Source organism: Salvia hispanica, chromosome 5 (genome assembly GCF_023119035.1).
Source record: "Salvia hispanica cultivar TCC Black 2014 chromosome 5, UniMelb_Shisp_WGS_1.0, whole genome shotgun sequence".
Taxonomy (NCBI): Eukaryota; Viridiplantae; Streptophyta; class Magnoliopsida; order Lamiales; family Lamiaceae; genus Salvia; species Salvia hispanica.
The window spans coordinates 645,433-707,351 of NC_062969.1; the positions used below are offsets into that span (position 1 = coordinate 645,433).

The 61,919-nt window shown below is 35.6% G+C and overlaps 14 protein-coding genes across 21 annotated transcripts in view; 12 read left to right on the forward strand and 2 right to left on the reverse strand.

Annotated features, from left to right (window-relative positions):
* LOC125191192 (WRKY transcription factor 6-like) overlaps nucleotides 1–2,828 on the forward strand; it is a 3,013-nt gene extending 185 nt beyond the window's left edge. Inside the window, exons 1-5 of the mRNA XM_048088691.1 lie at nucleotides 1–159; nucleotides 254–355; nucleotides 907–1,305; nucleotides 1,903–2,016; nucleotides 2,115–2,828. The exon at nucleotides 1–159 is cut by the window's left edge and continues 185 nt beyond it. Coding sequence (XP_047944648.1) covers nucleotides 1–159; nucleotides 254–355; nucleotides 907–1,305; nucleotides 1,903–2,016; nucleotides 2,115–2,729 — 1,389 coding nt within the window. The 3' untranslated portion in view covers nucleotides 2,730–2,828. The remainder of the gene's footprint in view (nucleotides 160–253; nucleotides 356–906; nucleotides 1,306–1,902; nucleotides 2,017–2,114) is intronic.
* A 395-nt stretch (nucleotides 2,829–3,223) lies between these two features.
* On the forward strand, nucleotides 3,224–5,522 carry LOC125186133. The gene is made up of 4 exons (XM_048082467.1): nucleotides 3,224–3,246; nucleotides 3,421–3,893; nucleotides 4,216–4,845; nucleotides 5,309–5,522. The coding sequence occupies exons 2-4, from the start codon at nucleotides 3,429–3,431 to the stop codon at nucleotides 5,420–5,422; spliced, it is 1,209 nt and encodes a 402-aa protein (XP_047938424.1). The 5' UTR covers nucleotides 3,224–3,246; nucleotides 3,421–3,428; the 3' UTR covers nucleotides 5,423–5,522.
* A 1,380-nt stretch (nucleotides 5,523–6,902) lies between these two features.
* Nucleotides 6,903–8,528, forward strand: LOC125186045. Its single transcript, XM_048082353.1, has 4 exons — nucleotides 6,903–7,039; nucleotides 7,416–7,938; nucleotides 8,010–8,346; nucleotides 8,429–8,528. Exons 2-4 carry the CDS (start codon nucleotides 7,417–7,419, stop codon nucleotides 8,437–8,439), a joined length of 870 nt encoding a protein of 289 aa, XP_047938310.1. The 5' UTR covers nucleotides 6,903–7,039; nucleotide 7,416; the 3' UTR covers nucleotides 8,440–8,528.
* Nucleotides 8,479–12,002, forward strand: LOC125186044. Of its 2 annotated transcripts, none has more exons than XM_048082350.1 (6): nucleotides 8,479–8,615; nucleotides 8,700–8,818; nucleotides 9,633–9,736; nucleotides 10,200–10,746; nucleotides 10,822–11,430; nucleotides 11,539–12,002. In XM_048082350.1, exons 2-6 carry the CDS (start codon nucleotides 8,786–8,788, stop codon nucleotides 11,650–11,652), a joined length of 1,407 nt encoding a protein of 468 aa, XP_047938307.1. In that variant the 5' UTR covers nucleotides 8,479–8,615; nucleotides 8,700–8,785; the 3' UTR covers nucleotides 11,653–12,002. The 2 variants fall into 2 exon arrangements, with proteins under 2 accessions (XP_047938307.1, XP_047938308.1); XM_048082351.1 differs by having other exon boundaries at nucleotides 9,636–9,736.
* A 748-nt stretch (nucleotides 12,003–12,750) lies between these two features.
* LOC125188783 lies at nucleotides 12,751–18,030 on the forward strand. 7 transcript variants are annotated; one of them, XR_007170774.1, is made up of 6 exons: nucleotides 12,751–13,106; nucleotides 13,789–14,471; nucleotides 14,557–15,222; nucleotides 15,293–15,707; nucleotides 15,885–16,021; nucleotides 16,583–16,697. XR_007170774.1 is itself a non-coding variant. In XM_048085838.1 (5 exons), the coding sequence occupies exons 3-5, from the start codon at nucleotides 16,486–16,488 to the stop codon at nucleotides 17,874–17,876; spliced, it is 1,239 nt and encodes a 412-aa protein (XP_047941795.1). In that variant the 5' UTR covers nucleotides 15,394–15,707; nucleotides 15,885–16,021; nucleotides 16,421–16,485; the 3' UTR covers nucleotides 17,877–18,030. The 7 variants fall into 7 exon arrangements, 3 of the variants coding, with proteins under 3 accessions (XP_047941795.1, XP_047941792.1, XP_047941794.1); XR_007170772.1 differs by having other exon boundaries at nucleotides 16,480–16,616; XR_007170775.1 differs by having other exon boundaries at nucleotides 14,575–15,222; nucleotides 16,480–16,616.
* Nucleotides 18,031–21,163: 3,133 nt separating this feature from the next.
* Nucleotides 21,164–22,685, reverse strand: LOC125188087. The gene is made up of 3 exons (XM_048084825.1): nucleotides 22,047–22,685; nucleotides 21,336–21,968; nucleotides 21,164–21,265 (listed from the first exon to the last, which is right to left on the reverse strand). The coding sequence occupies exons 1-3, from the start codon at nucleotides 22,683–22,685 to the stop codon at nucleotides 21,164–21,166; spliced, it is 1,374 nt and encodes a 457-aa protein (XP_047940782.1).
* An 8,547-nt stretch (nucleotides 22,686–31,232) lies between these two features.
* Nucleotides 31,233–34,043, forward strand: LOC125188785. The gene is made up of 4 exons (XM_048085840.1): nucleotides 31,233–31,361; nucleotides 32,319–32,952; nucleotides 33,033–33,680; nucleotides 33,752–34,043. Exons 2-4 carry the CDS (start codon nucleotides 32,320–32,322, stop codon nucleotides 33,848–33,850), a joined length of 1,380 nt encoding a protein of 459 aa, XP_047941797.1. The 5' UTR covers nucleotides 31,233–31,361; nucleotide 32,319; the 3' UTR covers nucleotides 33,851–34,043.
* Nucleotides 34,044–34,919: 876 nt separating this feature from the next.
* LOC125188089 lies at nucleotides 34,920–36,137 on the forward strand. Its single transcript, XM_048084828.1, has 4 exons — nucleotides 34,920–35,040; nucleotides 35,171–35,253; nucleotides 35,330–35,968; nucleotides 36,039–36,137. Exons 1-4 carry the CDS (start codon nucleotides 34,920–34,922, stop codon nucleotides 36,135–36,137), a joined length of 942 nt encoding a protein of 313 aa, XP_047940785.1.
* Nucleotides 36,138–37,239: 1,102 nt separating this feature from the next.
* LOC125188784 lies at nucleotides 37,240–39,583 on the forward strand. Its single transcript, XM_048085839.1, has 4 exons — nucleotides 37,240–37,399; nucleotides 37,846–38,506; nucleotides 38,591–39,253; nucleotides 39,330–39,583. Exons 2-4 carry the CDS (start codon nucleotides 37,856–37,858, stop codon nucleotides 39,426–39,428), a joined length of 1,413 nt encoding a protein of 470 aa, XP_047941796.1. The 5' UTR covers nucleotides 37,240–37,399; nucleotides 37,846–37,855; the 3' UTR covers nucleotides 39,429–39,583.
* A 76-nt stretch (nucleotides 39,584–39,659) lies between these two features.
* Nucleotides 39,660–41,210, reverse strand: LOC125188090. Its single transcript, XM_048084829.1, has 3 exons — nucleotides 40,587–41,210; nucleotides 39,855–40,508; nucleotides 39,660–39,779 (listed from the first exon to the last, which is right to left on the reverse strand). The coding sequence occupies exons 1-3, from the start codon at nucleotides 41,208–41,210 to the stop codon at nucleotides 39,660–39,662; spliced, it is 1,398 nt and encodes a 465-aa protein (XP_047940786.1).
* A 539-nt stretch (nucleotides 41,211–41,749) lies between these two features.
* LOC125188091 lies at nucleotides 41,750–43,273 on the forward strand. Its single transcript, XM_048084830.1, has 3 exons — nucleotides 41,750–42,373; nucleotides 42,450–43,097; nucleotides 43,175–43,273. The coding sequence occupies exons 1-3, from the start codon at nucleotides 41,750–41,752 to the stop codon at nucleotides 43,271–43,273; spliced, it is 1,371 nt and encodes a 456-aa protein (XP_047940787.1).
* Nucleotides 43,274–45,000: 1,727 nt separating this feature from the next.
* Nucleotides 45,001–46,960, forward strand: LOC125188092. The gene is made up of 4 exons (XM_048084831.1): nucleotides 45,001–45,663; nucleotides 45,749–46,396; nucleotides 46,465–46,587; nucleotides 46,708–46,960. Exons 1-4 carry the CDS (start codon nucleotides 45,001–45,003, stop codon nucleotides 46,738–46,740), a joined length of 1,467 nt encoding a protein of 488 aa, XP_047940788.1. The 3' UTR covers nucleotides 46,741–46,960.
* A 4,953-nt stretch (nucleotides 46,961–51,913) lies between these two features.
* On the forward strand, nucleotides 51,914–53,468 carry LOC125188093. Its single transcript, XM_048084832.1, has 3 exons — nucleotides 51,914–52,528; nucleotides 52,633–53,280; nucleotides 53,370–53,468. The coding sequence occupies exons 1-3, from the start codon at nucleotides 51,914–51,916 to the stop codon at nucleotides 53,466–53,468; spliced, it is 1,362 nt and encodes a 453-aa protein (XP_047940789.1).
* Nucleotides 53,469–55,640: 2,172 nt separating this feature from the next.
* On the forward strand, nucleotides 55,641–57,211 carry LOC125188094. Its single transcript, XM_048084833.1, has 3 exons — nucleotides 55,641–56,279; nucleotides 56,362–57,012; nucleotides 57,089–57,211. Exons 1-3 carry the CDS (start codon nucleotides 55,641–55,643, stop codon nucleotides 57,209–57,211), a joined length of 1,413 nt encoding a protein of 470 aa, XP_047940790.1.
* The last annotated feature ends 4,708 nt before the right edge of the window (nucleotides 57,212–61,919 follow it).

Consider the following 61,919-nt stretch of genomic DNA (forward strand, 5'->3'; position numbering starts at 1 on the left):
ACCATCCAGTTCCCGGTCGCCTCCGAGGATCACGGAAAGAGGAAGGTTCTCGACGAGATGGACTTCTTCGCCAACAAGAACGAGGGCGGCCGTGATGAGGAGAATGGGATGGACCACTTCAAAGGAGGGTTTGATCATCGTGTGGATTTTAAAGTTAATGTGTGTGTTTTTTTGTTATGGATTTTAAGTGTTTTTTTTGTGGTTTTGATTTTATTTTTTGTTTAACTTTTTTTTTAATTATTATTTCCGGCAGACCGGTTTGCATCTTCTTACGTCAGCGAACACGGGGAGCGATGAGTCTGGAGTCGAGGACGGGATGCCCTCGATTCCGAAGAGAAAAAGAGAAAATATGGAGGTAAGATGTTATTCTACATTGACTAAATAAAAATAGAAGTTCTATAATTTGGTGATAAAACCTGAATTTTATTCTTGTATGTAGCATAACATTTTTTGATGGGGTAGTGATAAAATGATATATTGTACAAACTCCAAACTATAATCTGAGCCATTAAAAAATATCAACAGATGACAAAATAGTAGTAACAGAAAATGTCAATACAGTGTCAACGGTGACACTGTGTTGACATTTTCTGTTACTTCTATTTTGTCATCTGTTGATATTTTCTAACGATCCAGATCATAGTTTGGAGTTTGTATAATCTTTAGAGTTTGCATTTGATCACCTCCCTTTTTTGATATGTACAAAGAAATGTTATAAGTATTGTTCTCGTTTAATTAGATTGACATTAGTTTCTTTAATTATTTATTTATTTTTTATCTATTAATTTTAAATTCTATATATCTCTAAAATAATATCTTTGGTCTTTATCTGACTCACGTAAAATAAGTAATAGTAGGAGTATTACATTTCTCTATGAATGATTAATTTAATTTAATTTGTGATAGGTGGCATTTCTTCAAGCTGAAATGAAGAAGATGGTTTCAGAGAATATTCGATTGAAGGGGTTGTTGGAGGAAATAAAAAACAACTATAACGGTTTGCAGATGGAGGCGTTGACAATGATGCATAATCACGATGCAGAGGAAAAGAAAAATGGGGTAACGCCTAGACAATTCATGGATCCCGGTTTCGGGGGTAACGAGGAGAGTTCGTTGTCCCCGCCCGAGGGGCACATTGACCGGGACATGCCTGCTGCCCATGACAAAGATGTCGTGGGCAGAGAGGAACAGGGTTCGGAGAGCAAGGTTCAGAAGCTTGCACACTCTCCGAGAAGTGTTGACCAAGCCGAGGCTACCATGAGGAAGGCCCGTGTCTCGGTCCGTGCTAGGTCCGAGGCCGCCATGGTATGTGATTTGGATTTATATTGGTCGAGATGAAATCTCTATGTCCATGCATATTAATCTTATATTTTGACCCAATCTTTTTTCTATTTTCAAAATTAATTTATTTTTGGATTAATGTTTCTAAATGACTAGTATGCTTAATAAAATTGATAATATCCATGAATTGAGATCTTGAATTTAGAAATGAAGTCTTCAATATTAAATTCATTCATCGATGCTACAATAATATTTAAATTTGGAATTAGGCTGCAATTTCATAAGCTCTCAATTCAACTATGTTAATTTTATATCTGAAGTAAATATTTGAAAATCCAAATATTTGGTAGACATCTAGTTAAATAAAATGTTTGGAGATTGTATGTTTTCTATTATGGATTATTGTATATGTTTTCTCTTTTTTAAATTGCATATTTCAATATAAATTTTTGGAATTACTCCTTTTATATAAATTACTTAATTTTATTAAATAAATGATATTGAATTGAGTGAAATATTTTAATTTCAATTTAAATAACATAAAATTGCAATTACAAATCATTGTATCAAAACACATACTTAATGATTTTGTGGGTTTAATTTGTTAATGGTGTTATATAGATCAATGATGGATGCCAATGGCGCAAGTACGGACAAAAATTGGCTAAGGGCAACCCGTGCCCTCGTGCATACTATCGTTGCACGATGGTTACGGGTTGCCCTGTCCGAAAACAGGTATACGATCATCGTATTTCATCTTCTAATCATATAAAATCGTCAGAAATATCAAATCACATCCTTAATAACATCACATATCTCTCCCCCTATGGTAGGTCCAACGATGCGCTGACGACACGACCATCCTGATAACGACCTACGAGGGCAACCACAACCATCCGTTGCCCCCGGCCGCCATGGCCATGGCGTCGACCACTTCCTCGGCCGCGAAGATGCTCCTCTCCGGCTCGATGCCGAGCGCCGACGGCATGATGAACTCGAATTTCCTAGCTAGAACCCTCCTCCCATGCTCCTCGAGCATGGCCACCATCTCCGCCTCCGCCCCATTCCCAACCATCACATTAGACCTAACACAATCCCCAAACCCTCTCCAAATCCCCAAACCCTCGAACCAATTTCCCCTCTCCTTCCTCAATCCGCCCCAAAACATGGCGGCCAGCGGCCGATCCGCCGCGGCCGCCCTCATATTCGGCCAGAACCAATTGAGCGAAACCGCAAACGCTATAGCAACGGACCCGAACTTCACGGTGGCTCTAGCCGCGGCGATTTCCTCGCTCATTGGCCCCGGGGGGCCGAGCTCTAGTAACGGTAGCGCCATCAATAACAACAACAACAACAACGACAACAACAACAACGGAAACGGCAGCAGTAATAATAGTGGCGATGGCAACAATAACCTAAACGGCTCGGGGTTTCGAGTCAACTTATGATCGTCGGCCAAAGGAAACCCTCATTTCCATCTAGATTAGTCTTTTTTAAAAAAAAATTGTTGTGCTTTCACACAAAAATTTTGAAATTCAAAACATTAGGTATTGTGTTCTTTATTTTATCTTCATTAATATAATAAAAAATGAATATATAGAAAAAAGTGAAATCAATCAAATATTCATACATATTCTCTGCGTGCAAGTTTTAATTTCGTGTAGTTGCTAATATTTATACTCCATTTTGTTAAGCAAAATGGCTACTTATTTTTTGTGAATAAGTTCATGTTCATAGATATGAATAAATCACATGATCACATCTAAGAAAATCTAAGATGTACAATAGTACTTATATCGATTTAAAGATAGTATGAGCATTGAGTATCATCTACCTTTGGAGTGCATATTAACTATTTAAAGAAAACTGAAAATAAATAAGGGGTAACTGCTTTTAAAGTCACTAACTTTCCATGAATTCCGGTTTTTCCTACGAACTTTAAAAAGTTCCAAGATTCTGAGCCAGGTTTTTATTAATTTGTTTGTGCCTTTTTCATTTTTATCAGTTATTGTTAGTTAATAAATCGCCAAAGCTCATAATTTAAATGAAATGCACACCAGGTGTTTGTGGAAAGTGTGTTTTTTTTGTGGGAGAACAAACATATGATTGAGTATTTTTTTAATCTTTATGAGTAATTAGGATTTCCAATGAATGAAGAGAAGGAAGAAGTGAGATTACCTGTCAAGTTTATAGTCAACAAAGATAAGACCAAGGTACTATTTGCAGAAGCCGGCCACGATTTCACAGATGCGTTGTTAAGCTTCCTAGTTTTGCCATTGGGGACGATCATGAAGATCTTGAAGAAGCACAAGGCGCCCGTTATAGGAAGCTTGAGCACTTTGTACAACGGCTTAGTGAATCTCGACACCTTCCATTTCTCAACCGAGGATGCTAAGAACTTGCTGCTTAATCCGAAAAGCCTTGATGCAGGCGAACATCCTCGATTTGATCGGGCCTTCACTAAAGCTAGAGCTTGCTTCATCATCGGTGATGATCTGAAGGTGATGCGTAGTGTGGAAGGCTCTATCATGTCTACTCTCAACCGTCTTGGCGTTGCAATGACGGAGATGGATGAGGCCGAGACTTGGAATCTAAAGTTCGGATACAAAGAGGTTAGAATTTGTATCCTCTTTCAGCTAAAAATCTGACTTGGCATCTATCTCATTTGTGGACAGCACGGGTTTTAAAGTAAGAGAGATAGAGAAAAAGTAAGTAAAGTACGAGTGAGGGAAGAAAAATGGGTAAAGATTGAGAGAGAAACTTTTTATTTTTAGAAATGTGAATATTTTTTTGTAGACTTTCGAAATGGCAAAATGAGACTATTTTTCGTGGATGGAGGGAGTATATAGTAGGAAAACTTTCTTTATCGAGAAGCAAGTTAGGGTTTTTTTTCTATGCCCACTCCTATATTTCGTTTATCTTCGTATTGATCAGATGATGGCTTTACTGAGGATGATGTTTGTTTCCCGGAAACCACTGACCGCCCTGCTCTGTGGGCACAAGAGCACCCGAGGAGCTAGACAAGCAAACCCGGTGGTGAACAAGATTGGCAAGAGAGCCCTTTTAATGAACCCCAAGAAGATGAATTTGAAAGTCATGATGCAAAAATCTACAAACAAGTTACTCTTTGCTCAAGCACACGGGAATTTCGTAAGTTTCCTATTTGGCTTGCTCTCCATTCCTCTAGGGAGAGTGGAGTGGTATTTGCACAGCAGCACCGGCGTTACAGCTACGGATAATCTACACTCGAGCATAATGGATAGCTTGTACGGCTACGATGTGATGACTGCTGAGGCAAAGGATTTGCTATTCAAACCTCCCTTGTTTGATGATGCTTCTTGTAATGAGATAGATGCTCAGTTTGGCTGTTGTAATGACTATCTTGCTCTCACTTTCGACCGGAGCAAGAGCAGGTGCCATGTTAGGGGACCAGGAATGTATATGGTTAGTGATGACCTAAGGGTTACACCGTTGAGTGTGAGCGCCGGTGTTTCCGTAATTAACGAGATGAAGGTCGATTTGTCGGATGTGGAAGAAGTGGAGCTCCAAGTCGGGTTGGAAGAGGTGAGATTCGTGGTCGTGTTTTCTAATTATATTTTTAGCTAGAGCTGTCTAATTGTCGGCCAGGGTTAGGGTGCTTGGTTAAATTGCCTCCGGTCCGTCCACTCGTCTTAACTAAAAGTTGCAATTTACCATTTTGGGCCGTTCCAACTTAAAAGTCAAATCTATTTTTACTATTTTTGATGAACCAACGCCATCAATGATTTTGTTGCTAGATCATCCTATCTTTAACGTTTCAGTCTGGCATTTTAGTACGTTCCAAGTTAAAGATCAACTTACTTATCCCATTCATTGCACGTTCAACCAATTTTTCAAAACCTTTGTAAAATTTAATTGATTCTACTAAGTTTGAACTGAGAAATTAATTGATAGATAACATTAATTAGATATTGTCCTCTTCGTGTATTGGTGAAGTGAAACATGAAATAAGCATATTGACCCGAATCAGTTGGTTTTCTCGATGCAGGGCTTACGCATACTGAAAGCGGCTCTTACATCAAGCATGGCTTTGACGGATGGCTTAATCAAGCCGATGTTGAAGAACAAGAATCAACCAAAGCAAGAAAATATAATAGATTGATCTCTATACTACAATAATCTCTATTTACCTATTTTGATGCTTAGGTTTTTAGTGGCATTTTGTGACATGGCGTAATCCTACTACAAAGTTATAAATCAAACAAGTATTAATGTCATATCAGAAACTATACTTCACTTTTTTATTAATTATTTTCTATTCTTGCAAAAAGCACATTATTTCATAATCATATATAACACTGTTAAACCCATAAAATTATTTGTGTAGTAGAATTGAACCTGTCAACCTTAGAGAGTTTTTCAAAACGCCATGGTCAGAATCAGAAGTCAAACTGAAATGCACATCAAGTGGTTCGTGGAAAGTTCTTCTTCTTCTTCTTTCTTTTTTTTTTCTTTCTCGTAAGACGCAGAAAAATAAAAGTAAAACAAAAATTACTCCTTCCGTCTACTATTATAATGTCAGTTTGATCGATACAAGTTTTAAGAAATATAATTAATAAATGGGAGAGTAAATGTTAGTGAAAAGTAAGTCATACTTTTATATAGAAAGTGGGTGAGAAAATGTTAGTTTTATAATGGTCCTCCCTTCATCCCAGCTAAGATGATGTATATTTCTTGGCCGACACAAGATTTTAGGAATTATTGATTAATGTGTGCAATTGGAAAAAAATGAATATTTTAATAGAAGTGAGAAAAAAGTAACTGAGTAGTAGTATATTAATTGGAGAGAGAAAATTTTCAAAAAAAAATGTATCATTTTAAGCAAGACAAACTAAAAAAATTATATTGTCTTAAATGGAAATGAGGGAGTAAAACACAGTAAATGAGACTTAGAGTGTCCACTATAGGCGAGCCGCGAGCCGCGGCTCCCCTATAGCACCGGCCACGAGCCGCGGCTCCCCTTTTCCGATTTTTTTTTTTTTTTTTTAATTACTTCTACAAATATACCCATTTTTTTCCCAATTTTTTACACCATTCCAATCTCCACTCTTTTCATTTTATCACCAATTCAACTTTTGAAAAATGAGTTCCGACGATGAGTTCCAACAATTGGTGGATAGGGAGTTCGATGAACTCGTTCAAGAGGTGCAACGGGAAGCAGAAGAGGAGGAGGCGGCGGCGGCGGCGTTCGTTCGCTCGTTCTATCATCGGCGGACCATCTGGCGTGACCATGTCGGGGCACACCGGCGGTTGATAGAAGACTACTTTGGCGATAACCCCGTTACCCAGCAGAGATTTTCCGTCGCCGCTTCAGAATGTCGCAACGGCTATTCATCCATATAGCGAATACATTGGCGCAGCGGTACATGTGCTTCACATTGCGCAATGATGCTACCGGCCACGATTTTGTGGCTTGGCCACTCTTGTATTGGTCGATAAAGTGAGTATAATAAATAGGGAATGTGAAAAAGCAAAAGATTCTCTAATGATAAATTCAGAAGTATTGGCAAATCGGAAGTGGCAAATATTTTACTGTACTTAAAGTTTGCTTTATTTTGATTTTTGCACAAAATAATGCATCACTCTCTCTCTCTCACAGTGACAGTCACACTTTAGATATCAAAAGAAACAGTGGAGCAAACCTCACTCCGTCGCGCCCAGCCACCCTCCTCTCTCAACATTTTGTTAAATCTTTTAATTTTTACAAATTGGAAATCAGGTACTTCTTCACCTATTCACCCTTGTTTATTCTATTTATGTTAAATCATTTGTTAATTAGCTGATTACTAAGCATGTTCGTTGGGGAGGTTGTGCCCTGACTTCAACAATCAGGCATTGCTTCTGCTGGATTGTGGTTTTTTCAAACTGAAATTAAATTAAATTGAAGAGATATTTAAGTGCATCTTCTTTATTAGAAACAGTTGAGGTATGAAAAACTGGAAAATGGAAAGTCAGAGCATGTAGGATTTCAAATACCAAATTTGTGATTTCAGTTGTTTTGTCTCTGGAATAATACTTCAAAAACTCATGTGTATTCACTTCAAAGACTATTTTGTTATAATCAATCTGAAATTTCCTCACTGTTACAAAAACAGTATGTCTGAGGCTGAGCAAGTGAAGTTCCATATCAAGGTTGTGATAAATAGGGAGAAGACAAAGGTACTATTTGCAGAAGCTGGCAGCGATTTCACAGACGTGTTGTTATGCTTCCTACTTCTTCCATTGGGAACGATCATGGAGGTCCTTGAGAAGCACTATGGAGACAAGGCGCCTGTTGTTGGAAGCTTGAACACTCTCTACAGAGGTGCATCGAATCTTGATGTCGTCCATTTCCATGGAGAGGTTTTTAAGAAGTACGTGGTCAATTCGACACATTTTGAGAGTGAATTGTGTAAACTGAGGCTCAACATCCGCGGTACTCAGCCCACAAGTCCCACTTGTTCGGAATCTTATGAAGGAGTTTTCACTGATGGTGCAGCTTCTTTCATAATCACCGACGATCTCTGTGTGTTGCCTAATGGGACAGGCTCTATCATTGAAACTCTCAGCACTCTCGGCGTTGCTGTGAAAGATATGGATGGCGTGGATATAAGAAATGTGACATTTGGATTGAATGAGGTGATTCATCATACATTTGATCTTTCTTTGAAATAAAAACCTCTCAAGTATACCTTTTTTGTTTTGTTTAGATTATAGCTCTGCTGAAGGAATCGTTGATTTCCTCGAATCCACTCACTGCCCTCATTTTCCCCGCTAGAAAGATGATTGTAGCAACAGAGGGGCATGTTTTGTTGCATCAGATTGACCAGAGGCCGACTCTTGTGATCCCAGAAAATATGATGTTGAAAGTCATGCTTCAAAAATCGACAAACAAGTTTCTGTTTGCTCAGGCAGATTGTGATTTCGTAAACTTTCTTTTTGTCATGCTGATCATTTCCTTAGGAAGAGTCGAGTGGTTTTTGGGGAGTAGCACTGGTCTCAAGAGTATGGATAATTTGCATAGAAGCGTCGCGGATAATTCTAATAGTATGCATCTGAAAGATTCAGATACCAAAGACTTGTTAATCAGGCCCAAGCATCCTAATTGCTATTTGTTCAATGGAAACAGACTCTGTCTGATGAATCTGGATCAGATTGGAAATCAATCTTATGTCCACGGACCGAGAATGTATATGGTACGCGATGACTTGACTGTTGCACCGTTGGGGGTAACCTTAGGTCTCTCTATTTTCAACGAGTTGAAGATCTCTTTGTCCGATGTAAAAGAAGTAGAGGTGCAAGTTGGGTTGGAAGAGGTGAGATTGGTCATGTCGTATACGCATGTCTTGTATTATTTGCTTTCATGAATATGGTAACCATATACGTGGTCGTTGGTGCAGGGTTTAAGCATATTGAAAGCGGCTCTTACATCGACCACTGCTTTGACAGATGGCCTCATCAACCCCTTCTTAAATAAACAACCTCAATGAGAAATGGAGCGTCACTTGGAGTCGAAGAGGTATTGATTGAATCATTTTACCCATCTTGTCTTGAGCTGATGTTTGTTCCATTTATCCATGAGGTGGGTAGAAGCTCATGTATAGCCTTTTGCAGAGAACCATACAAGCACTAGAAGCACACTAGATGATCCGTGGGACTCCAAAAATATTTGAGTATCTAGTTTTATTATAGTAATTAGTTTAAAATTCTTGTGTAAATCACCAAAATTGGTGCTAAAGACTTATCAACTTAGTTACTACATTCTAAGTTACACATTTTTCTTTTTGGATGTCCCATTTTTAATGCTCCACTTAGAGTGGGATGGGGGAGTATATAATTTGCCTACTTTTCTAGGATTTTAATTGTATATATATTTTTTCTAGACTATTGATTATGTTTTTTTATATGATTAGTATTTTAATAATGTAATACTATTTTAATTACATATTTTCATTATGTGAAGTTTTATTAATTGTGTAATTTAACTAGAATACATAGTAAATAAATTGAAATAAAAGGTAAGACTATGAATATGAAGAGATGATGAGTTACAAAGGTTGTTTCTTAGGTAAAGAATACTGCATATATAAAAACTGTGGTTGCATGAATAGTGAAAGGAATGAATATTTTTATGACTGAGGTTGTGGATGATCAATTACTAAAGTTAAAGTGAAAGTGAAAAGCAGAAGATATGCCAATGGTGGAATTCCTAAACTAATTTAAAGTATAGGCAAATTGGCTTAGTGGAAAATGCTTTACAATTATTATATTTTCACAAAGCTGAATTGTTTGCTTTATTAAGTAAAATAATGCAACTCTCTCTCTCCCTTTAGCAGTTCAAAACCACCTTCATAGCCACCCTCCCTCCGCCGTGCTCAGCCACCATCGTCAAGCAACGTTTTTTGAACATTTTTATAACTACAAATTGTAAGTTCAGGTACTTTATGACCCTTTCATCTCTTGTTCATTCTGTCTATGTTTAGTCATTTATTAATTAGCTTAAAATTACTACTTTCATTTTTGTTGGGGAGGTTGAGTTTATGGTCCAACTTCAAAAATTAGGCTTTGCTTTGTAAGACTTGTCGCTTTTGCAAACTAAAATTAAATTGAATGGATGAGATATTTAAGTGTATAATTAATTGAGATATTTTACTAGAAAAGGTTAGTATACACTATAAGCAAAAGATGCTTAAATGAATAATTGGAAAATTATAAGTTGTATGTAGGAGTCAAAGACCAAATATGTGATTTCAATTGTTTTTGTTCTGGAATAAGACTTCAAAGACTATTAGACTAATTGGAAAATTAGAAGTTAGTATGAAGATTTCAAAGATTATTTGATCTAATAAAAAGGTACTGTAGAATACCAATCTGAAATTTCCTCACTGTTACAAAAACAGTATGTCTGAGGCTGAGCAAGTTAAGTTCCATATCAAGTTTGTGATAAATAAGGAGAAGACGAAGGTACTATTTGCAGAAGCTGGTAGCGATTTCACAGATATGTTGTTAAGCTTCCTACTTCTTCCATTGGGAAAAATTGTCCAAGTCCTTGAGGAACACTACGCAGACAAGGCGCCTGTTATTGGAAGCTTGACCACTCTCTACAAAGGTGCATCAGATCTTGATGTCATCCATTTCCTTGGAGATGCTATTAAGAAGAACTTGATCAGTTCAACACATTTTGAGAGTGATGAAATATGTGAACTGAGACTCAACATTTGCGGCGCTCAGCCCACACGCTCCAGCTCTGAGGAATCGTGCTTCAGCTCTGGGGAATCGTATAATGGAGTTTTCATTAAGAGTACAGCTTGTTGCATAATCAGCGATGATCTCCGTGTGTTGCCTAATGTGTCAGGCTCTATCATTGAAACTCTCAGCACTCTCGGCATTGCTGTGGAAGATATGGATGGCACAGAGACAAGAAACATGACATTTGGTTTGAATGAGGTGACTCGTCATATATTTGATCTCTCTTTGAATAACCTTCTTTCAAATATTGATACCTTTTTTTGTTTTGATTAGATTATAGCTCTACTAAAGGAATCATTGATTTCCATGAATCCACTCACTGCTCTCATTTTCCCTGGGAGACAGATGACTTTAGCAACAGATAGGCATGCTTTTTTAAATCAGATTGACGAGTATGTCATTCTTAGAAACACAAAGAGAATGATCTTGAAAGTCATGCTTCAGAAATCTACAAATATGCTGCTGTTTGCTCAAGCAGATTGTGATTTCGTAAATTTTCTTTTTAAGAATCTCACCACTTCCTTAGGAAGAGTTGAGTGGTTTTTGGGCAGCGATACCGGTCTCAAGAGTATTGATAATTTGCATAGGAGTGTAGCTGATGATTCTAATAAAATCCGTGTGAAAGATTCATATACCAAAGACTTGCTGATCCAGCCCAAGCCTACTGATCATATCTATTCTTGTAGTGAATACGAGTATTGTTTTCTGAATTTCAGCCATCATATATCTTCTGCTTATGTCGATGGAGTGATAATGTATATGGTAAGTGATGACTTGACTGTTGCACCGTTGGGGGTAACCTCGGGTCTTTCTATCATCAACGAGTTGAAGATCTCTTTGTCTGACATAAAAGAAGTAGAGCTGCAAGTTGGATTGGAAGAGGTACGATTAGTGATGTTTGGATAAAGCAGTCATTGATATAATGTACTTATGTTGTAGGATTTCTTTGAAGAATTTGATGGTATTTAATACAAGTGATGGTTGGTGCAGGGTTTAAGCATACTGAAAGCTGCTCTTACATCGACCACTGCTTTGACAGATGGCCTCATCAAACCTTTTTTGGAGAAACAAGAAAGGGAGCAGCAGTTGGAGTCGAAGAGTTGATTGAATCATTCAATCCATCTTATCTTGAGGTGATGTTTGTTCTATTTGTGCATGTTTCGGAGACGTGTATCACGTGTATTGTTGCTGGCCTTGTTATTTAGACGTGGAAGAGACGACTTAAGCTGCTTGATATGATCCTGTTTATGTTCCTTGTGGTAGAACTTGTTTGTTTTTATTATGGATAAATCTTGCTCAAAACAAATTATTTTGATGTAAACCTCTCCCTCAAGAATTTGATGTTATAAGAAGGTGGGTTGGAAGAGGTAAGATTGGTGATGGTGAATTGGTGATTGTTGGTGTATGAAATGTAGGAAATCAATTTGATGAAATGCTTCTTGCATTGAGCATTCTTTGTGATGTTTGCTTATAATTCAAGATAGTACTACCTTTTTTCCTGCTTGAAAGAAACATAATTCAAAGATGTGAGGAAGAAGAGAGGAAAATGGTGCTTACCAACAAACAAAAAAGTTGAAAAATATGAAAAGAACAAAAAAAAAATGAAATAGCAATAGATTCACGGGAATTTTACTAGGAATTAGAACTCTACTGTTTGCTACATTCTCTTTATTAGCAAACCTGACTATATTTTATTAATGAGAGATGTCAAGAATGAAACAAATACAAAAAAAAAGAACAAAATTCTAAATATATGACTGAATATGAAATTGGATTCTGAATAGACTCAAATAACTTGGGACGGATGGAGGATGGTGTACGACAATAGAGGTATGATCAATTGCTAACTTTCTTAAGTTACCAACTTGCTAACTCATCAATGCAGTATATTAAAAATGTCAACATGATGACATTAAAATGACAGCACATAATTTTGTTGAACTTCAAGTATAGGGGGTTGATATTATGTGTTGACTTATCACCGTGTTGACATTTTTAATACCCCTCTATCCCATTAGAAATGAAACGTTTTCCTTTTTGGTCTGTCCCATTAAAAATGAAACATTTCTAAAAATGGAAATAATACTCTCTCTACTTTTTCTTCTCTCTCCATTAACTTACAAAACAACACTACATAAAATCATGTGCCGAAAAGCAAATGTTGCATTTTTAATGGGATGGAGGGAGTACACTATATTTATGAGTTAGCAGAGTCAGCAACTTACATAGTTAATAATATAACACACCCCTACCACAATAATCCATTAGACAACATTAAAAAAAAAAAAAAAAAACTCTGTGAAATATAAAAAGAAGTAAAAGTGAAAAAGCAAAAGCAAAAGATGAAAAGAATTGGCAATTAGTGTAGTGGACAATATTTTCAATTGTATTAACATTTTCTCATTGTCACTCTCACTCTCACTCTCACTCTCACTCAATTAAAGCTGTTACTTTCACTTAACTGAGAAGGGCGTTGGTGAGAATCGAATTTATAACGTTTTCTCTCGGAGTTGACTTCAAATTAACCCGAAATCCCAATATAAAAAACTGGAAATCAGGTAATTCTAGAGTTATTCGTCTCTTTTTTATTTTATTACTACTATTTTTCAATTATTATTGTGTTTTGGAGGATGATGTTCTAACTAAAAAACTGGGCTTGATTAAGTCGGAAAGAAATGATAGAGATATTTGTTTGGACTTTCTTAGAACACTAGATTTTGGTTTAGGATGAAGATAGAATTTGACGAGAATTAATTTTTTAGGTTGTCCTAGAGTTTTAACAATGAAATAAATAATAAAGATAAGACTAAACAAATAAATTCAAATTCTTTTTATATATTATTATTATTATTATTATTATTATTATTATTATTATTATTATTATTATTATTATTATTATAATGACTAAACAATACTCCCACCGTCCGTGAATAGGAGTCTCGGAATTATTTCTATAAATGGTAAAAGGTCGCACATTCCACTTACATATTTACAAGTGGGGTCCATATTTCCTAACTTTCTTTCACCCACTTAGCTTAACATTTTTTAAAATCCCCGTCGGAAATGAATGTGACTCCTATTCGTGGACGGAGGGAGTGTATTATTAGATTAGTGCATAAAATTAAATGAAGTGGAATAGATATCAGTATAAAACTCAAGTTTATGTTTATTTTCTGTGGAATATTATTTGGATTATATCATCATAAACAATGTCATGCACATTTGTTTCCTCATTGTTAGGAACTCAAAAAATGTGTGATGCTAAAGAACCAGACATTGTTAAGACCTCAAAAAATGCAGAGTTTTCACTGAAAGTGATGATAAATAAAGAGAAAACTAAGGTGCTCTTTGTAGAAGCTAGCAGCCATTTTACAGACATTTTGCTAAGCTTCTTGACTTTGCCGTTGGGAAGAATCATCAAAGTCCTCCACAAACACTATGGAGACGAGACACCCACCGTTGGAAGCTTAAACAGTTTGTACCGTAGCTTAGCAAATCTCGATAGCCCCCATTTCGTGACAGAGGGTGCCAAGCAGACTCTGCACAATCCAACAAGTTCGTTCGAAGATGGAATCAAACAGCTGAAACTAGATATCACTGATTCTCCTCCTAACGAATATTATAAATGTACCTATTCCAATTGTTGTTATAGATTTCGCCGTGTAAGCATGTGCTATGATAATGTCGAGCGTTGCAAGAAATGCGGGGACGCCAACGACATTATAATAGAACAAGATGAAGAAGTGCTGCCTGAAGGTGCTTCTGGAAATGGTGTTTTCACCGTGGATATAGCTTCTTTCATAATCTTTGATGATTTGCAGATATTTCCAAATGAGACGGGACTCTTAGGAATCATAAGCACTATTGGCATTGCAGACATGGAGAAGGCTGAGCCAGTTAAAGTAACTTTTGGGTTCAATGAGGTGATAATTATTCTCAATCAACTTTGTTTTGTTTTGTTTTGTTTTCAGTTTTTGTTTTTACTTATTATGCCTATATTGATGTTAGATTATGAGTTTGTTGAAGGCATCATTGATTTCCCAAACTCCATTGTCGGATGTCATACTGTGTAAAGCAAAAGGGGTCAGGAACTTTGTTATTGTGGGATTTGAACCCGAGACCTCGTTAAACGAGACTGAGACTAAATATGGTCCCAACTCTGAAAAGATGATTTTGAAAGTCGTGATACAAAAATCTACCGGCAAGTTATTGTATGCACAAGGCAAGGAAGATTTCTTCGACTTTCTATTTAGTTTCCTCCATATCCCACTAGGAGGAGTTGAGCATCTTCTAGCCGGAAAGACTTGTGTTAAAGCCATAGACAACTTGTATCGGAGCACAAGTGATCTTATAGACTGCAAGTATTTCAGGAGCCAAGATGCGAAAAATAGGCTAATCAAACCCAACGTTATTCACGGTTGTATCTCTGATAACTACATTCTTCCCCTCACTCAAGAAACCTTGCCCGATGATTATAGGAAATTCTCATGGCATTCATCTGCTAAGTTTCCTAATGGCAACGGGAGTTATCTTAAAGGACCGCAAACTTATCAGATCACAGATGATCTAACTGTGACACCACTCTGTGTTTTCTCAATCCTTTCCAATCTCAATAAGCAGAATATCCATGTATCTGATGTCCAAGAAGTGGAAATGCAAATCGGGCCGAAAGAGGTAATGTAATGTAGTATGAAATCATTGTCATTTCATGTGATTAGATTTTGAGATGAATTTATTGGTGCAGGCTATGAGCATACTGAAAGCCTCTCTTACATCTACTTCCGTGCTCTCTGATGCTCTGCTCAATAACACATCCATCAAACAACCAAAGACAGAGCACTGAGTTTGATCATTGTTTTACTGCCTATATAAGTAAACTTGTTTGCTTGCACTACATAATTGTGGATCTTGATTTCACTCGTTTTTGGCTTATATTAGTACCTTTAGTTTGTTACTGTATTTGTTCAAAGGAGACTTTTATTCTATAGAAGTGTCGCCGATAATTTTAATAGTATGCATCTGAAAGATTCAGATACCAAAGACTTGCTAATCAAGCCAAAGCATCCTAATTGCTATTTGTTCAATGGAAACAGACTTGTCTTATGAATTTCAATCAGGTTGGAAATCAATCTTATGTCCACGGACCGAGGATGTATATGGTACGTGATGACTTGACTGTAGCACCGTTGGGGGTAACCTTAGGTCATGTTTGGATAATGCAGTTTTTGATATAGTCATACACGCATTGTACTTCATAAATATATATCACGTGCACACACGTCTTGTGTTATTTGCTTTCAAGAATATGGTACCCATACATGGGGTCGTTGGTGCAGGGTTTAAGCATATTGAAAGCGGCTCTTACATCGACCACGGCTCTGACTGATGGCCTCATCAAACTGTATATAAAGGAACGAGAAAGGGAGCAGTCAAAGAGTTGTTGATTGAATCATTCAATCCATCTTATCTTGAGGTGATGTTTGTTCTATTTGTGCATATTACGAAGGCGTGTATCACGTATATTGTTGCTAGCCTTGTTGATTACACATGAAAGAGACGACTTAAGTTGTTGGATATGATCCTGTTTATGTTCCTTGTGGTACAACTTGTTTATGTTTAATGATAAATCTTGTTCAAAACAAATTATTGACTACTCCTATATTATAGTAATGAGAAATGATAAGAATGAAACAAATAGAAGGGAAAGGAGTGATATAATGGAATAATATAAGAAAGAAGTATTTTCCAGATATTCAAAACCAGAATATCCTAAACAGACATTCTGGTTCTGGTTTCCAATTAATATGGCTAAACATTAGAACTAATTGGAAAATAAGGTGCATTCTGTTTATGTTTAATCCTTTATTAATAGGGTTTGCATTGTGGCTTTCCAACAAATCTGAAATATCCTCACTGTTACAAAAAAAACAGAAGGCTATGGAAATGGAAATGGAACTGAAGTTGCATGTCAAGGTTGTGATAAATAAGGAGAAAACGAAGGTACTATTTGCAGAAGCTGACAGTAATTTCGCAGATGTGTTGTTAAGCTTCTTACTTCTGCCATTGGGAACAATTGTCCGAGTCCTCGAGAAGCACTACCGACGCAAGGCGCCTGTTATTGGAAGCTTGACCACTCTCTACAAAGGTGCAACAAATCTCAACTTCATCTATTTCGAGGGAGAGCATGCTAAGAACCACATCATCAGTTCAACACATTTTGAGACTGAATTCTGTAAACTGGGGCTCAACATCTGTGGCACTCACCCCACAAGTTCCAGCTCTGGGAAATCGAATGATGGAGTTTTCATTAAGAGTACAGCTCGTTGCATAATCAGCGATGATCTCCGCGTGCTGCCTATTGTGACAGGCTCTATCATTGAAACTCTCAGCTCTCTCGGCATTGCTGTGGAAGATATGGATGGCACGGAGACAAGAAACGTGGCATCTGGTTTGAATGAGGTGATTCATCATACGTTTTATCTTTCTTTGAAATAACTAACCACCTTTCAAATATTGACACGTTTTCGTTTTGATTAGATTAAAGCTCTATTGAAGGAATCATTGATTTCCACGAATCCACTCACTTCTCTCATTTTCCCTGGGAGAAGACAGATGATTTTAGCAACGGATAGGCATGTTTTTTTAAGTCGGATCGACGAGAATGCCATTCTTAGGAACACAAAGAGAATGATCTTGAAAGTCATGCTTCAAAAATCTACAAATATGCTGCTGTTTGCTCAAGCAGATAGTGATTTCGTAAATTTCCTTTTTGCCAATCTCACCATTTCCTTAGGAAGAGTTGAGTGGTTTTTGGGCAGCGATAGCGGTCTCAAAAGTATTGATAATTTGCACAGGAGTGTAGCTGATGATTCTAATAACATCCGTGTGAAAGATTCATATACCAAAGACTTGCTGATCAAGCCCAAGCCTACTGATCATACCTATTCTTGTAGTGAAAACGAGTATTGTTTTCTGAATTTCAACCGACATATGTCTTATGGTTATGTTGATGGAGCGATAATGTACATGGTAAGTGATGACTTGACTGTTGCACCGTTGGGGGTAACCTCGGGTCTTTCTATCATCAACGAGCTGAAGATCTCTTTGTCTGACATAAAAGAAGTGAAGATGCAAGTTGGATTGGAAGAGGTAAGAGTCATTGATATAATTATACTTGTGCCTTTGAAGAATTTGGTATCTAATACAAGTGGTGATTGGTGCAGGGTTTGAGCATACTGAAAGCGGCTCTTACATCGACCACGGCTTTGACAGATGGCCTCATCAAGCCCTTCTTGAAGAAACAAGAAAGGGAGCAGCAGTTGCAGTAGAAGAGTTATATTGTTGATTAAATAATTCAATCCTTCTTGTCTTGTTCATGTTTAGTATGGATAAATCTTGCCCAAAACAAATTATTTTGATGCAAGCCAGAATCTTCATCCATTGGATAAGGATAAGTACATGAATTTCTAGATGTGACAGATACATTTTGATAGTTGATGAAATGGATACATTAACAACAATTCAAAATAAATGAAAAGGCAAAGAACACTACTAAAAACAAGAAAATGCATACACCAAAGCTAAAAACATAAGCCAACATAGTCACACTTGTTCTGTCTTTGGTTTTCTGGTAACTGTTTGAGAGAGCAGAGCATCGGTGAGAGCATGTTTTGATGTAAGCGACGCTTTCAGTATGTTTAAACCCTGCAACAACAGCAGCTTATGTCTCATCATCAAAATATACTGAAAGAACATACAAAAGATTGCAAATTGCAATAGTAGTACCTCTTTCAATCCGATTCGCAGCTCCACTCTTTCAACATCAGACAATCGGACTTTTTTCTCGTTAAGAGTTGCAAGAAAGGAAGCAATGCAAAAAGGTGTCACAATTAAATCATCAGTCACCTTATAAGTTCTTGGTCTTTTAAGATAACCCCTTGCCCGTTGGGGAATTTTGTTGAAGGATTCCACCATTTGCCAATATTTCGATATGCCTCAGACAACCAATCTTCAGTGAGGGGGAGACGTAGTAGTTGAAAATATAACCATGAGGTACGTTGGGCTTCAATAGACTATTTTTGGCACCAGGCCTCTTGAAATAATCGTCATGAATAAGATCTTCTACACTCTTATACAAGTTGTCGATAGCCTTAACATTAGAGTTACGCGACAAAAGGGACTCGACTCCACCTAGTGGGATTATGAAGAAACTAAATAGAAACTCCCTCAGCTTCGGCATACAGTAGCTTGTTCATGGACTTTTGCACCATCAATTTCAAATTCATCGTTTTGGAGTTGGAGTTGGATGCATATGCAGTGATGAATTCAGTTCCTTTGTTATATTCTAGCTTCGCATCAAATATGAGAACGGACAACGGGTTCATGGACATGAACGACAACGCGCACAACTTCATGACCTAATTTAGATCACATGAATAATAAAAGAAAATAAACAAAATAGGATCAAGACTCACCTCGTGTAATCCAAAGGTAACGTTCATCGTCTCAGCCTCATCAATGTCGATATCACCAAGAACACTAGCAACTTCTGAGAGGATGGTAAACATAGAAAAGTGAACACATGAATAATAAAAGAAAATAAACAAAATAGGATCAAGACTCACCTCGTGTAATCCAAAGGTAACGTTCATCGTCTCAGCCTCATCAATGTCGATATCACCAAGAACACTAGCAACTTCTGAGAGGCCAGCATTAGGCATTATTTGAAGATCATCAGTGACCAGAAAAGACAACACCCTTTTATTTATGTGGAAGAAGTTAACGAAGAGTTTTGTCTCTCTAGTTTCTAACATGGCCTTCTGCATTCTAGCAAGAAATTACTAAACCAAGATTAATAGTCTCCACCAATTCTTCCTTCCATGGCCTATTGTTTAGAGAGACCAAAAGTTTGAAACAATTAATATGTTCAATTTATATTTCCAAACAAGAAAAAAGGGTCACACAATCGATCATTTTATGTACCAGTTTTAATCCGTAGAGGTGCTAATCGATGTGACTAAAAATTAGAAAACACATAACTGCCTTGATACTAATGGAACATGTATAGACACGATTTAGAAGTGATTACTAATTTAAATTGTTGGCTTATGTCTATTTTTCACTTAATTGTTGGAAATATATACGATATATGTTGGAGGAGTAACTTAGTTTGGAGGAAATATTTGAGAGGAGAATGGATGGAATATGTAGAGTGGGAAAGAAAGGAACACTCAATTTCTTCAAACTTTCTCAACTTTTCAACTTATACAAAATGTTACAACTTTCTCATATTTATAGACATCCTTCCTATTCTAGAATCATCTACTTCATAATTTTATATTATAAATATCTAGATTTTTATCTATAAAAATCTAGATATTTATTATATAATATCTATTAATCTAGACTATTCTCCCTAAATATCTAGATATTCTCCTACTTAATATTTTTATATTTTAAATATCTATATTCTAGAGAATTCTATCTCTAGTTAATTCTACCAAAATATCTAGATATTTCACTCCCCTAATTCTAGATAATTCTACATAATAATATTTATGATATCAAGATAATTTTACTACAAAAATCAAGTTTAATTATTTTTATTCCAACATTAATTTCATTTTATTAAAATATAAAATACAAATTATAAGAGAATTAAATACATATACATCCGAAAGAGTAACTAATTAGTCCATCCATATCCCTTAATTTCATTCATTCATTTATTAGAATTATCATGAACCACATACTATTTTTTTTCCATCCCATTCATTACTTATGAATCAACACTCTCATCACCGTATTTATATACTCTTTGACATTTCGTTTCCATTTTATCAAACCAATTGTTTGGCAGTAATTTTTTTTTCTCTTTTCCAACCACTAACAATTGGTCTTCTATGCGTCTGTCTAATATGGTCTAAAACACAATTTTGCCAACAAAACTAACAATACAAAACAAGTGTATGCAACTGTGGAGACTATTTTTGAATCCTTTAATACTTAGTTACAAGATACTACATCCGCCCGAATATAAGTAAGTCAAATCCTTTTTATTAATCTTACTATAAGTAAGTCATTTCATTTTTAGCAAAAAAAACAACTTCATTCTTTCTTACTCCATTAGTAAAGAACACCTTTTTAATTCTCACGTGGTAAGGAAACGCATCATTTGTGGCAAGATAAAGGAAGGAAATGTATCATTTTATTCTCTCATTCTGGTGTAATAGAGCATGTGAAACACTGATGACTTGTACCAAATTTAAGATTTAACAACTACTATAAAAGTAGAAATTTTTTGGTGATTCTATCAATGCAAATCTATTAATAAGATGGATGTTTCTGTTTTTTTTTTTTGTGATTCTAGTTCCCAATAGTCAATGATCATTGGTTGCACAATGGACCAAGTATATAAAACAATAAAAAAAAGGTAGAATCTTGATTCAATGAAAGAGGATAGGTACAAAAAGTTCTAGATCAAACAAATAAACTGACTGGTTCATAATAAAGTTAACAAAAACTTGCTGAAATCCAAAGTGTCGACAGAAATGAAAAAGGCAAAGATCATTAGTGAGTAACATAAGCCATCAACTGTCTCACAGCAGAAACAGACTCACACTTTTTGTTTCTTTTGTCTTGCTTTCAATATTGGAGTGAGCAGAGCGTCGGTGAGAGCACATTTTGATGTAAGAGAAGCTCTGAGAATGCTCAAACCCTGCAACAACTTATGTCTCAACATCAAAATACACATTGAAAAGATACACAAAAACTGCAATGCATGTTACCTTATTTGTTCCGATATCCAGCTTCAATTCTTCAACATCAGAAACTGGGATTTTCATCTTAACCAGAGTCTCAAGGATAGAGAGAGTACAAAAAGGTGTGACGGTTAAATCATCTGTCACCTTATAAGTCCTTGGTCCTACAAGATAACTCCCTTGCCCTTTCGGAAACTTGGTTGAAGGGGCAAGCCAATTGACACTCCCATTGACAATAGGCAACTGATCTTCAGTTAGGGGTAAAATGTGATTTTTGGATTTATAACCATGAGGTATGTTGGGCTTTAATAACCTATTTTTGGTATCGGAAGACTTGAAATACTTTTCGCGGATAAGATCAGTTGTACTCTTATGCAAGTTGTCAATAGCCTTAACATAAGAGTTACTCCACAAAAGGGACTCGACTCCACCTAGTGGGATTACAAGGAAGCTAAACAGAAAGTCTACGAAATCTTCCTCAGCTTCAGCATACAGAAGCTTGCTCGTGGACTTTTGCACGATCAATTTCAAACCCATCATGCAGTTGTCCGATGCATAAGTAGTGAATTCAGTTGCCTTTGTAAATTCTATTTTTGCACTGAGTATGGCAACGGACAATGGATTGATCGAAAGCAACGAATACAGGAGCAAATCCATGACCTAATTCAAAGGGTAAGAACTGGAGATAGTGACTACAAGGAACAGGAGAAAATAAACAAAAATAAGATCAAAACTTACCTCAGATAATCCAAAGCTAACGGTCATCGTCTCGGCCTCAACCAAGTCTGCATCGCCAAGTAAGCTTGAAATTTGCAATAGACCAGAATTAGGCATTATACGCAGATCATCAGTGATAAGAAAAGAAGATGTTTTCTTCTTCAAGTAAACTTCATCATCACAAGGAACAGTGCGAGTTTCGCTTTGAACTACTTTTTCCATTTTTTGACGGCAGTATACGCAGTAACCAACGTCATAATACATGATCATGCTTCGAACTCCAACATAAGAGATGCATTTCTTGGAACAATTGAAATATTCCAACGGTGGATAATCACTAATATCGAGCTTTAGTGTTTGACGTTCGTCACCGGATGAGCTTCGTGGATGCAGCAGAACCGACTTAGCACCTTCCGTCAAGAAACGGTCACTGTCGAGATTTGCTAAACCAGTGTACAAACTGGTCAAGCTTCCAATGTGTAGATCTAAATCTTTACTGCGCTTCTTCAAGATTTTGACAATAGTTCCCAATGGCAAAGTTAGGAAGCTCAGCAGCACATCTGCAAATGCACTGTCTACTTCTGCAAATAGAACCTTTCGTTTCTTCATATTCACCACAGCTTTCAATGAAAACTTGTCATCCTTTTTAGCATTCGACATTTTTCTACACAAGCAAGAAAATACAGATTTTGAAATATGTAAATGAAATAGGAAAGTGCATTCACTCCCTTTTATTTGTATGGAGGAAGAGGAAGAGGAAGAGTTTAGTCTCTCTAATTTCCGAGATGGCCTTCTGTATTCACTCAAGAGAATAATAAACCAGGAGTTAATGTCCCAAATTCGATATTGACATCTAATATCACGAAACTTTCAAAAAGTTGATTTTTTCCCATGAATTTTAAAATTGGCAAATAATATCACGAACTTTACCCCAGCTTGTTTTTTCCCACAAATGAAAAATTCTTGTTATTTTAATATATTGAAGAACAATTTTGGAGGGTGTGCTTCAAGAAAAACTATCTTCAAAGATTGAAAAATTTGAAGCTCTTAAAATTGTTGTCGAGAAATTATGAAAACAAATCCGTATCAATATTATTTGTGTGAACTTTTTCATTCGTGGGAAAAAACAAACTGGAGGTAAAGTTCGTGATATTATTTACCAATTTTAAAGTTCGTGGGAAAAAACCAACTTTTTAAAAGTTTCGTGATATTAAACGCCAATTTCCTAAATAATACTAGTAGGGCTAAAGAATAATTTTGTGCAGTCTACTTTTTCATGAAAAATAGTAGTAATAAATTAAAAAATCGAGTTTTCATTAAAAAAATAAATAAAGCGGCCAAATTTAAATTTAAATTCTTGTTTTTAATTATTCGCAAATACTAAATATACATAACATAAATGAATTAATTTAAAATAGTAGTAATATAAAACTTAAAGTTAATATAATAGAGCTAAAAACAAAATTCAATTATTAATTTTGTATGAAAAAAGATATTGTTACAATAAATTTTATTTCAGATCCAATCACATTCTACCCATCTTTCATTTTTAATTTATCTTATTTATTGTACATTTAAATAAAACATATTTCTCCCTCTACATTAAAAAATAAATTTATATGGAAAACTGAAATAAAACATTGTTCTTCAGAATTATTTTTCCCAAACATGTTTTATTATGTGTTGATTTGAAAGTCAGGCTTTTTGTGAAAATCCCCAACTTTTAACAGATTGGAAAACAGGTACTTCTTGACCTATTAGTCTCTTGTTTAATTGCTTATCAATTACTTAATTACTGTATTATGTTTGTTTGTTGGGAGGTTTGGCCAACTTCAAAATTAGGGTTTGCTTCTTGGAGTGAATTTAGCACTCGTTGCAATGATATCAAATTCATGTTTGGATTTAATGTTGGAATTTAAGAAAAAATTGTTTAGGATAATATCATCATAACATTACAAACAATGTATATTAAGGTATAGCTACTTCCTTCCCTTGTAAGTGATTCCATTTTCTTCGGCACGAGATTTAAGAAATTGTAATTTTTCCTCTGTCTCATTAGAAATGAAACGTTTTCCTTTTTAGTTTGTCCCATTAACTATTGTAATACTCTCTCTTCATTAACTCACAAAACAACACTACATAAAAACCTGTGCCGATTCCAAAATGTTGCATATTTAATGGGACGGAGGGAGTACAATTTAGTTATATTTTGCTTTGCAGTTTCTTAATTGGTAGGAGCTCCAAAATGTGTGATGGTAAAGAAGGGGAGTTCTCACTGAAAGTGATGATCAATAGACAGAAAACTAAGGTACTCTTTGCGGAAGTTGACAGCCTTTTCGCAGACATTTTGTTAAGCTTCTTAACTCTGCCGTTAGGAAGAATATAGAAAGTCCTCAACAATCACTATGAGGACGATGAGACGGTTAGCATTGGAAGCTTAAGCAGTTTGTATCACAGCTTAGTAAAACTTGATAGCTCCCATTTCTGGACAGAGGGTGCTAAGCAGACTCTGCTCGACCCCATAAGTTCTATTGAAGATGAATACAAATGGCTGAAACTCGACATTGCTGACTTTCACCCGACTAGATAATTTTGTTGTGGACGCCACAATAAGTCTAATATGTTTCCTAGGGTGAGTGTGTACTACGATAATGTTGACACGTGCAATATTTCTGAATGTCGTCATGAGATGATAGGAATAGTAGATGATAAAGTATGTCAAGCTACTTCCGGACACGGAGTTTTCACCAAAAATACAACTTCTTTCATAAGATCGGATGATCTGATCATGCTGCCGAATGAGATGGGACTCTTAGGAATCATCAGCGTACTTGGCATTACAGATGCGGATAAGGCTGAGGCAAGGGATGTGACTTGGTTTTAGTGAGGTGATACTTGATTCTCTATCAACATATCTTTTTAAATTACTATTGTTCACTTACTCCTCCTTTATTCTTTGTTAGATGATGTATCTGTTAAAGGCATCTTTGATCTCCCAAACTCCATTGTCGGATGTCATACTTAACAAATCAAGACAGACAAACTTGACCGCTAGATTTGAATGTGAGACCTCATTTAACCAGATTGAGAATGGTCAAGCTTCTGACTCTAAGAAGATGATTTTGAAAGTCGTGACACAAATATCCACCGGTAAGTTATTGTATGCTCAAGCGAAGGATGATTTTGTAGATTTTCTATTTAGCTTTTTATGTGTTCCGTTGGGAGGAGTTGAACATCTTCTTGCCGGTAGGACTTGTTTTAAGGCTATAAGCAACTTGTATCGAAGCATAACTGACCTAATTGATGATGAGTATTTCATGACCGCAAACACAAAAGATATGCTAATGAAGCCTAATGTGACCCATGGTTGTATTTCCGATAACCACATGCTTCCCCTAACTGAAGAACCCTTGCCTGATACGTATAGGCAAGCCTCATGGTTTCGTCTGCTAAGTTTCCTAACGGCAAGGGTCATTATCTGAAAGGACCGCGAACATATCATGTGGCGGATGATCTAACTGTGACACCCTTTTGTATTGTTTCGATCCTTTCTAGTCTCAATAAGCAGAAAATCGTATTATATGATGACGTCAGAGAAGTGGAGCTGCAGATTGGACTGAAAGAGGTAATGTAGTATGATATCGTTGTAATTTCTCGCTTGTATCAGTAACATACGTATGTTTTCTGTCTGTATATATTTACATTTCAGACTCTTGAGACAAAGTTTGTTAATTGGTGCAGGGTTTGAGCATACTGAAAGCCTCTCTCACATCGACTTCTGCTCTCTCCGATGCTTTTCTCAATCACACATCGATCAAACAAGCGAACGCAGAACTCAATGTTTGATCACAGATTTCAATTGTTTTACTGCTTATATAAGTGATCTTGTTTGATTTTATTGACATCTAAACTGTTTTAATGAAATTGTTTTGTTTTCCTGATAGATCTATGTGTACATTCCCTTTTTCACTCCCATAATAGAATGTTATATCAACAATGAAGGAATCATACAATTTCAGTTACATAGTAAATGAATAGAAGATAAAGGGCAATAAGTTGAACAAAAACCAAGCACCATAGATAGTTATCAATACTAAAAGTTGTAGCATTAAACAATTTTCAGAAACATTACACACATTCAGAGTTCTCCCTCTTTGGATGTTTGATTGGCATGGAATTGAACAAAGCATTAGCGAGAGCAGAAGTGGATGTTTGTAGATTTTCTATCTAGTTTCCTCAATATCCCACTAGGAGTTGAGCATCTTCTAGCCGGAAACACATGTCTTAAGGCTATAGACAACTTGTATCGGAGGACAGCTGATCTTATAGACTGCAACTATTTCAAGAGCCCTGATATGAAAAAAGCTAATCGAACCATGCTCATGGTTGTCTCACGGACTTCATCTAAGTTTCCTAATGGCAAGGGGTGTTATCTTAAAGGACCGCAAACTTATCAGATCACAGATGATCTAACTGTTCAACCATTCTGTATTTTCTCAATCCATTCCAATCTCAATAAGCAGAAAATCCATGTATCTGATGTCAAAGAAGTGGAAATGCGAACCGGGCTGAAAGAGGTAATGTAATATGAAATCTGTGTGATTTCTTTCTTAGTGTGATTAGATGTTGTGACGAAGTTTATTGGTGCAGGGTTTGAGCATACTGAAAGCCTCTCCTACATCTACTTCTGCTCTCTCTGATGCCTTGCTCAATAATATATCCATCAAGCAACCAAAGACAGAGCACTGAGTTTGATCCCAGATTTAAATGGTTTTACTGCCTATGTAAGTAAACTTGTTTGCTTGTACTAATAGTTGTGGTTCTTGATTTCAATCATTTTTGGCTTATATTAGTACCTTTAGTTTGTTATTTGTTTTAAGGGATACTTTTATCCCACGATTTCAATAGTAATCTAATTAGCTTTGTAGTATTACCTAACAACTGTGGTTTCTTGGTTTTTACCACTCTACTAGTAAGCTATGGTGCTTGATTTTTTAGCATTTTATCTTCTACTTATATGGAGTACTTTTCTATGTGATCAAATATAACTGAATATGAAGTTGGATTGAAACAAGATTGATCCACCATAATCCGTTGAACAGCATTCGAAAACAAAAGTTAACAAGCAAAATAAGAACTAAACTTCGATAATGTCACAATTCTTGCGATGCTTTCAGACTTCTCTTTTTATTTTTTTGTTGGGAATCTGAGTGAGCAGAGCATCAGTGAGAGCAGAAGTGGATGTAAGAGAGGCTTTCAGTATGCTCAAACCCTGCACAAATTAACAAATTTCGTCTCATCATATACAGAAAACACATCATGTTAATCAAAGATGAATAAAATTCAAATTGGAGTATCACCTCTTTGAATCCAATTTGCATCTCCCTTTCTTCGACGTCAGATATTGGGATCTTCAGGCTATGGAGACTCGAAAAGACAGAGACAGTACAAAAAGGCGTCACAGTTAAATCATCCGTCACGTGATAAGTTGTTGGTCCCTCAAGATAACACCCTTTCCCTTTGGGAAACTTACGAGAAGAGGACATTTCGAGATGAGCAGTGTGGTAATCAGGCAAGCATTCTTCAACAAGAGGAAAGATCTGGTTTTTAGAGATACAACAATGAGGCAATTCTGGATTCATTAGCCTCTTTTTGACATCTGTGGCCGTGAAATACTCTTCACTTACAAATTCAGATGTGCTTCGATACAAGTTGTCGATGGCCTTAACACAAGCCTTACCTCCCATGAGGTGCTCGGCTCCTCCTAAAGGGATGTTGAAGAAACTAAACAGAAACTCGACAAAATCTTTCTTAGCTTGAGCATATAACAACTTTCCACTTGATTTTTGCATCACCAATTTCAATCTGACATTGCTAGTGTTGGGGTTTTCTTCCTTTGATATTTCATTCAATGGAATACTTGTTGAATAATCCATGGGTGTTGTTTTGTTTAATATGACATCCGACAATGGAGTTGGCAACGTCAAGGATGCCTTCAACAACTTCATAATCTAAAAATATTACCCCAAAAAAATCACTGAACTAAAAGTGATAAGAAATGTTATGAGAAGATTGAGATTATATAGAGTAGCAAGAATCACCTCATTGAACCCGAGATCCACTTGGATTGCTTCCACCTTATGCGCATCTGTGACGTCAAGAAGGTTCATGATTTGTACGAGGCCAGTCTCATTAGGAAATATTTGGAGATCATCAAGGATTGTGAAAGCTTCTCTTTGTATAGTCCAGACTCCCTCACTAAAACCAGCAGAGATAGACTCTCTCTCAGCTTCTTCAATTGCCATCGGAATAAACGCACAATTTTTGCAGTGGACACAATCATAGTACATGCTTACAGCACGATTATAAGTAGAATTGTAAGTACAATTGCTGAACAATAGAAATATTTAGCAGGATGAGAAACAGTAATATCAAGTTTCAGCATTTTGTATTGATCTTCAAATGAAGTGGTTGGATTGAGCAGAATCTGCTTAGCACCATTCGTCACAAAATGGAATCTATCGAGATTCGATAAACTATGGTACAAGGTGGTTAAGCTTCCAATGGAAGGCAGCTCATCTCCATAATGCTGCTTCAACAATTTGAGAATTCTTCCCAAAGGCAAAGTCAAGAAGCTCAACAAAATGTCTACGAAATCGGAGTCAGCTGTTGCAAAAAGAACCTTGTTTCTCTCTTTATCAACTATCACTTTCAACGAAAATGTAGTAGTATCTTTTCCATCAACAGACATTTTGTAACTATGATATGAATTAGAAATAAAGAAAATGATAGTGCTTACTTCACTTCTCACCAAACCCTCCCTTTTAATGGAGAAAGAAATTAAACTAACTGAATATAGAGTATCGGAATCGGAGTGTAGTCATTTATAACATACTTATATGACATAGGATGATTCATCTGGTACCAAAGCACCTCGAGTGGATATACGAAAAAATTAAAGATATTGTTGCCCAATCAAATTCTAATTCTAATTCTAATTCTATATTAATTACATGTTTGGAAAAGAGTGGAGATAATACGAGTTTGACTCAACATTTTAAATCTGCAACCATACTCTAATGTTACTCTTGTGCTGGTATAAGTAGCACTTTTATTTTTTCTGATATATTTTAGCCATAATAGAATGTTTATATCACAAATCATATAAATTGCTGTTACATAGAAAATGACTAGAAGATAAAGGACAATAATTTGATTAGTCTAGACTACAGTATAGTTATCTATACAACTTTTATAAATTCAAAAAATAGAATTGGAAATGAAGTGGTGGGTCTTGAATTTAGTGAGAATAGTGCATCTTGATTAGTCTTTGGAATTGTGGTGTAGACTGTTAAATACTCGTCATAATTTGATAAAATTAGTCTTTAAACTTTCATCTCTTGTGAACCTATAAACTAACAAAGTGATAAGCTTATTTGATTGAACATTGGGTGTAGATACATTACCAATATGAAGAAGTCTAATTACCAATATTTACTCAAACTAATATCAGATTTTGAAAATAAAGAACAATGATAATTTTGAAGTAATATCAGATTTAGTACGTCACTGAAATAATATCATATTTAAAAAGTTAAAAGTATAAAAAGACCAAATTGTCCAGCACCCTAAAAGGGCATTTTCGGTTAAAAAAAAGCCAAAATGACTATTTTTGAGATAAACCCTTAGTTCAGGGATGTCTATTGATATTTTTAAAATCCAGAGACTATGGGCGAGATAAACATAGTCCATGGACCATTTTAGTAGTTAATTCTAATATTACCACAAAGATTTTTAGTCTTTAAAAAATCACAAAAGAAGTTCAGAAATATTTAAAAATTACAAATTTGGTCCTCAAATCAAGCTAAATTTACAAATAAATCCTCCAATGTATGAAGAGCAAAATATTAAAAATCAAGACTGAATTTGAGAATAATGAAACTTTTTGACTGAAAATATGATTTTATAAATGTTGGGTACTAAGAAGATACAAATCCCATTTTCTAGGTACTAGATTTACAACTCACTCTAATAGAATGTGAGTGAGAATATATAAGTGGAATGCCAAAAATAATATAAAGAAAAAGAAATAGAACATTAATATAGGACTAACGGACCGAAATGAAAAACTGCATGTGACATATAAGTAGTTAAGAGGGAGTACACTTCTGCGCGAACAATGATAAATCTAGTAATATGCACATAATCTATATTAGTGGGGTTGAAATAAAAGATACTAGTAGTATAACTATAACATTATATTGCGCAGGCAGAATACAGTTGAAATGTTGACTTTGCCATTGATCACCATAAGACCATAACTCAACATTGTGTATAAAAAATTCTAACTACCAATAACTCAACATTGTGTGTAAATAAAAAATTCTAACTACCAAAAGCATCTAGTATTTCAAACTACCAAAAGCAACTAGTATTTCAATAACTCAATATTGTGTATAAAAAATTCTAACTACCAAAAGCAACTAGTATTTCAAACTACCAAAAGCAACTAGTATTTCAAAGGGGAAATCTTTGCCAAGACCACAAGGGTCACATATTCAAATAAAATCCACTGAAATTATAAATTATTCCCTCTGTCCCACGAAGATTGCCCTATTTTTTTGTTTACATTCGTTTCACAAAATTTGTCTCATTTCATTTTTTACTTTTTTTTTGTAATGAATCTCATATTCTACTACTCATTCATACTCACGTATAAAACTAATATATAAAAGTAGGATCCACATTCCACAAATTTTTTCAACGCACTTTTTGTTACATCTTTAAAAACCCGTTTTTAGTCAAAGTGATACAATATTTGCGAGACGTAGGGAGTAAGACTGAAAAAGTCAAAGGAAAAGATGCATCAAAAGAATTGACAACGCGTTTAGTGTTATCTACTCCACCCGTTCCTGAAATTTTGTCACATTTTTCTATTAATTCCGTCAGACCCACAAAATTTGTCATATCATTTTTACCATTTTTGATAGTGGATCTCATATTCCACAAACTTATTCTCACTCACATTTTATTATAAAACTAATATTTTAAAAGTAGAATTCATGTCCTACCAATTTTTTCAACCAACTTTTCATTACATTTCTTGGAATACTTTTCAACGCGTTTGGTGCTATCTACTTTTTGTAATATTATATTAAATTCATATATACGCTACAGTGTAACTCCATTTAAAACAAGAATCAAATTGTTGATCTCATTTCAAATTTAAAGGTCTCTCTTTTGCTTTAGAAAACTCAAATCCTACTATCTCTGCCGAAGACCACAATCTCAACGACTTCATCCAAAACTCCCTAGTTTCAAAAAATTGGAAGTCAGGTACTTCTCGAGTTATCCATGTCTATTTTGTTTTAGCGAGATAAGTGATAAGTGATGATGGGGTCTATCAATTATATTTGTGTGTGTATATATTCGGAGATGGATTAGAATTTGACATAAGTGATCCTCTCTGATTTTATTCTACTAGTACTATCTTTTAGTACTTATTAATTATACTATATACTTATTGTGTGTTGGGGGATGATTTTGTTGACCTAAAATCTGGGCTTGATAATGTCGGATTTGTGGATCAATTACTAAAATGAAAAAAAAATAATGAAAAACGTACTTATTATTGTTTTTTAAACTGAAAACTAGTGATAGAGATATTTATTTTGACCCTGATCTTAGGAAATTAGATTTGGGTTTTGTGTGATTCCACCCGTACATGAATAGTAGTTCCACTTTTTTATTTTAATTTGTCTGTGAATGGAAGTTCTGATCATAATTACTATAAATGGTAAAGAGACCTCGCATTCCATTAATTTATTCCACTCACATATTATTTAAAATTAATATATACAAGTAGGATCTCAATTCCACTAATTTTCTTCCACTCACTTTTCTTAATATTTCCTAAAATTCACGTCATAATAAAATGAGACTTCTATTCACATAGGGAGAATTATATAATTTGACGAGAATTGATTGTGTACGTTGGACTTGGGAAATGCCAAAAAAAGTGTGAAAAAAGGTTAGTGGAATATTAGTTCCACTTGTAAATATTAATTTTAAATGAAATGTGAATGAAATGAGTTAGCGGATTGTGAGACCCTATTCTATGGTAAAAGTGAACTGACACCCCTATGGAACTTTTATTTGTGATGAATTAACAGTACCAGACTGGGAATTTGCAAGAGCAAGACTCTTGATAACTTCTTCCACCATTTGAAAGATCTTATTTCCATTCATCTTTGTTTCTTACTTTCTTACTTTTCTTACCACCAACGCTACTAGGATGACTGATGCTAGCGAGGATTTGAAGTTCACTTTGAAGGTGATGTTCGACAAGAAGAACAAGAAGGTGCTCTTTGCAGAATCCCACTACCACTTTGCAGATTTTTTGCTGAGCTTCTTGAGTTTGCCGCTTGGAAGAATTATCAGAGTCCTCAACGACCACTATGGTGAGAAGGCGCCCGCCATCGGAAGCCTAAGCAATTTGTACCGTAGCTTAGCAGGCGTTGACAATGCTGGCTTTGTCTCGGAGGACGCTAAGAAGATTCTACTCAATCCAAGAAGTCCATTTGAAGTTGAATACAAAAAGCTTAAGCTTCGTATCACTCGTCCCCAGTATACTCAATACTTCGAATGTCGCAGTTGCGGTCAGAGTACTCATAGTATAAGCATGTACTGTGATCAAGCTATTTGCATTAGATGCCCATCAGGTCATATTTCAACGATAGGTGAAAGTATAAGACTGCCTAAAGTTTATTCTGAAGGAGTTTTTGCCGCGGAAAGAGCTTCTTTCATCATTTCTGATGATCTGCAGATATTTCCGAGTGTTATAGGTATCTTTCAAATCATCAGCATTCTTGGCATTACAAACATGGACGAGGCTGAGTCGATTGATGTGAATATAGGGTTCAATGAGGTGATTATTCTTGATTCTTTCTCTATAGTTTCATTCAGTTTTTGTTTTTGCTTAACATAATTTTCTTTTATTGTGAATAGATGTTGAGTTTGCTGAGGGGGTCCTTTGTGTCCTCAACTCCATTGTCGGACTTCATACTAAGCAAAACAAGTTTGCCTCTTGCTTTGGAGCCAATGACAATAGTTAATCCTAATGAGTTTCGAGAAAAGGTAGGGGCTAAGACGATGGTTTTGAAGGTGATTATACAAAGATCTAAGGGTAAGTTCTTGTATGCTCTTGCTGAGGATGATTTTGTTGAGTTTCTCTTTACTCTCTTCATCATCCCGCTGGGAGGAGTTGGGCATCTTCTTGCCGGCAAGACTTGTTTTAAGGCTATAGACAACTTGCAACGGAGTGTAGCTGATCTGGCAGACAAGTATTTCAAGAGTCCAAGTGTGAAAAAGGGACTAGTGAAACCTAGTCTTGTTCATGGTTCTGTTTCCGAGAACTACATTCTTCCCCTTGATCAACAATGCATGACTCGTGATGAACTTGAAAATTTCAAATTTTCTTCCCTTACGTTTCCGAAAGGGCAGGGTAGATATCTTGAGGGACCAATAACATATATGGTGACGGATGATTTAACAGTGAATCCTTATTGTATCCAATCAGCAATTTCCACTCTACGTGAGAAGAATATCCCTATGTCTGATATCAAAGAAAAAGAGGTGCAAGTCGGATTGAGAGAGGTAAATGTTCTTTGAAATTACTTTTGTATATAGCATATTAGATGTTGATAATGAAATTTTGTTGTTTGCAGGCTTTAAGCATATTGAAAGCGTCTCTTACATCCACTTATGCTCTCACTGATGCTCTGCTTAGTTCCGCGTCGATTAAACCACCAAAGACAGAAGCCTGAGTGTGTGTTATGCTTATGGATATTATTAATCATTTTGATCTTGGTATTGATAGCTATTGACCTTTATTTTCATATAAAGTATGCTTATGAATGTTGTTTCTCCTTGTCATTTCCTTGTAACATTATGGGGGCGAACAAATTTATGTAAATCAAATTTACACAGATTTGATTAGTCATGTTTTTGAAGATATATGAAGTAATTTTTGTCATACTGCTATTATTCTGTAGTAATATATATATTTTATCTATACAACTTTCATAATTTCAAAAAATAGAATTGGAAGTGAACTGGTGGATCTTGAATTTAGTGGGAATAGTGCATCTTGATCCTTGTCCATATAGTAAAATCTTGAAAAAACTGGTCTTATGTTTCATATCTTGAACCTCTTAAACTAACAAAATATGTGATGATAGAAAGGATGTCAAGTTCTCACTAGAAGTGATGATCGATACAGACAAAGGTAAGGTACTCTTTGCAGAAACAAACAACTGTTTTAAAGACATTTTACTAATATTCTTGATTTTTGCCGTTGGGGAGAATCATCAAAGTCCTTCACAAAAATTAATCGTTATTTGATTGTGCATGGATTGTGAAGAAATCTAATCAGAAATATTTACTAATGTTGGATTAAAATTACCAGACTTGGAATTTGGAAAGACTATGACTCTTTGTTAACTTATTCCATCATTAAAAAGTGAGAGACTCTTGGTTAACTTCTTACTGCATAAAATTCTATAATTTGTTTCAATTCAAATATTGATAGAAAACTCAGTTTATGCAAATCAAATTATACAGATATTATTAGGCATGTTTTCGATCATATATGAATTAATTTTATTAACCGTTATTGATTGTGCATGGATTGTAAGAAGTCTAATCAGCAATATTTACTAATGTTAGATTAAAATTACCAGACTTGGAATTTGGAAAGACTATGACTCTTTGTTAACTTATTCCATCATTAAAAAGGGAGAGATTCTTGGTTAACTTCTTCCAACATTAAATAGAGTGAGTCCTAAAAAGATCTTCATACCAAGTTACACCCAAGTTACCAACACTACTACTAGGATGACTGATGCTAGTGAGGAATTCAAGTTTACTTTGAAAGTGATGATCAACAAGAAGAAGAATAAGGTGCTCTTTGCGGAATCCGACTGCCAATTTGTAGACATTCTGCTGAGCTTCCTGAGTTTGCCTATGGGAAGAATTATCAAAGTCCTCAACGACCACTTTGGCCAGAGCTTCTGAAGGAGTTTTCGCCACGGACAGAGCTTCTTTCATCATTTCTGATGATCTGCAGATATTTCCGAATGTTATAGGTATCTTTCAAATCATCAGCATTCTTGGCATTACAAACATGGACGAGGCTGAGTCGATTGATGTAAATATAGGCTTCAATGAGGTGATTCTTGATTCTTTGTCTGTAGTTTCATTCAGCTTTTGTGTTTGCTTACTAATTATACTTTTGTTTTGAATAGATTATGAGTTTGCTGAAAGGGTCCTTCATCTCCCCAACTCCATTGTCGTACTTCCTGCTAAACACAACAAGTTTGCCTCTTGATTTGGAGCCAAAGACATTAGTTAATCATAGTGAAATTAAAGATAAGCTAGGGTCTAAGAAGATGGTTTTGAAGGTGTTTATACAAAAATCTAAGAGTAAGGTATTGTATGCAGTAGCTGATGTTGAGTTTCTCTTCAGTTTATTCATCATCCCACTGGGAGGAGTTGGGCATCTTCTTGCCGGTAAGTCTTGTATTAAGGCTATAGATAACTTGCAACGAAGCGTAGCTGATCTGGCAGACAAGTATTTCAAGATTCCAAGTATGAAAAATAGACTAATGAAACCTAGTCTTATTCATGGTTCTGTTTCCGAGAACTACATTCTTCCCCTTGATCAACAATGCATGACTCGTGATGAACTTGAAAATTTCAAATTTTCTTCCCTTAAGTTTCCGAAAGGGCAGGGTAGATATCTTGCGGGACCAATAGCTTATATGGTGACGGATGATTTAATAGTGAATCCTTTATGTATCCAGTCAACAATTTCCACTCTACGTGAGAAGAATATCCCTATCTCTGATGTCAAAGAAATAGAGGTGCAAGTCGGATTGAAAGAGGTAAATGATCTTTCAAGTTACTTTTGAATATATGTTTAGATATTGATTATGACAGTTTTGTTGTTTGCAGGCTTTAAGCATATTGAAAGCGTCTCTTACGTCCACTTCCGCTCTGACTGATGCCCTGCTCAATTCCGTGCCAAACAAACAACCAAAGACAGAAGCGTGAGCGTGTGTTTGGCTAATCGATATGGTGTTTTGCTTCATTATTAATCTACTGTATTTTTATTTAATTATGCTTATGAATATTTTGTTTCTTCTTGTCTATTTTGTGTGTGGACGAAGGTAGTAGTAACATTCTATTATGGCCTTATGGGAGCGAACAATTTGGTTTTGTCAAGAAAAGAGTGAAAGTGAATGAGTTGCTCTTTCACTTTTTAGCATTTTATTTAATGAGTTGCTCTTTCACTTTTTAGCATTTTATTTAGAGGGAACTGCATATTTAGGTCCTATATTTGTCATAGTGCACGCTAATTAGCGGTTCCTATATTTGCGGATCCTATACTTGTACTTGCACGGTTTAAGGTTTTTTTGCACTTTTTATGACTTTTTACGGACGAAATAACCCTTGAAGCGGCATAGGGCAATTTTGTCCATTCATTATCCCTCTCTCTCCACGAATGCCGGCTTTTCGGCTGACATTTGAGTTTGAATTAAAATTATATACGAACCGGTTCTTCGGTTCCTACCGGAACCGGTCTAAGCATCAGTTCCGATTCCTATTCCTAAATATCATTAAAATTTGTATCAGATCAACCGGTTTGGGCAGAACTTGGGGTGCTATTATAAGTGTTATGTCTAAAAAATAAAATGCTGACGTGACATAATAAAAATAGAGATGAACGGATCTACAAAACTCAAGTGTGAATGGCTTACCAATAGCTCCCCCTCTTATTTAAGATAATCTTATCTCCTTTTAAGTTGCCTTCTACTAAAATTTTCCTTTTTCTTAATCAAAATATATTTTTTTATTTTTTCTTCGCTAAATTATCTAAAGTACTTGTTCTCATTATTTTAATTTAGTGCTTACTTAAATTCATGAGACTACAAGCTTTATTTGAAACAGATAAATCAGAAACATGTAAAAAGAAAAAGTGGCAAAAACACAGGAAAAGTTTATAAAAAGTGAATAAAGCAAAAGATGATGTGATTATAGTACTAACAAATTGACATGGTGGAGAATTATTTTACTCTTTTCTTGACAAAATTGTTTGCTCCATTTTGCTTTATGAACCCAAATAATGCAATTCTCACTCATGTAGCAGCTCAACGTCTAAAGCCATCCATCCTCCTCCAACAACATTACTACTATTATTTTGAATTCTTTTTTCCATGACAGTCTAAATACAACCAAGTTTAGTTCAATATATGTTGACTTGAAAATCAGCCTTTTTCTGAAAATTCCCAATTTTTTTACAGATTGGAAAACAGGTACTTCTTCACCTTTTAATCTCTTGTTAGTTCTGTTTGTGTTTATTTGTTTACTTATGTTTGTTGGGAGGTTGCTCTAACTTCAAAAATTAGGCTTTGCTTCTGTTGTAGTTGGGTGTGAATCGGCTCTCTTTGCTTCATGTTTATTTTCTTTTATGGGGTAATATTTTGGATTATATCACCATAACATTGTTGACATGTTAAGGAATTACAGTGACACTTTTTTTTGGCAGCAATATTAAATTAAGTGACGAGAGAATAAAGTAGAAAAAAGAGAGTTTCAAGTATTGTTTTTGCCAAAAAAGGAAATGATCTACTTACCTCGGGATGTTAAAAAATACGAATTCACTTAACAAGGGACGAACACGACATTCATTAGTTTGTTACTGCACATTTTTTTGGCATGTTGAAGAACTACATTTTCATTGAATTTTATTAATTGGTAGGAGCTCCAAAATGTGTGATGGTAAGGAAGCAGAGTTCTCACTGAAAGTGATGATCAATAAAGAGAAAACCAAGGTCCTCTTTGCACAAGTTGACAGCCATTTTGCAGACATTTTGTTAAGCTTCTTGACTTTGCCGTTGGGACGAATTATCAAAGTACTCAACAAACACTATGGAGACGATGAGGCGCCTACTGTCGGAAGCTTAAGCAGTTTGTATCATAGCTTAGTAAATCTTGATAGCTCCCATTTCTGGACAGAGGGTGCTAAGCAGACTCTGCTCAATCCCAGAAGCTCCGTTGAAGATGAATACAAAAGGCTAAACCTCGACATCGCTGATTTTCAACCTCCTAAAACATTATATTGTACACAACACACTAGGCTTAGTAAAATTCATAGTGTGAGTGTGTACTATGATAGTATTAACAGGTACCATACTTGTGGATGTGGTCATACGAGGATAGGAGAAGAAGTTAAAGAGAAAAAAGGATGTGAAGCTGCTTCCGAAGATGGAGTTTTCACCGTGAATACAGCATCTTTCGTAATCTCTGATGATCTCCGCATATTTCCAGTTGAGACAGGACTCTTAGGAATCATCCTCAATCTTGGCATTGCAGGCGCGGATAAAGCTGAGGCAATCAACGTGACTTTCGGGTTCAGTGAGGTGATAAATACTTGATTTTTCTATCAACATCTTCTTTTAGTTTTACTATTTTTGTTCACTCACTCTACCTCTATCCCTTGTTAGATTATGAGTTTGTTAAAGGCATCATTGATCTCCCAAACTCCATTGTCGGACCTCATACTGAATAAACCAAGACATGCAAACTCAGTAATCGTGGGCTTTGAACCCGAGGCTTCAATTAACCATCTCGAGGATGATCAGAGTCCCGATTCCAAGAAGATGATTCTGAAAGTCGTGATGCAAAAGTCTACCGGTACGTTATTGTATGCACAAGCTAACGATGATTTTGTGGAATTCCTATTTAGTTTCCTCAATATCCCACTAGGAGGAGTTGAGCGTCTTCTTGGCGGTAAGACTTGTGCTAAGGCTATAAACAACTTGTATTCGAGCATACCTGACCTTATAGACGACAAGTATTTCAGTACCTCAGATATGAAAGATAGGCTAATGAAACCGAATGTGGTCCATGGTTGTATTTCTGACAACCACATGTTTCCCCTCACTGAAGAATGCTTGCCTGATACCTATAGTGGAACCACATGGTTTTCCGCTAAGTTTCCTAATGGCCAGGGTAGTTATCTTAAAGGCCCGCGAACTTATCATGTGACGGATGATCTGATTGTGACACCTCTTTGTGTTGTCTCGGTCCTTTCAAGTCTCAATAAGCAGAATATCGTAATATATGATGATGTCAAAGAAGTGGAGCTGCAGATTGGCCCAAAAGAGGTAATGTGATATGATATGTTGTGTGTTTTTGTAATCAATGTTTTGATGTTGAGACTAAGTTTCTTAATTGGTGCAGGGTTTGAGCATACTGAAAGCCTCTCTTACGTCCACTTCTGCTCTCTCCGATGCTTTGCTCAATAACATATCGATCAAACAACCAAAGCGAGAATTCTGAGTTTGATCCCACATTTCAATTGTTTTAATGCCTCTTGCATTAAGTTGTTTTTGCAATCTGCAGCCATACTCTAATGTTGCTCTAGCGCTTGGCGTTTAGCATTTTAGTCCTGTTATCGACATCTAAACTGTTTAATTTATGATATGTCTTAGCCATGATAGAATGTTCATATCACAAACCATGCAATTGTTGTTACATAGAAAAATGACTAGAAGATAGGACAATAACAAGTTATTCAGTAGCATCGCGCATGTTCAGGCTTCTCTTTGGATGTTTGATCGTAATGGAATTGAGCAGAGCATCAGTGAGAGCAGAAGTGGATGTAAGAGACGCTTTCAGTATCCTTATAGCCTGCAAAACCACCAAACTTCATAACTGAACATCTAAACATATACTACAAAAGTAGTAATTGTCAAATAATATTACCTCTTTCAATCCGACTTGAAGCTCCATTTCTTCGACATCAGACATAGGGATAACCTTCTCATGGAGATTAGAAATGACCGAATGAATACTAAAAGGAGTCACAGTTAAATCATCCATGACCAGATAAGCTATTGGTCCATAAAGGTATTTCCCCTGCCCTTTGGGAAACTTATAGGAACAAAGAAATTTGATATTATTGCTTTTATCAGCAGTCATACATTCTTGACTAATGGGAAGAATGTATTTTTCAGAAACACAACCATGAACCAGATTAGGTTTCATTAGCTTCTTTTTCATATCCGGGCTCTTGAAATACTTATCTTCAATAAGTTCTGCTATGCTCCGTTGCAAGTTGTCTATAGCCATAAAATAAGTCTTTCCGGCAAAAAGGTTACCAAGGCCGCCCAACGGAATATTGAAGAAACTAAAGAGAAACTCAACAAAATCTTCCCCAGCTTGAGCATGCAATACCTTACTTTTAGACTTTTGTACAGCCAGTTTCAAAACCATCTTTGTAGACTCTGGATTTTCTCGGATCTCGTTATGATTAACTAATGCCTTTGGCTCCGAATCAAGAACCAAACTTGCTTTGTTCAGTATGAGGTCCGACAATGGTGTTGGAGAGATGATGGATAGCTTCAGCAAACTCAATATCTATTCACAATAGAAGTATATACAATTTGTAAGAGAACAAAAATTGAATAAACATGTTAAGAGAGAGTAAAAAATCACCTCATCCAATCCTATTGTCACATCAATCGCATGAGCTTCATCTATGCCGTGAATGCCAAGAATACTGATGATTCGAAAGAGACCTGTAGCACTATGAAATATTTGCAGATCATCGGAAATTATGAAAGATGCTTTGTCTGAGATAAAAACTCCTTTAGAAGAAGCTTCAGCTACATCTAACTCCTTAATAAACAAATATAAGCATTTTTGGCAACGGGGTTGATCATAGTATATGCTTACACTATGAGACACATGACGGCAGTTGAAGCAACAGAAATACTGACGAGACGACTGAGAATCAATAAAATCTAGTTTCAGCATTTTATATTCATCTTCAAAAGAACTTCTTGGATTAAGCAGAAACTCCTTAGCATCCTGTGTCACGAACTGAGCGTTGTCAAAATGTTCCAAGGTACGGTACAAATGGCTTAGGCTTCCAATGGAGGGTGCCTTCTCGCCGTAGTGGTTGTTGAGGACTTTGATAACTCTTCCCAGCGGCAGAGTCATGAAGCTCAACAAAACGTCGACAAAATGGCTGTCGGATTCTGCAAAGAGCACCTTAGTTTTCTCCTTATTGATCATCACTTTCAATGTGAACTTGAAATCCTCACTAACATCAGACATGTTGTTAATGTTGGTGGTAAGAAACGAAGATGAATGGAACTAAGATCTTTGTGCAGTCACACCCTTTTTAATGGTGGAAGAAGCTAACCAAGAGTCATTAGCCCTACCAAATTCCCATTCTGTTAGTGTTAAATTAAACAGTAAATGAGGGATTACACTCTTTTCTTAATTCATTCTTTTGTTGCTCATAAAAACGTAGTGAATGCTGAAGGTGTTGGAATCTAGAGAGACTCTTGGTTAACTTCTTACTGCATAAAGTTTTATAATTTGTTTCAATTCAAATATTGTTAGAAAACTCAGATTTGATTAGGCATGTTTTCGATGATATATGAATTAATTTTATTAACCGTTATTAATTGTGCATGGATAGTAAGAAGTCTAATCAGCAATATTTACTAATGTTGGATTAAAATTACCAGACTTGGAATTTGGAAAGACTATGACTCTTTGTTAACTTCTTCCACCATTAAAAAGGGTGTGAGTGCTAAAAAAGATCTTAATTTCACCAGTCTTTCTTTTATACCACCAACACTACTAGGATGACTGATGCTAGCAAGGATTTCAAGTTCACTTTGAAAGTGATGATCGACAAGAAGAAAGAGAAGGTGCTCTTTGCAGAATCCGACTGCCAATTTGTAGATGTTCTGCTGAGCTTCTTGACTTTGCCGCTTGGAAGAATTATCAAAGCCCTCAATGAACACTATGTTAATGCGCCCATCATTGGAAGCCTAACCAATTTGTACCGTAGCTTAGCAGGCATTGACAACGCTGACTTTGTCACGGACGATGCTAAGGAGATTCTGCTCAATCCAAGAAGTCCATTTGAAGCTGAATATGGAATGCTAAAGCTGAGTATCACTGATTCTCAGCCTACTAAATATTTACGGTGTGCCTGCGGTAATAGCTCACATACTGTAAGCATATACTATGACCAAGTTAAATGCCAAAAATGCCCATCAAGTTATGTTGTGAAGATAGATCTACCGATAAAAGAGTCTAAAGTTTGTGAAGGAGTTTTCACTGCAAACAGATCTTCTTTCATCATCTCCGATGATCTGCAGATATTTCCGAGTGTTACAGGTATCTGTCATATCGTCAGCCTACTTGGCATTACAAATATGGACGAGGCTGAGGCGTTTGATGTGAAGATAGGCTTCAATCAGGTGATTCTTGATTCTTTGTTTATAGTTTCATTTAACTTTTGTGTTTGCTTACAAATTTTATTTTTGTTATGAATAGATTATGAATTTGCTGATGGGGTCCTTCGTCTCCCAAACTCCGTTGTCGTACTTCCTTCTAAATAGAACAATTTTGCCTCTTGGTTTGGAGCAGACATCAGTTATTCCTGATGAATTTCAAGAAAAGGTAGGGGCTGAGAAGATGGTTTTGAAGGTGTTTATACAAAGATCTAAGAGTAAGGTATTGTATGCTCTTGCTGAGGATGATTTTGTTGAGTTTCTCTTTACTTTCTTCGTCATCCCATTGGGAGGAGTTGAGCACCTTCTTGAGGGTAAGACTTGTATTAAGGCTATAGACAACTTGCAACGGAGCGTTGCTGACCTTATTGGAGACAGGTATTTCAATAGCCCGGTTATGAAAAGTAAACTAATGAAACCTAATCTGGTTCATGGTTCCATCTCCGAACACCATCTTTTCCCCCTTAGTCAAGAAGGCATGAATCCTAACAAACATGAAAAATTCAAATTTTCTTCCCTTGCCTTTCCGAAAGGTCAGGGTAGATATCTTGAGGGACCAATAGCTTATATGGTGACGGATGATTTAACCGTGAATCCTGTATGTATCCATTCAGCGATTTCCTTTCTGCGTGAGAAGAATATCCCTATGTCTGATGTCAAAGAAATAGAGGTGCAAGTTGGATTAAAAGAGGTGAATGATCATTGAAACTACTACTTTTTGTATATATGTTTAGATGTTGAGTAATGAAGTTTGATGTTTGTTTGCAGGCATTAAGCATACTGAGAGCGTCTCTTACGTCCACTTCTGCTCTCACTGATGCTCTGCTCAATTCCATGCCGATCAAACAACCAAAGACGGAAGCCTGAGCCTCGTGTTATGCTTATGGATATTGTGTTTGTTAATCTGTTTAAACTTGCTATTGATTGCTATGATGCTTTTTTTTTTTATTATATAATTACGCTATTAAAGGCTCCTTTAACTTTTACAATCCACTTTTCTTTATATTTTTTAAATCCATGCTGAGTCAAATGTGAATTTCTATTGTGAGACGGAGGTAGTACAAAAATAAATTAAATAATACTCTCTTCATCCCCGCTCAAAATGACTACATTTTTTTTTCAATTAAGATGTCCACTTTTTATATTTGAAAATAAATATCTCTCTCCTTATTAAAATATCCAATTAGCCTTTTTCTTTCTACTGGAGGACGGGGAGAGTTTAAGAATAAAAATAATAGTTTCAAATTTAGTATGTTAGTTGTGCATTATATTGCTAACTTACTCTTAAAAATGTCAATTAGAGTATTTATGTCAATTAACAACAAAATAGTTAAAAGTAACTTTTGAATAATATTTCAAAACTTAAAATGCATATAACTATCTCAATTTAAATTATTTTTTAACTCAACATATATTAAATTAAAGATAATTTTGTAAGGATTTCAACGAGATCCTACATAGATATGTTTACATATCAAAATTTGAAAAAAATCTTGAATTTTCGTGTTTTTTTCTGAAGCAGTCAAATATCAACTTATCTATCAATAAATGTACGTATAAAATAAAATATCAATTCAAAATTGTGTTGAAATAATTGACAGTTTGACCAAAACCCTAAATTTGTTAATTCTTCTTATCTTTTAAATTTAAATAATAATAAAACAAAATTATTCATTGCAATTGTAGACCACTAGATCTTTAATAATCCTTTGGTCTTAAACTAGTCGTAGGTAGCCATTAATGGATGAGTTAACAATTGATCACACCCCTAATATGATATATTTATGTTATTGAAATGCGGAATAGTCTACTTGAAAAAGAATAGTACTGTAAATATTTATTTTTCGGAATAATTAACATTTTTGGAATATTCATTTCATCACCTAATTATACAATCTATAATATAGAATTTTGTACATAATAATAGTACTAAAAAGAATATTTTGCTTAAAATAGAAATATAAAACTAAAAAACATATTCAGATTTTTCTAGATTAGTAAATATGTCTTCATCACATAACATAAATTTATAAGATACTAGAATTTTGTTCATATTTATACAATTCAAAAGAATTTTATTGAGATGGCAATTACCATCTTCAACTTTGGCGGCAGATCTTGGCGGTAGGAATGAGAGAATCTTAAAACGTATCATTCAAAATCATTCCATACTTATCCAAGATCTTGATATCGACCAAAACCTAGATTTGGTAATCGTATCAGAACTCTGTTGAGCACGAGATACGCTTGAAAACAAATTAGTATATAACATCAATTCATTTATACTGCCTTTACAATTTCATTTTCAAGTTCCAATCGCCACTCCTTTGTGATTAGGTAAGTTGTGGCTCTACATTTACACTTTGTTTCTGCATACAAAATTCACCTTTAATTAGATTGTTACATTATGATGTCAATAAACAAGAAGGAATTCACCTAGTTTCTTATTAAATCCAAAAATTGTTGGCAAAAAACAATTGATAATGGATAGATAAGTCATGAATTTTGGTGAAAAACTAATCAATCTTATAGTAATTCATGAGATCCTAATTTCACATGTTTTTCTTTTTGTAACACCAATACTACTAGCTAGGATGACTAATGCTGGGGAGGATTTCAAGTTCACTTTGAAAGTGATGATCGACAAGAAGGAAAATAAGATGCTGTTTGCAGAATCCGACTGCCAATTTGTAGATATTCTACTGAGCTTCTTGAGTTTGCCTATGGGAAGAATTGTCAAAGTCCTCAACGACCACTTTGGCCAGAAGGCGCCCGTCATTGGAAGCCTAACCAATTTGTACCGTAGCTTAGCATGCACTGACAACGCTGACTTCGTGTCAATCGATGCCAAGAACCTACTGCTCAATCCAAGAAGTCCATTTGAAGTTGAATGCGGAATGCTAAAGCCGAGCCTCATTGATTTTCAGCCTACTAAATATTTTCATTGTCGCCAATGCAGATTTGGGACTCATAGTGTAAGCATATACTATGATGAAGCTAATTGCCTTAAACACGAACTATATGATCGTATAGCTACAACAACATTTAATCGTATGGCTACAACAACAGACAAACCTAAAAATGTGGCTAAAGCTGCTTTTGAAGGAGTTTTCGTTGCGGATAGGGCTTCTTTCATCATCTCTGATGATCTGCGGATATTTCCCAGTGCTATGGGTATCTTCCAAATCGCCAACGTTCTTGGCATTGCAAACATGGACAAGGCCGAGTCGATTGATGTGAAGATAGGTTTGAAGGAGGTGATTCTTGTTGATTCTTTCTCTATTCTTTGATTCAGCTTTTGCACTACTATTTGCTAACTAATTTTACTTTTGGTTTGAATAGATTGTGAGTCTGCTGAAGCTGTGCTTCATCTCCCCAACTCCATTGGCGGATCTCGTGCTAAACAAAACAAGTTTGGATCTTGCTCCTGTGCCAAAGACATTGGTTAATCATACTGATATTCAAGGAAAGTTAGAGACTAAGAAGTTGGTTTTGAAAATAGTGGTGCAAAAATCCAAAGGCAAGTTATTGTATGCTCTAGCTGAGGATGATTTTGTTGACTTTCTCTTCAGTTTGTTAATAATCCCACTGGGAGGAGTTGGGAGTCTTCTTGCTGGTAAGACGTGTATTAAGGGTATAGATATCTTGCAACGGAGCGTTGCTGGTCTGGCTGAGAAGTATTTCAAGAGTCCGTCTACGAAAAATGGACTTATGAAACCTAGTCTTGTTCATGGTTCTGTTTCCGAGAACTACATTCTTCCCCTTGATCAACAATGCATCACTTTTAATGAACTTCAACAATTCAAATTTTCTTCCCTTAAGTTTCCGAAAGGGCCGGGTAGATATCTCTCTAGGCCAATAGCTTATATGGTGATGGATGATCTAACGATGAAGCCTTTGCGTATCCATTCGACCATTTCCTTTCTAAGTGAGAAGAATATCCCTATGTCAGATGTCGAAGAAATAGCAGTGCAAGTCAGAGTGAAAGAGGTAAATCATTTGAAATTACTTTTGTTTATATGTTTGAATGTTGATTAGTGAAGATTTGATGTTTGCAGGCTTTAAGCATACTGAAAGCGTCTCTTACGTCCACGTCTGTTCTCACTGATGCTCTGCTCAATTCCGTGCCGATCAGACAACCAATGGCAGAAAATGGGGAGATTAAAACAGGATTCAAAGAGGTAATATTAGTACACTTTGAAATTTAGTAGAATTATTCATTTTGATTGATACAGGCTTTGTGTACACTAAAAGCCTCTCTAACATCCACTTCTCCTCTCTCTGATACTCTTCTTACTCAGAATTCCAACAAACGGGTGAAGCAAGAAGTCTGATAGTAGTGCAAAATATTGTTTACCTTTGCAGCTTGTTTTTGTTTTATTACATCCTTAGTTTTCTGGAAGCAGAATATTGGTTCTTTTTTTGGCATTGTTTGATCAAATACTTTGCAACTTGAGACTGTCAAGATTATCATGAAAGAGTGTGATTTTGCTTACAATATGCCTTCATTTAACTGATTGAGTATGTTGTACTTTAATTTACAGAAAGACAATCGAGTAATTCCCAATCATTGGCCTTGTTAATCAGGTTTAAAGAGTTTTAGGAAATGTTCTCGAAGTAAAAAATGTGAATGAAAGACAACTTATTCCACTTCTATAGTTTGTTTTAGAGTGTTGTGGCAATATGAGTTTGAATATATAGGTTGGTTAAGTATTGTACTTTTTTTTTTACATACGTATAATTTTTTAGTGTGTTGTGAGAGTGAATAAGGGGTACAATATTATAGTTGATTTAAAAGAAAATACTACATAAATTCTTTGTGAACGAACTAATTAAAATGGAAAAATATTGATGTTGCATAAGTGCAATACTAGATCTTCTTTGTAGATTGAAATACAATTTCATTTGAAAGGAAGTTTGAAATACAACTAAAGAGTCAATTTATTTATAAAATTGATGTACCATGTGATTATCATAGAGGGAGTGAATACAAATAGTGTTTAGAATTTGGTGGGACTAATGACTGTTTTTTATTTATAAAAAAGAGGGTTTGCTGAGAATTATCAATTCCTTTTTCCTAGTTAATAGTATCATCATAGTTTGTTTGTAACTCATATACTATCAAAAAAAATGTCTGAAGATGAAAAGGGTGAAAAGGGTTATACATTCTCGTTGAAAGTGATGATTGATAAAGAGAGAAACAAAGTACTTTTTGCCACAGCCGACAGCCATTTCGTAGACATTTTGTTGAGCTTCTTGACTTTGCCTTTGGGAAGAATTATCAAAGTGTTGAAGCTGCAGTATGGAGATGAGCTGCCTGCCATCGGAAGCTTAAGCACATTGTATCATAGCTTATCGAATCTCGATAGCTCCCATTTTGTGACGGATGGTGCTAAGCAGATTCTGCTCAATCCAACCACTTCATTATATTTGAAGATGAATACAAAAGGCTCAAACTTGATATCACTGATTTTCAGCCTGCTGCATATTTCTATTGTTCAAACAAGTTTCGTCGTTGTGATACTAGATTTCGTAGTGTAAGCAAGTACTATCATAATGTCAAGTATTGCAAAATTTGTGAGTCTAATATGGCAAATGAAGTAGCTAAGAAAGTGTCTAGAGCTGGTTCTAGTGACGGAGTCTGGACTAAACGGACAACATATTTCACAATCCTTGATGATCTGCAAATATTTCCAAATGAGATTGGACTCGTTCAAATCAGGACGCTTTTTGGAGTCACGGATGCGCATAAGGCCGAGGTAATCCAAGTCAATCTTGGATTCAATGAGGTGATTCTTGCTTCTCTAATCTCAGTCTTCTTCCAATATTTGTTACCACCTCTAACTAGTTGTTTTTGTGTTGTATAAATCTTGTTAGATTATTAAGTTGTTGATGGCTTCGTTGATGTCGCCAACTCCATTGTCGGATGTCATCCTAAACAAAACAACAGCCATGGATGGATTCAGCAAGTATTCCATTCGGTGAAATATCGAATATGGTCTTAAATTAGTCGTAGTTAGCAATTAATGAATGAGTTAGCAATTGATTACATCCCTAGTATGATATATTTATGTTATTGAAAGGCAGACTAATCTACTTGAAAAAGAATAGTACTGTAAATATTTGTTTTTTGGAATAATTAACATTTTTGAAATATTTATTACATCACATAATTATACAATCTATAATATAGAATTTTGTACATAATAATACAACTAAAAAGAAATATTTTGCTTAAAATAGAAATAGAAAACTAAAAAACAGAGCCAAAATTTTCTAGATTAGTAAATATGTCTTCATCACATAATATAATTTTATAAGATAGAATTTTCTTCATAATTATATGCTCAAAATTTTTTTTATTGATATGGCAATTACCATCTTGAACTTTGGCGGCTGATCTTGGCTGTAGGAAAGAAACACAGTTGCAAAAATTTTGTGAGACAAAATTTTAAAAATGATGTAAATGGTTGGAGTAAAATTATTTTTTGGTGTGATGCATACTCTAAAATGGGTTTAGTTTAGTGTAAAGGATTGGAGATGGCCTAAGAAAATTATATTTTGGATTTTATTTATTTCCTAATTAAATAGAATTAGTACATGGAAAAATATTAGAAGTAATTGTTTTTCCTTCTACAAATTAGGTTTTCTTATTTTGCTTATTTTCCTTTTTAGTTATTTTCCTTCTAGTTCTACAAATTAGGTTTTCCTATTTTGCTTATTTTCCTTTTAAGTTATTTTCCTTCTAGTTTTATTTTCCATAATTTTAGAATTTCTCTTTGCCTAAATAAAGGTCTCATAGAGTTCTCAATTCTTTGAGTTCATTTTACCAGTCATTTCTCAATACGTTTCTGCATTATTTGCATTATTTCTCCTATTACTGCATCACACTCCTTTGTGATTAGGTAAGTTGTATCTCTACATTTACTCTTGTTTGTGCATACAAAATTCCCCTTTAGATTGCTGTATTAAATCCATAAATTGTTGGCGAAAAACAGTTTATAATTAATAGATAAATCATGAATTTTGGTGAAAAACTAACCAGTCTTATAATTTCACATGTCTTTCTTTTTGTAACACCAATACTACTAGCTAGGATGACTAAGGCTGGCGAGGATTTCAAGTTCACTTTGAAAGTGATGATCGACAAGAAGGAAAATAAGATGCTGTTTGCAGAATCCGACTGCCAATTTGTAGACATTCTACTGAGCTTCTTGAGTTTGCCTATGGGGAGAATTGTCAATGTCCTCAATGACCACTTTGGCCAGAAGGCGCCCGTCATTGGAAGCCTAACCAATTTGTACCATAGCTTAGCATGTGCTGACAACGCTGACTTCGTGTCAATCGATGCCAAGAACCTCCTGCTCAATCCAAGAAGTCCATTTGAAGTTGAATGCGGAATGCTAAAGCCGAGCCTCATTGATTTTCAGCCTACTAAATATTTTCATTGTCGCCAATGCCAATTTGGGACTCATAGTGCAAGCATATACTATGATCAAGCTGATCATTGCCTTATGCACCCAGAATATGGTCGTATAACTACAACAACAGACGAACCTGAAAGAGTGGCTAAAGCTGCTTTTGAAGGAGTTTTTGCTGCGGACAGGGCTTCTTTCATCATCTCTGATGATCTGCGGATATTTCCCAGTGCTATGGGTATCTTCCAAATCGCCAACGTTCTTGGCATTGCAAACATGGACAAGGCCGAGTCGATTGATGTGAAGATAGGTTTGAAGGAGGTGATTCTTCTTGATTCTTTCTCTATACTTTGATTCAGCTTTTGTACTACTATTTGCTAACTAATTTTACTTTTCTTTTGAATAGATTGTGAGTCTGCTGAAGCTGTGCTTCATCTCCCCAACTCCATTGGCGGATCTCGTGCTAAACAAAACAAGTTTGGCTCTTGCTCCCGAGCTAAGTACATTGGTTAATCATCAAGAAAAGTTAGGGTGTAAGAAGTTGGTTCTGAAAATGGTAGTGCAAAAGTCTAAAGGCAAGTTATTGTATGCTCTAGCTGAGGATGATTTTGTTGATTTTCTGTTCAGTTTATTAGTCATACCATTAGGAGGAGTCGGGCATCTTCTTGCCGGTAAGACGTGTATTAGGGCAATAGATATCTTGCAACGGAGCGTTGCTGGTCTGGCTGAGAAGTACTTCAAGAGTCCGTCTATGAAAAATGAACTAATGAAACCTAGTCTTGTTCACGGTTCTGTTTCCGAGAACTACATTCTTCCCCTTGATCAACAATCCATGACTCTTAATGAACTTCAAAATTTCAAATTTGCTTCCCTTAAGTTTCCGAAAGGGCAGGGTAGATATGTCGCTATGCCAATAGCGTATATGGTGATGGATGATCTAACGATGAAGCCTCTACGTATCCATTCGACCATTTCCTTTCTACGTGAGAAGAATATCCCTATGTCTGATGTCGAAGAGAGAGCGGTGCAAGTCGGAGTGAAAGAGGTAAATGATCTTTGAAACTAGTACTGCTTTTGTATGTATGTTTAGATGTTGATTGATGAAGTTTGATGTTTGTTTGCAGGCATTAAGCATACTGAAAGCGTCTCTTACGTCCACGTCTGTTCTCACTGATGCTCTGCTCAATTCCGCGCCGATCAAACAACCAAATACAGGAAAAGGGGAGATTAAAACAGGATTCAATGAGGTAACAAATAGTACACTTTGCAAATTTGTAGAATTATTCATTTTGATTGATACAGGCATTGTGTACACTAAAAGCCTCTCTAACATCCACTTCTGCTCTCTCTGATACTCTTCTTACTCAGAATTCCAACAAACGGGTGAAGCAAGAAGTCTGAAAGTAGTGCAAAGTATTGTTTACTTTTGCAGCTTTGTTTTTGTTTTATTACATCCTTAGTTTTCTTGAAGCAAGATATTGTTTTTGTTTTTTTTTTGTTGGCATTGTATGATCAAATACTTTGCAACTTGAGACTGTCAAGATTATCATGAAAGAGTGTGATTTTGCTTACAATATGCCTTCATTTGAATATTTTTAGTATGTTGTGAATAAGGGGAAGAATATTAAAGTCAGTACTAATCAATTGTGTGGGGAAAATTTGATTAAAAACATAATTGTGAACGGATTAAAATGGAAAAAAATTGATGTTCCATAAGTTCAATACTAGATCTTCTTTGTAGTTTGTACTAAATGATGTCACACTACTATTTATTTATTTCCAACTAATAAATTTATTTATTTATTTCCAACTAAATTACAATTTGTGTCGATTGAAATACAATTTCATTTGAAAGGAAGTTTGAAATACTACTGAAGATTCAATTTATGTATAACATTGATAGGTGTATTCAAAAGTTTGATTATCACATAAAGGGAGTGAATACAAATAGTCTTTGGAATTTGATGGGACTTATGACTCTTAGTTTAACTTCTTCCCCATAAAAAGAGGGTTTGCTGAGAAATATAAATTACTTTGTCCAAATTACTAGTATCATAATAGTTTGTTTGTACCAAATATGCTATCGAAAATGTCTGGGGATGAAAAAGGTTATACATTCTCGTTGAAAGTGATGATTGATAAAGAGAGAAACAAAGTACTTTTTGCCACAGCCGACCGCCATTTCGTAGACATTTTGTTGAGCTTCTTGACTTTGCCGTTAGGAAGAATTATCAAAGTGTTGAAGCTGCATTATGGAGATGAGCTGCCTACCATTGGAAGCTTAACCAGCTTGTATCATGGCTTATCGAATCTCGGTAGCTCCCATTTTGTGACGGATGGTGCTAAGCAGATTCTGCTCAATCCAACCACTTCATTTGAAGATCAATACAAAAGGCTCAAACTTGATATCACTGACTTTCAGCCTGCTGCATATTTCTATTGTTCAAACAAGTTTCGTCGTTGTGATACTAGATTTCGTAGTGTAAGCAAGTACTATCATAATGTCAAGTATTGCAAAATTTGTGAGTCTAATATGGCAAATGAAGTAGCTAACAAAGTGTCGAGAGCTGGTTCTAGTGACGGAGTCTGGACTAAACGAACAACGTATTTCACAATCCTTGATGATCTGCAAATATTTCCAAATGAGATTGGACTCGTTCAAATCAGGACGCCTCTTGGAGTCACGGATGTGCATAAGGCCGAGGTAATCCAAGTCAATCTTGGATTCAATGAGGTGATTCTTGATTCCCTAATCTCAATCTTCTTCCAATATTTGTTATCAGTTCTAGTTAGTTGTTTTTGTGTTAGATTGTGAAGTTGTTGAAGGTATCCTTGACGTCGCCAACTCCATTGTCGAAAGTCATTCTAAACAAAACAACACTCATGGATTCTCCAAGGGATCCATTGCACCACATATCAATGGAAAAAAACCCCACTTCAACTAATGTAAGTTTGAAATTGGCGATACAAAAATCAAGTGGAAAGTTGTTATATGCTCAAGCTAAGGAAGATTTTGTTGAGTTTCTGTTTAGTTTCTTCAACATACCGATAGGAGGAGCCGAGCACCTCATGGGAGGTAAGGCTTGTGTTAAGGCCATTGACAACTTGTATCGAAGCGCATCTGAATTCATAGGTGATAAGTATTTCAAGACCAAAGGTGCCAAAAAGAGGCTAATGAATCCCAAGTTGCCTCTTGGTTGTATCTCCGAAAGCCATATTCTTCCTCTTGTTGAAGCATCCTTACCTGCTAACTACACTGATGATCTCTCAGTTTTTTCTTTTGAGAAGTTTCCCAAAGGGAAAGGGTGTTATCTTGAGGGACCAATGAATTATCATGTGACTGATGATTTAACCGTTACGCCTTTTTGTACTGTCTCTGTCTTTTCGAGTCTCCACAGCCTGAAGATCCCGATATCTGATGTCGAAGAAAGGGAGATGCAAATTGGATTCAAAGAGGTGATCATGCTACAATTTGAATTTTGTTAATCTCTGATTAACATGATGTTTTATGTATATGTTGAGACGAAGTTTGTTGGTTGATGCAGGGTTTGAGCATACTGAAAGCCTCTCTAACATCCACTTCTGCTCTTACCGATGCTTTGCTCACTCAACATTCCAACAAACGAATGAAAGAAGAAGTCTGAGAGTTTTGCAAAATTTGTTATCCCTGCAGCTTTGTTAATGTATCAGTATTTTCTTAGTTTTCAAGTCAATTCGACTTTTCTGATGTGCACATTAATGTTTCGATTGTCTGCTTTTTCATTGCATGATCATATGTTTTGCAAATTGAGAATGTCAAAATTGTCCCTTTTCAATGTGATAGTAGTGACCCCTTTGATTAGAAAGGCGTGATATAAAAAAAATATCCAAAACAAAAAAAGAAATGCAGGCTTCGTGTCAAAGTATGCATATATAAGAACTTTATAACACAAAAATAGATTAATTTATATACTTTATTTCTCAATATTTTAATATAAATACTCTTTTTTCGTTTGTCCCATAAAATAGTCTATAACAACTTATTTCTCCTTTTTTACTTAATTATTTATGGATCCTAGCACTATACAATTTGAATTATTATTTTTATTTTTCTATTACTTTGCTAATTTACTGATTATACAATAAAACTCGTGTACCATAAATGATCTATTTCTATAGTCTATGGAATGAAGGGAGTATTTGTACATATTATTATTCTTTAAATGCCTACGTAATATGTTTGACAATTATTAATATAGATTAAAGATTTGATTATTTAATCTTTCTAAACCGCAAACTTTTCATTTGGAAAATGAAATCTTTTCCTAAATTAGGGCTGACAATTTTTGACACGACACGATAACACGACACGAACCGGCACGAAATTAATGGGTTTGGGTCAGAGCTTATCGTGTTCGTGTCCTTATCGGGTCGACCCATTAAGGACACGAAAATTTCGTGTCGGGTTCGTGTTATCCGTTAACAATGCGTGTTCGTGTCGTGTTCGTGTTATCCGTTAACACATAATATTTTAATATTATTATTCTTATTAACACATAATATTTTAATATTATTATTCTTATTATTTTCATTTTTCAATACTTATGTTCGTGTCATTAATGGGTTCGTGTCGTGTTGACCCGAAACGGTTCGTGTCGTTAATGGGTTCGTGTCGTGTTCGTGTCTGAGGGTAGCGGGTCGTGTTCGTGTTCGTGTTTGAGGTTTTCTTAACGGGTCGTGTTCGTGTTTGTTGTTATCGTGTTCGTGTCGACACGATAACGACCCGACACGCACGATTTGCCACCCCTATCCTAAATACTATATATTAAAGGGTAAATGAAATATAGTATTAATTTAGGCGGCTGATTTTGGCGGTAGGAATGTGAGAAAAATCTTAATCCATATCTTCCCTATATATTCCGTATATCATCCATAATCAAGCCATTCTAATCCAAGATCTTGTTATATAACCAGCAAAAACCTAGATTTGATACCCTTGAAAAGAATATTTATTCACTCAAGTGTCACTCATCATAATCTCTAATATCAATTTATTTATTTTGCTTTTCCAATTTGGTTTTGAAATTCCAATCGTCACTGCACCGATCTCCGCCGTCAAGTAAGTTGTGATTGTACATTAACTCTTGCTTCTGCATACAAAAATTCACCTACTTTATTATATAATCCAAAATTTATCGGTAAGAATCAGTTTTCTTTATAACCATATAGTAAATTTTTAAAAATCGAAATTTTGTGGCTTTTAAAACTGAAAACTATTGATAGAGATACTTATTTTGACTTTCTTAGGAAACTGGAATTCGGTTTTGTATAATATAGAATTGACGTGAATTGATTATGTAGATCATGGTTGCGATAGTGTGCTATTTCGGTTAATAACTAATAACTTTCAATCTGTGCATTATAATTATCAACACAAAAACATAATTATATCAGTAAAATATGTAAATTTAAATATCAACACAAACACATAAGTTTATCAACACAAGAATATTGATAAATATATGTCTTTGTGTTGATATTTTTAACACACAAAATTGATATTAGTTATTAGGATAAATATATGTCTTTGTGTTGATATTTTTAACACACAAAATTGATATTAGTTATTACTGTAACTTAGTTAGTATTTGATCACACACCAAATCATTATAAAGTACAAATGATACTAATATAGACTATATCAAAATAAATGCAAAGCGAAAATGTAATTTAGTGTTGAATTAACACTATTTGCAAGAACAAGAGTGCAGAAAGATGATAATTCATTGATTCCATTAATCTTTGTTTCTTACTTTCTTTCCACCAAAGTTAATAGGATGTCTGATGCAAGTGAGGATTTCAAGTTCACTTTAAAAGTGATGATCGACAAGAAGAAAAAGAAGGTTCTCTTTGCAGAATCCGACCGCCAATTTGTGGACATTCTGCTGAGCTTCTTGAGTATGCCTATGGGAAGAATTCTCAAAGCCCTTAACGACCACTTCGGCCAGAAGGCGCCCGCCATTGGAGGCCTAACCAATTTGTACCGCAGCTTAGCATGCGCTGACAACGCTGACTTCGTGTCAAACGATGCCAAGAAGATCCTGCTAAATCCAAGAAGTCCATTTGAAGTTGAATGCGGAATGCTAAAGCCGAGCCTCATTGATTTTCAGCCTACTAAATATTTTCACTGTCGCGGCTGCAATCTTGGGACTCATAGTGTGAGCATCTACTATGACAAAGTTGTTTGCCAATACAGTCATATTCATACTCATACAACTACAGCAACGGACGAACCTAAAAAAGTGCCTAAAGCTGCTTCTGAAGGAGTTTTCGCCGCGGATAGGGCTTCTTTCATCATCTCTGATGATCTCAAGATATTTCCCAGTGTTTTAGGTATCTTTCAAATCACCAGCCTTCTTGGAATTACAAACATGGACGAGGCTGAGTCGATTGAGGTGAAGATCGGGTTCAACGAGGTGATTATTCTTGCTTCTTTCTCTGTAGTTTCATTCCGCTTTTGTAGTGTTTGCTTACAAATATTACTTTTGTTTTGAATAGATCTTGAGTTTGCTGAAGGTGTCCTTCATCTCCCCAACTCCATTGTCGGACTTCGTGCTAGACAAAACAAGTTTGGCTCGTGCTCCCGAGCCAAAGACATTGGTTGATCATAGTGCATTTCAAGAAAAGATAGGGTCTAAGAAGATTGTCATGAAAGTGGTGGTGCAAAAATCTAAACATAAGTTATTGTATGCTATAGCTGAGGATGATTTTGTTGAGTTTCTCTTCAGTTTGTTCGTGATCCCACTAGGAGGAGTTGAGCATCTTCTGGCTGGAGAGACTTGTATTAAGGCTATAGATAACTTGCAACGGAGCATTGCTGATCTGGCCGAGAAGTATTTTAAGAGTCCGGATATGAAAAAGAGACTGATGAAACCTAGTCTTGTTCATGGATGTGTTTCCGGAAACTACATCCTTCCCCTTGATCAAGAAGAATGCATGAAGAATGATGTGCTTAAAATGTTTAGATTTTCTTCCCTTGCGTTTCCGAAAGGGCAGGGTAGATATCTTTCGGGACCAATAGGGTATATGGTGATGGATGATTTGACTGTGAGTCCTTTTGGCATTCATTCGACCATTTCGTTTCTACGGGAGAAGAATATCGCTATGTCTGATGTTGAAGAAGTAGAGGTGCAAGTCGGATTGAAAGAGGTAAATTTTATTTGAATTTACTGTTGTGAATTTGTTTGAATGTTGACGTTGATTAATCAAGTTTTGATGTTTGCAGGGTTTGAGCATACTGAAAGCGTCTCTTACGTCCACGTCTGTTCTCACCGATGCTCTGCTCAGTTCCGTGCCGGTCGAACAACCAAAGAAAAAGCCTAAACTTGAAAGTACTGATAGCTGTTGAGCTTTATTTTTAGCTAAATCGTACTTATGAATATTGTGTTTCTCTAGCTAGTCATTTTCATTTTTGATATATCATTCTATTAGTTTTGTCAAGAAAAAGTGAAAGCCTTTTCCACTTTTTAGCATTTCATCGAACATATTGTCTACAATTTCATACAAAAACTATAACAATCGCATTTCTCCATTACCAAATTAAAAAAAAAATGCAACATTTCAAGGTAATCACTCAACGAATTCCGAAGATTACCAAAAGGTACAAACAAAAATTGTTTCGACAACCAGGAGCATTTCATCGAACAGTTTGCCTACAATTTCATACAACACCGCTGCATGTTACCTAATTTTCTCCTAGAATATCTTATTTATTATTTAGTCATATCTTTTGTTAGGATGTAATTTGATTTGTTTAATTATTATTTTCATATATTTTAGGAATTGATTATTAAATTTGCTAGGATTTAATTTATTTTCCTAATATATATGAGATTTTTTTTACCACACACACTTTGAAATTTTGTGTGAAACTAGTTTATTACTATTATAAAGAAGAATGAAGAATTAATATATTACCCACCACACTCCAGAATAGACCAAACTTTTGTATCACAGAAAAAACAGATTTATAATTTGATTTACTTCACAGAATTAAGTAAAACATAGATTAATAAGAGACTCAATACAAAATTTGTAAAATTTCCTTTTGACATTACTAATTTTGAAACTATGATACATTCATTCACAAAAAAAAATATATATTTTAATAGAAAAGGATACTATTGAATTTTCGTATTTAATTCTGCAAACCGACCCTTTATGTGGCCAATAAATTGACCTTATTATTTAGAGACGGTTAATTAATCTCTCCAAATTCCAATACTGCAAATTCAAAGAGTCCATAATTGAATTTTTCACAATGGCATTTGAAATAAAGTTTGATTTTACCTAAAGTATACAAAATTGATGTACCATGTGATTCTCTTTAGAATTAGGCTAACTTCTTCTCCATAAAAAGAGAGGGTTTGCTAAGACCTCTCAATTCCTTTATTCCATTCTAATAATAATATAAAAAATGTCTGAGGATGAAAAGGGCTCTGAAGATGCAAAGGGTGACACATTCTTGTTGAAAGTGATGATTGATAAAGAGAGAAACAAAGTACTTTTTGCAACGGCTGACTCTCATTTCGTCGACACTTTGTTAAGCTTCTTGACTCTGCCTTTGGGAAGAATTATCAAGGTGTTGAAGCAGCATTATGGAGATGAGCTGCCTTCCATTGGAAGCTTAAGCACTTTGTATTGTAGCTTATCGAATCTCGATAGCTCCCATTTTGTGACGGATGGTGCTAAGCAGATTCTGCTCAATCCAACCACTTCACTTGAAGATCAATACAAAAGGCTCAAACTTGATGTTACCGATTTTCATCCTGCTAAATATTTCTATTGTTCGAACAAGTTTCGTCACTGTGGTAATACATTTCAGAGTATAAGCATGTATTATGATCATATCGAGTTTTGCAAAGTTTGCGATTTTTATACCATGGCAGATGAAGTAGCTAAGAAGGAGTCTAAGTCTGGTTCTAGTGATGGAGTTTGGACTATTTGTAGAGCAACTTTCACAATCCTTGATGATCTGCAAATATTTCCAAATGAGACTGGACTCGTTCGAATCATGTCGCTTCTTGGCATCCCAGACACGCACAAGGCCGAGGTTATCCAAGTGGATCTCGGGTTCAATGAGGTGATTATTGATTCTTGATTCTCTAATTTCAATTCTTCTCAATACTTGTAATCATTTTGAATTTAGATATTTTGGTAATTTTATTAGATTATGAAGCTGTTGAAGGCATCCTTGACGTCGCCAACTCCATTGTCGGACGTCATCCTAAACAAAACAACACTCATGGATTCAACAAGTACTCCATTGCATGAAATATCAGAAGAAGAAAGTCCCAACTCTATGAGTGTAAGTTTGAATGTGGCAATGCAAAAATCAAGTGGAAAGTTTTTATATGCTCAAGCTAGGGAAGATTTTGTTGAGTTTCTGTTTAGTTTCTTCAACATACCAATAGGAGGAGCCGAGCACCTAATGGATGGAAAGACTTGTGTTAAGGCTATCGACAACTTGTATCGGAGCACAGCTGAGTTCATAGGTGACAAGTATTTCAAGTCCACAGACGCCAAAAAGAGGCTAATGAATCCCAATTTGCCTCATGGTTGTATCTCCAAAAACCAGATTCTTCCTCTTGTTGAAGAATGCTTACCTGCCAACTACATTACTAATCTCTCAAGATTTTCTTCTGTGAGCTTTCCGAAAGGGCAAGGTTGTTATCTTGAGGGACCAATGACTTATCATGTGACTGATGATCTAAATGTGACCCCTTTTTGTGCTGTCTCGGTTGTTTCGAGTCTGAATAGCCTTAAGATCCTGATGTCTGATGTTGAAGAAAGGGAGATTCAAATTGGATTCAAAGAGGTATAATTTTAACTTTTTTAGCATTATTCACGTTGATTAACATTTTATTGTATATGTTGAGAGAAGTTTGTTGATTGGCGCAGGCTTTGAGCATACTAAAAGCCTCTCTAACATCCACTTCTGCTCTCTCTGATGTTTTGCTCACTCAAAATTCCAACAAACGGATGAAGAAAGAAGTCTGAAAGTAGTGCAAATATCCTTTATTTTCCTGTTGTCTCATACTTGTAGTGTATGCAAATTATTGATTATTTTTTGTCATTGTATGATCAAATACATTGCAACTTGAGAGTATCAAAGATTTTATGAAAAATTGACTTAAATGGCAATAATTATATATGCCCTGACTGATTGTGTATGTTGCATGTACTTCACAAAAAAGACAATAATATTCAAGTAACTCCCAATCATTGTCCTTGTGGATCGGATCATTCATGTAATATATAAAGAAGCTCGAAATATTTGATAATGTCTTTCACATCTTCAACCTTCCATTCTTGCATCTTGTATTTAAAGGTTCTCTGTGTTGGAAGAAGAGAAGACGGCCATTCATTCCACATTACTTTTACAGACTGTATGTTTTCATGACTCCAATGATTATGAAGAATAATATTTTCAGTCTCAACAAACGAATAAATTTTAATGCATACGATTCCTTCGTTTTCGATATAACATGCTATCATGAGGTTATGCTTATGAATATAGTTTTATTTTTGGCTAAATCATGTTTATGAATATTAGTTTATTGTAGACTTGATCAGTCTAACATCTGGCATGGTGTTAATGTTGGTGGTAAGAAACAAAGATGGATACAATTAAGATCTTTATGCACTCACACTCTTTTTAATGGTGGAAGAAGCTAACCAAGAGTCATTAGCCCTTCCAAATTCCCATTCTGTTAGTTTTAAATTAAACAGTAAATAAATGAGATAGACGTTGATAATGCAGTACATAGATAGATAGAATAAAATTAACGGCCTTAGGCATTAGATTCTTATTTTAATTCATACATTTGTTGCTCATAAAAACGTAGTGAATGCAGAAGGTGTTTGACTCTAGAGAGACTCTTGGTTATCTTTTTGCTGCATAATATTCTATATATTATTTGTTTAAATTCAAATCACACAGATTTTAATAGGAATGTAATCGATTGGAGTATCTATACATTTTTATAAATTCAAAAAATAGAATTGGAAGTGAACCGGTGGATCTTGAATTTAGGGGACTAGTGCCTCTTGATTATTCTTTGGAATGTGGTGGGACGGTTAAATTGTTTTCCATAAAAAGGGGGTAAAAATCTTAATAACATTAGTCCTAAGCTCTCATCTCTTAACCTCTTAGAGCATCTCCAATAGGTTTTAGGCCAGCCATAGGCTAGCCATTCTCTCCCCTGCCACGTCAGCAACACCAAAAAAACCACCTGCCACGTCAGATTTAGGCCAGCCATAGGTCAGCCGCAATAAAAACAATTCAAAATATACTACATTTACGGAACTACAAAACCATTAAAATACGGAATAAAATGTACGACATATATACGGGAAAATTCATTAATTTCAGTTACAAAAGTTACATAGTTTAAAAAAAATTTACATGCATAAATAAAGAAAAAAACTATCTCCGTGCAATCCTCCGTGCCCACAACTCTTCAATTATATCCTTTTGAAGTTGAATATGAGCATCCACTTGGCGCATGTTGGCAAATTCCTTTACGCATGCCGGATCCACGGCCCGCGTATCGCTACGCCTCGAGGATTAACGTGGGTTTTTTGACTTGTAGCCGGTCGTGTGGCCCCTTCCAGAAACTCGGACAGTTTTCCACTCCCAATGCATACAATCTATGTGCCTAACATCCCGGGGAACCCATGCTTCTCCCGTGCATCCCCATCGATCCGACAATCTTGGGCGTGAGCTTGAAAGTCGCCCACCAAGGGGTCTATCACGCCGTCACGAACTCCTTCGGACATTTCGCCGACGACTACCGATGTGGAGGTACTCGTCCCACATGCCCCGTGCCCCCGTAGGCCAACCCGTCTGGGTTTCCGCCCTGCACTTTTGGATGGGGGTGTGGCCGGTCGCCGACGCACGTGCGGAGCGGAAACACGATAGCGACGCTCCATCCCAACGATGTGCATAAACAACTCCGCGCATCCTAAAACGCCGCGAACATGTTGGGGGAACTGGCGCTTCGCAAATTTGTCGGAAGCAGGCCTATGTGCAGCTTAAGTGATCCGATCAATCC

Bases quoted from the DNA above. Each gene is read 5' to 3' on its own strand.
- LOC125188091 (XM_048084830.1), top strand. From the start codon at position 41,750: ATGACTGATGCTAGCAAGGATTTCAAGTTCACTTTGAAAGTGATGATC. The intron at 42,374-42,449 runs GTGATTCTTGAT...TGTTATGAATAG, and splicing joins TGAAGATAGGCTTCAATCAG to ATTATGAATTTGCTGATGGG. The intron at 43,098-43,174 runs GTGAATGATCAT...GTTTGTTTGCAG, and splicing joins TGCAAGTTGGATTAAAAGAG to GCATTAAGCATACTGAGAGC.
- LOC125188090 (XM_048084829.1), bottom strand. From the start codon at position 41,210: ATGTCTGATGTTAGTGAGGATTTCAAGTTCACATTGAAAGTGATGATC. The intron at 40,509-40,586 runs GTGATTTTTTAC...TATTGTGAATAG, and splicing joins TGACAATAGGATTGGATGAG to ATATTGAGTTTGCTGAAGCT. The intron at 39,780-39,854 runs GTAATATTATTT...GTGGTTTTGCAG, and splicing joins TTCAAGTCGGATTGAAAGAG to GCTATAAGGATACTGAAAGC.
- LOC125188785 (XM_048085840.1), top strand. From the start codon at position 32,320: ATGACTGATGCTAGCGAGGATTTGAAGTTCACTTTGAAGGTGATGTTC. The intron at 32,953-33,032 runs GTGATTATTCTT...TATTGTGAATAG, and splicing joins TGAATATAGGGTTCAATGAG to ATGTTGAGTTTGCTGAGGGG. The intron at 33,681-33,751 runs GTAAATGTTCTT...TGTTGTTTGCAG, and splicing joins TGCAAGTCGGATTGAGAGAG to GCTTTAAGCATATTGAAAGC.
- LOC125188093 (XM_048084832.1), top strand. From the start codon at position 51,914: ATGTCTGGGGATGAAAAAGGTTATACATTCTCGTTGAAAGTGATGATT. The intron at 52,529-52,632 runs GTAATCCAAGTC...TTTTTGTGTTAG, and splicing joins CGGATGTGCATAAGGCCGAG to ATTGTGAAGTTGTTGAAGGT. The intron at 53,281-53,369 runs GTGATCATGCTA...TGGTTGATGCAG, and splicing joins TGCAAATTGGATTCAAAGAG to GGTTTGAGCATACTGAAAGC.
- LOC125188094 (XM_048084833.1), top strand. From the start codon at position 55,641: ATGTCTGATGCAAGTGAGGATTTCAAGTTCACTTTAAAAGTGATGATC. The intron at 56,280-56,361 runs GTGATTATTCTT...TGTTTTGAATAG, and splicing joins TGAAGATCGGGTTCAACGAG to ATCTTGAGTTTGCTGAAGGT. The intron at 57,013-57,088 runs GTAAATTTTATT...TGATGTTTGCAG, and splicing joins TGCAAGTCGGATTGAAAGAG to GGTTTGAGCATACTGAAAGC.
- LOC125188089 (XM_048084828.1), top strand. From the start codon at position 34,920: ATGACTGATGCTAGTGAGGAATTCAAGTTTACTTTGAAAGTGATGATC. The intron at 35,041-35,170 runs GTTTGCCTATGG...CGAATGTTATAG, and splicing joins CATTCTGCTGAGCTTCCTGA to GTATCTTTCAAATCATCAGC. The intron at 35,254-35,329 runs GTGATTCTTGAT...TGTTTTGAATAG, and splicing joins TAAATATAGGCTTCAATGAG to ATTATGAGTTTGCTGAAAGG.
- LOC125188087 (XM_048084825.1), bottom strand. From the start codon at position 22,685: ATGTCGAATGCTAAAAAGGATGACAAGTTTTCATTGAAAGCTGTGGTG. The intron at 21,969-22,046 runs GTAAGTTTTGAT...CCTTTGAATTAG, and splicing joins TTAGCTTTGGATTATCTGAG to GTCATGGATTTGCTCCTGTA. The intron at 21,266-21,335 runs GTAACATGCATT...AAGTTGTTGCAG, and splicing joins TGGATATCGGAACAAATAAG to GGTTTGAGCATTCTCAGAGC.
- LOC125186045 (XM_048082353.1), top strand. From the start codon at position 7,417: ATGTCTGAGGCTGAGCAAGTGAAGTTCCATATCAAGGTTGTGATAAAT. The intron at 7,939-8,009 runs GTGATTCATCAT...TGTTTTGTTTAG, and splicing joins TGACATTTGGATTGAATGAG to ATTATAGCTCTGCTGAAGGA.
- LOC125186044 (XM_048082350.1), top strand. From the start codon at position 8,786: ATGAGAAATGGAGCGTCACTTGGAGTCGAAGAG. The intron at 8,819-9,632 runs GTATTGATTGAA...CTCTCCCTTTAG, and splicing joins CGTCACTTGGAGTCGAAGAG to CAGTTCAAAACCACCTTCAT. The intron at 11,431-11,538 runs GTACGATTAGTG...TGGTTGGTGCAG, and splicing joins TGCAAGTTGGATTGGAAGAG to GGTTTAAGCATACTGAAAGC.
- LOC125188092 (XM_048084831.1), top strand. From the start codon at position 45,001: ATGACTAATGCTGGGGAGGATTTCAAGTTCACTTTGAAAGTGATGATC. The intron at 45,664-45,748 runs GTGATTCTTGTT...TGGTTTGAATAG, and splicing joins TGAAGATAGGTTTGAAGGAG to ATTGTGAGTCTGCTGAAGCT. The intron at 46,397-46,464 runs GTAAATCATTTG...TGATGTTTGCAG, and splicing joins TGCAAGTCAGAGTGAAAGAG to GCTTTAAGCATACTGAAAGC.
- LOC125188783 (XM_048085838.1), top strand. From the start codon at position 16,486: ATGGAAATGGAAATGGAACTGAAGTTGCATGTCAAGGTTGTGATAAAT. The intron at 17,008-17,085 runs GTGATTCATCAT...CGTTTTGATTAG, and splicing joins TGGCATCTGGTTTGAATGAG to ATTAAAGCTCTATTGAAGGA. The intron at 17,698-17,771 runs GTAAGAGTCATT...TGATTGGTGCAG, and splicing joins TGCAAGTTGGATTGGAAGAG to GGTTTGAGCATACTGAAAGC.
- LOC125188784 (XM_048085839.1), top strand. From the start codon at position 37,856: ATGTGTGATGGTAAGGAAGCAGAGTTCTCACTGAAAGTGATGATCAAT. The intron at 38,507-38,590 runs GTGATAAATACT...ATCCCTTGTTAG, and splicing joins TGACTTTCGGGTTCAGTGAG to ATTATGAGTTTGTTAAAGGC. The intron at 39,254-39,329 runs GTAATGTGATAT...TAATTGGTGCAG, and splicing joins TGCAGATTGGCCCAAAAGAG to GGTTTGAGCATACTGAAAGC.
- LOC125186133 (XM_048082467.1), top strand. From the start codon at position 3,429: ATGAATGAAGAGAAGGAAGAAGTGAGATTACCTGTCAAGTTTATAGTC. The intron at 3,894-4,215 runs GTTAGAATTTGT...CGTATTGATCAG, and splicing joins TAAAGTTCGGATACAAAGAG to ATGATGGCTTTACTGAGGAT. The intron at 4,846-5,308 runs GTGAGATTCGTG...TTCTCGATGCAG, and splicing joins TCCAAGTCGGGTTGGAAGAG to GGCTTACGCATACTGAAAGC.